The sequence below is a fragment of the Balaenoptera borealis genome (assembly GCF_965194805.1).
Source record: "Balaenoptera borealis genome assembly, chromosome: 11".
NCBI classification, from domain to species: Eukaryota; Metazoa; Chordata; class Mammalia; order Artiodactyla; family Balaenopteridae; genus Balaenoptera; species Balaenoptera borealis.
This window is the reverse complement of record NC_138868.1, coordinates 12,062,305-12,134,393: the sequence shown is the minus strand read 5'-3', so window position 1 is coordinate 12,134,393 and position 72,089 is coordinate 12,062,305. Positions and strand designations below refer to the sequence as shown.

Below are 72,089 nucleotides of genomic sequence, written 5' to 3'. Positions count from 1 at the left end.
TTCTTCGAGGGGAGAGCCCCTCCCCATTAAATAGTCCTTTCCTTAATTTTTTCTCATTAGAAAAAAAATACAAATTGAGATAGATTAATTCAGAAAATTTATACAATAGACTAGAAAAACTAGGGAAAAAAGTTAGTTTTAACCTTTACCCTCAAATACACTCTATGGATTACCACTGTTAATGTGTTTATTTTCAGGTTTTTCTCTGTATGCGTATATACGTAATGAGTATATACATCCAAATAAAAGCTTTTCTTTTAGCTTTTCTTTTCTCTTTCCTTCCCTTCCCTTTCCTTTCCTGTCTTTTCCTCTCCTCTCTTTCCTTCCCCTTCCCTCTCCCTGTCCGTCCCTCTTTTCTTTCTAGCACACGTGGGATCGTCCTGAAATACTGTCCCACAACTTGCTTCTTTCACCCTGCATTACATCATGGTACGCCTCTTTGGATTTGAGAGGCACACATTCCACAGTTGGTGGCTTGTTGTTGCCAACAAATGTGACGTGAGCGTCAAATTATTTTGGGTGAATGGAGCTGTGAGCATCTCAGACCAAATGCCAGCAGCTGTACAACCCTTTCCTTGTGAGCAGGCACAAACAGCTGGTCCGGAGTTCGGACGGGGGCTCTGTCTTGTTGGTCAGGCAGACTGGCCAGCACTGGCTTGAAAGGCTTGCTCCTAAGCAGGTACTTCTCACGACAGGATTGGCAAACTCCTCTACAAAATGGAGAGAAATGGGCCCAAGGGGCCTGGGAGTTCAGGCATCCCCTTCCCACATGGACTGATGGGCTTGCCTTAATTAAAAAAAAAAAAGCATTATTCATAGGAATGCCAGGAACCTTCCTACATGAGCCAAGGAAATCACAGATTCCCTTCCCCTTCTTATGTAGAAAAATTGAGAGAATAATAAAACAAACACCCTCATATCCTTCACTCAAAATTTTTTTTTTTTTTTTGGCCACACTGCGCAGCATGTGGGATCTTAGTTCCCTGAACAAGGATCGAACCTGTGCCCTTGGCAATGAAAGCATGGAGTCTTAACCACTGGACTGCCAGGGAATTCCCTTTCACTCCAATTTATGATAACATTTTTCCACATTTGCTTTGTCTATTTTTCTTTCTCTCTTTCTAAAAAAAAAAAAAAAAAATATATATATATATATATATGCACACGTACATGTATAAATTATAAACATATATGCACGTATATATTTAAAAATTTAAGTTAATTTTTAATTGTGGTTCTAAAACAAGTCACATATTACATATCCAAAATAAATCACAACTCTAATTTCTCCGGTCAAAGCTATTTCTAATATTCCTTTACCAATTAGCTAGCTCTAAGGGGTTGAATAAAATTCATTTTTCTCCAGTAATTTCCTGTCTTTAGTTCAGCTGCTTAGAATGTCAGAGCTGAGGCCCACATGAGTCTCTTTGCTTTCCTTTGAGTTGCAAGATGGTCCACTAGAGTGTATACATCACAAGGGCAGAGATATTTGTTTTGTTATTGCTGGTTCTCTGCAGCTCGGAAGAGTGCCTAGTACATAGCAGGTGCTCAGTAACTAAATGTTTGTGGAGCGGTTTTTTGTTTTTTTTTTTAACATCTTTATTGGAGTATAATTGCTTTACATTGTTGTGATAGTTGCTGCTGTATAACAAAGTGAATCAGCTATACATATACATACAACCCCATATCTCCTCCCTCTTGCGTCTCCCTCCCACCCTCCCTATCCCACCCCTCTAGGTGGTCACAAAGCACCGAGCTGATCTCCCTGTGCTATGCGGCTGCTTCCCACTAGCTCTCTATTTTACGTTTGGTAGTGTATATAAGTCCATGCCACTCTCTCACTTTGCCACAGCTTACCCTTCCCCCTCCCCATATCCTCAAGTCCATTCTCTAGTAGGTCTGTGTCTTTATTCCCGTCTTACCCCTAGGTTCTTCATGACCTTTTTTTTTTTTTCTTAGATTCCATATATATGTGTTAGCATACAGTATTTCTGTCCATCAACAGATGAATGGATAAAGAAGATGTGGCACATATATACAATGGAATATTACTCAGCCATAAAAAGGAACGAAACTAAGTTATTTGTAGTGAGGTGGATGGACCTAGAGACTGTCATAGAGAGTGAAGTAAGTCAGAAAGAGAAAAAGAAATACTGTGTGGAGTGGTTTTTTGTGGCTCCAACTATCACTTAAGAGCTACAGGCAGAAGAAAAGAGGACAAGATGCAAAAGAAAGGATAACCCTTATGCCAAGAAAATAAAACATTCCTGGGAAATCCATAGCCAAGGGATTGAAATCCATAGCTTTATCTACTTGAGATGCATTGGCTGGAGCTCAGGGCTACCCATAGAGAGGCTGGGACATAAAGTTTCGAGTTGGGCATATTGCTGCCATACACACACACACACACACACACACACACACAGACACACACACACCTATTAGTTTTCTGCAAGTAAGGAAGAGGGGAATCAATATTGAGCAGCGATGGAGAAAATTTTTGCTGGGCCTTGGGTGTGTGCATATGGACGTGTCCTTGTGAGACCCTGAGTCTAGAGAGTGTGAGAAATCATTAGACAGATAGATAACAAGGGGTCAGGCCACAGAAAAAGAAACCAGAGCAACTGCTTCTCAGAAAACTGATCGGAATCAGCAGGGAAACAGCCTTGATGGTGAATTTGTGACTGTTTTCTGTCTGTGTGGGACCCAGATGTCTTATTTATGTCCAACTTAATGAACTGATGAGTTAACCCAGTTCCTAAAACGCTAAAAATGGACTTACAGGTTTAATAATTGGCCTGAGCTGAGCTCTACTATTGGTCAGTCCTGAACTGACAAGACTGTGAATTGCTTAAATCAGACAATCTTCTTTCCTGTGAACTTTGTGAGTTTTGCCTTTACACATCTTGCTGCTGCCTTTGGTTGGTAAGACTGTCTTCATGAGGTTCCTATATCCCAAGCATATCCAGGACTGGCTACATGATTTGTGGGGCCCAGGCAAGATGAAAATGCAAGGCCTCTTGTTTTTGGGTTTCAAAATGATGATCGTGGAATTTTAAACGAAGCATGGGGCGCTCTGAGCACGGGGTCCTGTCTTATCAGTTCAGAATGTGGTAGCACATGCTCATGAAGCTGGTTTGCTGGATACTTACATATGATGAAACCCTCAAGGCTTAGGCCAGTCGTCTCTGAGTTATTTTTGACAGTTAATCAGAAGATCCCATCCCACAGGGTCGAATCCCTCTGTGTTGGATCAGATTTTCCCTGCTTTGTCTGGCAGTGAACTCAGACTAACACACACCCACAATAAATCAGAAATTGTTATTTTTTATTTTATCAGCAGTAATTTTGGAGTGGTTGCCACAAAGGAATTATTCTAATTAAATATGGGGGATTGAGAATACAATTTTATGTGTGTTTCCTTCCATGACTTCACTAAAATGTCAGCAAAAGAAAAATAAACGGTATGAATCCATAAGGATAAATAGAGCACGGGAGGTGAGCAGAGCAGTTGAGAGATAAAGAAAGCTAATTCTTAAACCCTTACAAAGGGTCAGGGAGAAGCACAAGACATTAGTTGAGTCTCACTGCGGAAGTCCTTAAAGACCCAGGAGCTGGGGACCTAGGTATTTCTAGAGGCAGGGGTAGGATGGGACTAAAAACCGGAAGACAATGGAAAGTCCGAAAGAAGAGGGGCTGCACCCCAGATTCCTTACCTTGCCCCCAGAAGATTGGGAGCAAGTTTTTTCTCTGTAGATGTTGAACCACAGAGCTTTTGGATTTGGGGATACTATGTAGAATTGAGGGCAGTAGTCGAGTACCAGATTGCAAATGGGGATTAATGAAAATCTACAAGAGGGTTTTCTAGCTTGTTCATACCCATTTGGCTCCCAGAATGCTGGAGGCCAGGCTCAGCAGGGACACAGGGAAGTCCTCTCTGGGGAGACCACCAACTAGGGGAAGAGGGCTACCTTGATCCCCCAACCCCAAAGGCCAGCACCCCTCTAAACTGCCCTTTGCTAATGCCTATAAGCCAAGAAGCCCAAGGATACCGAGCTGTGCCTCACTGTTAAATATGAGTGGACAGCCAAAGATTTGGGGAAAAAGACACTAGAATAAAAGACAAAAGTCAATAAACAGAAAAAGAACCTGGGGGAAACAGAATACAGAGGTTAGATGTCAGTTTCAAAACATTATAATTAATATCATATGAGAGATGCAAGAGGATGCTACTCTCCATCACTTTCTATTTCCATTTCTTGTTTAAATCTTTTTAAAAAATGGCTCCAGTACCTCCTGATATCATATATCTATTAGTCGTTTACTCTCTGTTACTCCTAGTTGAATAGTAAGCTCTATGAGAGCAGGAACTCTGTCTTGTTCATTTTTCTATCATCAGTGCTCATGACTGGCACAAGGTTGGTGCTCAACCAATACCGTTGATTGAATGGATGAAAACTGTATTCATAAACAAGAACAGGGTACTGTAAGAAAAGGATCAGTGAAGAGCAAAAAAGATACTGGAATATTAATAGAATGATAAGAAAATTTAAAAGTTCAATAGGAGATTTGAAAAATAAAATGGAGAACATATTCTCCAATATAGAATAAACCAATGAAAAATAACTAAAAAACCAGAGTAAAATTGGAAGATGAGGCAAAGAGTTTTAACATCTGAATGATAGAAATTCCAAAAAGAAAGAACAGAAAAATTGGAAGGGTAAAGGTTGGCACAAAAATGATAAAGAAAAATTGCCAGAACCAAAAGATGTTTTTAGAATTCAAGTTCACTGAGTCCAGGAAAGTAAATGCAGCAGAGTAGTCTCAAGGCACACAGTCATGAAATTTCATATTGCAGGGATAATAATAAGATCCTATAAAGTTTCCAGAGAGTAAAAGAAGCCACAAATAAAAAATGAGAATCAGAATGGCACTGGACTTCTCAACAGCAACACTGGAAACCAGAAGACAGTGGGGTAACACATTCAAAGACTGAGAGAAAGTGATCTCCAACCTCCAATTCTACACTTAGACAAAGTATTAAACTAAAGTGGTGGTAAAATAAAGAATTGCTGAGATATGCCAGGTCATAAAAATATACCTCTCATGCAACCTGTCTCAGGAAGCTACAGAGAAAGTGGCAAAATTAAGAAATAAACCAAGAGAGAAGAAGATCCCAGATATAGCAAACAGAGAATCAAGAGAGGAGGGGGAAAAACACCCATTCTGAAGATAATCTTAGGATGACAGCTATTCATCAGATCGAAAGGACAACCAGTCCAGAGAGGAGAAGGAGCGTGCAGGGCCCCAGAAGATGTGTCTCTGAGAAATACACTGAACTCATGGTTTACCTGATGTATTTGTATGGAGGTGGATTTTTAGTTCGGTTTGGAAATAGTTTGGGGATAGTTTGAGTTTGTGTCAATTGTAGGTATATAAAAAACTAAACAAATGAAAAACTTAGGCAATATTAACTCAGGAAAAACAAAAAGTCATATAAGAAAGGGTATGTGATCATAACATGTCAAATGACTCAGCTAAGAGTTACATTTTTATAATCAACAATGTAAGCCTTAAATATTAATTTAACAAAAAATCTTGACATAATTTTATTGAGAGAATAATGTAGAAGGGATATAGGGATATGGGTGTGGTGTGTGGGTTAAAAGAACGAAATCCTTGTTTTCCATCTTATGAAGTCAAAAGTTAAGTCTTGAAATGAAAATATTAAAAAAACCCCATAGGCATGTGATCTAGACATATGACAGTAAACAGGATAAGAAACAAATGGAGTTGAAAGCGATTGCTTTGGGGTGTGGAGACTGGGCATAGGGAGGATTTAGAGCAGGGAAGTGTTTTCTGTTATAAGCGTCATGGTACTGATTGACTCTTTAAACTGCACAATGAAGTCCTTTGATAATAAAAAGTAATTGAAAGCAGTATGCTAACGGGGTGATGCGCTACATACCACCTCATCTGTGATCTATTGGTCTCTTGGTGTGGTGTTCACAGTGAGGGCTGGGAGACAGCTGCATCCTTGCAGCTTAGTCATGTGGAGTGTGGTATCTTCTTTGAAGCCATCACGAGCTTATCATGTTCTTTTCCTCTCTGAGGGAATAGAAGGTCTGGGAACCAAGGGTTGGGAATGGACATCGAGTTTTTCACTATAGATTTAAGGATAAACAAACATGCAAATAGCATACAAACATTTGGTTATTTCTTCTAACTGAAAAAAAAACCCAACCCTCTTTTTTTCAAGAGTTCTGCATTATGTTGCTCACTTTATTAGTAGCGTTGGAAAATTTTAAATCCCATTTTGATGGGAACTTATGAGTTACTATAAACCAACTCATTTAAGGGGTGGAAGGAATCACGTTCACTGCCTTTGTTTCTCTTTTGAACATGTTCTCTGCTTAGTGTCCTATTTTTAATTGATTAATTAATTTATTTTTACATCTTTATTGGAGTATAATTGCTTTACAGTGTTTTGTTAATTTCTGCTGTATAACAAAGTGAATCAGCTATATGTATACATATATCACCATATACCCTACCTACCTCTTGCGTCTCCCTCCCACCCTCCCTATCCCACCCCTCTAGGTGGTCACAAAGCACGAGCTGATCTCCCTGTGCTATGCGGCTGCTTCCCACTAGCTATCTATTTGACATTTGGTAGTGTATATATGTCAGTGCCACTCTCTCACTTCGTCCCAGCCTCCCCTTCCCCCACTGTGTCCTCAAGTCCATTCTCTAGGTCTGCGTCTTTATGCCTGCCTTGCCACTAGGTTCATCAGTATTATTTTTCTAGATTCCATATATATGCATTAGGATATGCCCAACTCTCTTTTGACCTCACTTCCCCCTCCAGCTATTTCCCTGTTTTTTATATCAGTTTATACAGTCACATTTCTCTAGATAGTTATCCTTACTCATTGTCTTTAATTTTTCTCCCATTCTCCCTTGAACCCACTCCAGTCAGCGTTCACTAAAAACAGCTCATTTCAAGCTCTTTAATGGCCCCTGTGTTACTAAATCCAATGGTGAATTCAGTTTTTATCTTACTGTTGGCAATGTTTGACACAGTTGACAATATTGGATTCCCAGAGACGCTTTTTCACTCAGAAGGAGGGCTGAGGCTAATTGATGTTTCTGGTTCCATGGCAGAAGAGGAGAAAAACTGGAGGGTCACTTAAGGGCTTTCCACTGCTTCAGCCTGGGAGTGACAGGCATCTCTTTTTCTCACATATTATTGGCCAGAACTAATCTTCCATGTGCCCAAGGAAGGAGGAATACAGATAGGATTTGGTGAACAAAAAGCATGACCCTGACTCAGTCACTTTTCAGGATGCATGTGTGTGAGGGTCAGAGGGAGTATATGTATCATCATGGAATTGTATTTATATGTGGTTATGACACACGCTTTATTATTGAAAAGTTTTTAAATGTATTTCCCAAAGTGAGCTCTCTTCTTGTCTCCTGCTTCTGATTTAGGGCATGTGTGTTCTCCACTTTTGCCCTGAGACAACTCTACTGTAGAATTCAGCAACTCTTCCAATTCTTTTAATCTTTACAACAGCCTGGACCCTTAATTATCCTCATTTTAGAGACTGGGAAGTGAAGACTGGAGAGGTTATGTGCCTTGTCTAAGGTCACACAGCAAGTAAGTGGCTGAACCAGGATGCCAGCGTGAGGGTCCTGATTCCTGGCTTTGTTTCGGACCTCATCCTGTGTTCCTGGGGGGTAGACCCTATCAGAGATGAAGGGCCATCTTCCCATGATGTGTGGGTTCCTTCTAGCCCTATAGCTCTTTGCTGCCCTCTCCTGACTGCCACAGTCATGTTGAAGTGAGAAGTTGCTGCTGCAGAGAGCGCCCATGATCTGGCAGTCTCTAAGGTTACAACCTGTATCCCCTGTTCTTCATATTTCACACCGCCATCCCCCCTGATTCCCAGACGCTGAGTATATAGTAGGCACTAGGAAATATTCTTCTTGATTGTCTTAGAGCAGCAACTCTGATGGAGGTGTTAGTGGACCTTAATGAGTTTCCACTATATGCTGCTCACTGTACATACATAACCCCATGGACTCCTCGTAACAACTCTATAAGGAAGTGCTATTAAGTCTCTTGCACATAAGAAAACTGAAGAGCGGAAAAGATGTAGTAATATGCTCAGGATTATCCACTCACTAACATTTATTCTACATACTGTTAATGAGCATTAAAGTCCTGCAGGTCTCTGGGGTTATAAAAGCACAATTGGTGTCCTGTCTTCCGGTCCTGGGAATGAAGGTCTGGATGGCCTCTTCTAGGGATGGCAAATGTATGTTACTTGTGAATCACTGCCTGGGCTTGAGCTCTTTAGCAGGCATTGCTAATCAATTACAACACCCTTTCTAAGACGCAGCCCGGGAATCCTCTCTGCTTCCCCTCTGATCTATCACAAATTTCTGTTAGAAGCTTTTGAACCCCAAGGCTTTGCTCTAACACATAATGCCATGTGGGATTATGGGTGGGACAGTTTGGTAGCACCTTGGTGGGGAGAGCTGGGGTGAGCAGGCATGTTCAGATGAGGGCGATAAGAATATCACATCTCTCTGGCCACAGTGGTGACCTGACCCCTTTGGAGTCAGTGAGATGCTATTTCATGACTTCCACTTAGATTGTGGGAGCGGTGAGCTCTCTTTTCCACTGGACTTGTGTGTGAGGTTATAAATCTGGAGCTGCTGGCAATCCCTCTGCCACCAAGTGGAGAGGGCTTGTTGAGAGTGAAGCCAGTGCAGAAGTGGATAGAACAGGGAGACGGAGAAAGTTGACCCTGGGGACTCTTCAGTTATACAAGCCCATAAATTGTTATTCTTTTTTTTAAATTGAAGTGTAGTTGCTGTACAATATTATATGTTACAAGTGTACAATATAGTAATTCACAATTTTTAAATGTTATACTCCATTTATAGTTATTATAAAATATTGACTGTATTCCCTGTGTTATACAATGTATCCTTGTAGCTTTTTTTTATTTATTTTTTTTATTTATGGCTGTGTTGGGTCTTCGTTGCTGTGCGAGGGCTTTCTCTAGTTGTGGCAAGCGGGGGCCACTCTTCATCGCGGTGCGCGGGCCTCTCACTATCGCGGCCTCTCTTGTTGCGGAGCACAGGCTCCAGACGCGCAAGCTCAGTAATTGTGGCTCACGGGCCCAGTTGCTCCGTGGCATGTGGGATCTTCCCAGACCAGGGCTCGAACCCGTGTCCCCTGCATTGGCGGGCAGATTCTCAACCACTGCACCACCAGGGAAGCCCTCCTTGTAGCTTATTTTATACACAATAGTTTGTACTTCTTAATCCCCCACTTCCATATTGCCCCTCCCCCCTTCCCTATCCCCACTGGTAATCACTAGTTTGTTTTCCATATCTGTGAGTCTGCTTCTTTTTTTTTGGTATATTCACTAGTTTGTTGTATTTTTTAGCTTCCATATATAAGTGATATCATACAGAATTTGTCTTTCTCTGTCTGATTTATAAATTGGAATTCTTGATTAAGAGAGCTTGTGTTGGTTTTTCTGTTATTTGCAACCAACATATTCCTGATAGACAAGGTCTCGTTTTATAGATAAAGAACCTGAGGACCAGAGAAGGGGAAGTGATGTCCCCAGTGACACGTGTGGTAAGTGGCATTCATCCTCTCAGCCACTCACCTCTAAAGAACCTTGGAACTGGGACACCAGCTGTATCCTGAGTACATGGGGATTATACAAATAACCCTGTAATCTATGCAATTTATTTTTGAATCCCTTCATAATTGTTATTAAAGGCTGTTCTGGGTCATATTCTCCTTTCCTAGGACTTCTAGGAATACCTGAAATTCAGATCAAGCATTCTTCCCATACAACTGAGTTAATATGTTTATTTGACAGAGACTATTATATCACACACACACACATACGCACACACGAACACCCCAAATATTTAATCAGTGATACTTCACTCACGTGTGAATTCCTGTGGGGTGGGCTACCTTGTGACTGAGACTTCACCATTTTCCTGCTGGGAAGGGATGTCTCTGAATGCTCCTACTCTGATCCTCCCCATGGCCAATGTTGGACACACATTTATCTGGTTTGATTCTCTATTTGCACTCAAGTTACATTGAATCTTGGAGGCTGAGAGAATTATACCCTTGACTGATTTGCTCCCCCTCTGTCTCCGTAATGTAAATTCGTTCTCACACATACTTGCATCGGGACCTGCTACAGCAAATCATTTCTGAGCACCTTTAAGCTATTCATTCATTCCACAATTATTAAATGCTCACTATGTCCTAGGTGGAAAGCTATGAACAACACAGATAAATCCCAGCCTTCACAGAATGTACTAATACATTCCAGAGGTCCTAAGAGCTACGTTGTCTTCCTGTATTTCCTCTGGATTTATAAAACCTGTATATTTATGTTAATAACTTCTTATTTATTGTGTACAGGGTGAGGGTTACTAGAAGGGAGGAAAACTTCATTTCATTGGTGATAATCATCTTTTTCTGTTTTTAATCCTTTCCCCTGTTGGCTGGAGAGTTATTTCCTGTTCCTTTTGTTTCTCTCTTCCTGTTGATCTTCTAAAGACTTCTATACCCACTGGATTCTCTGGTGCCTTTGCAGTGCATTCTAACACCAGGTGTATCCTAATAGACTTAAGACATGCTAGACGGTGTACTAAGTGCCCTACACAGACCATTCATTTCATCCTCCCTACAACCCTGTGGGGCTCTATAGTTGTGTGTCATAGGAATAGATTTTTAAAAAACGAGTGACTTCAAATCTTTACTTCAATTTCATTTAACTTTATTACTGTTTGAATTCTGAAGATTCAGAATAGATTCAGTTCATATTTAGTCTTGACAGCCTCTTGCATGTCTGGTGCTTCAGTAATATGCCACAGATGGAGACAAAATTAAGCCTGGCTAAGGTGGCATTCAGTACCACAACTGACCTGGTCTGGCCATGTTGGGCATCAGAAGTTTGACCACACTGAAGATTTATACAATCCAAATATCTAACTTTTTTTAAAAAAATTAATTAATTTATGTATTATTCACTTTTGGTTGCATTGGGTCTTCGTTGCTGTGCGCGGGCTTTCTCTAGTTGCGGCGAGCGGGGGCTACTCTTCGCTGCGGTGCGCGGGCTTCTCACTGCAGTGGCCTCTCCCATTGTGGAGCATTGGCTCTAGGTGCGTGGGCCTCAGTAGCCGTGGCACGTGGGCCCAGCAGCCATGGCTCGCAGACTGTAGAGTGCAGGCTCAGCAACTGTGGCGCACAGGCTTAGTTGCTCCACAGCGTGTGGGATCTTCCCCGACCAGGGCCTGAACCCTTGTCCCCTGCACTGGCAGGCGGGTTCCCAACCACTGCGCCACCAGGGAAGCCCCAAATATCTAACTTTAAGAATATCTACTGACAGCTAGATCAAGATGGAGTTCAGGCTTTAAGAATCCCCTCTGCTCCACAAACATAGCAAGTGCTGGATAAAACAAACAAACAAAAAAAGAAAACTGAAAAAGGCATAGTCAGACCTTAAATATCAGACAAGCATTTTTGAAGATCCAAGCTGTCACAGAAGCACAAACTGTGATCAAGACTGAAGGGGTGGGTGGACTTGCGGGTGTTGAATGCAGAGGCAGTTAGGGGTGGTAAATGAGTCAAGAGCATTCCCTGTGAGATGGGGAAGCAGAGGCAGGCTCACTGACTAACGCCCAGGGCTAGGGTGGCATTCATTTCTCATCCTCCACCCTCATGGGAGGAAGCTAGAAATAAACCTGCAGCCAAATGCTGAAGGAGCAGTGGCTCATTTCCAGCTCCAGGCTGGAAGAGGAGAAGGATGAGACATAGCCTTGTGACCAAGAGCTGAATCAAGCTTCCCCCTGACCTAGCCTGGATCAGCCGCAGCCCAGTGGCTCTGCGGGACAGTCCCTTCTAACTGTCCGTACTAGATTTGGATTGAAGACCCCAAAGCTGCTAAACAGGACAATTGAATATTCAGGTAAAGCAGAAGAGAAGAGAGAGAGGGAGAGAAAGAGACAGTGAGAGAGAGCAAGAGAGAGCATGCGAGAGAGAATTGAAACAAACATACCACCTCATATTCCAAATGAGACTATAAACCAAATAAAAAAAAATTGATGAATAAAAGCGAATACTAAGAAAAGTAGCCAACAAACCGACAGTCAGAACATGGGCTCACTTCTGATGAAATTGATTTTACAGAATGATCAGACAAGGCTTTAAAGTAAATATATTGATTATTTCAAGAAATAAATGAAATAAAAACTTCCATTAAAATAATAAAAAAATAGGCTGAAAAAAAGAATGGGGAGATATAAAAAAGAACCAGTTAGAATATTTGAACATAAAAAAATAGTCATGTGGGGCTTTGAGTTATGATGGCTGTTTGGTTATATATATCTAATTTCACTACCTTTCTAAAGCACACTAAAATTACAGTAAAGCGATTAAAGAAAGAAAAAAGAAACAAACCAACAGGAATGGGGAGAATAGGTGAAGAGACAATGGCAAAAGTATTTTGGAATCTGGAGAGGAGATGAATTAGTGGTAACTGGTTAGTAAGCCAGCCAGACCTGTAAGTCATTATGGTCTCAGAAAGCTGACAAAACCCCCAATTCGTCCTGAGAACCCTCTAAGTCTCAAGAACTAGCAATTCCAGAAACCTCTGGGCCTGACCAAAAGTAGAGGCTAAACCAAAAGGACTGAGTGAAAGTTGTTTGAGAATCAATTATACCTCGATCTTCTCTCCCACCCACAGTGCTAGACAACTGCACCTCTCTCATCCAAAGAATACTGTGAAATGATGAAACAGAGCCTGTGTGTCCATGTATACCAGGCTCTGTTGAGAGTGGGGCTACCATACTGAAAGCAGGGGTATTAAGTGACCATATAGGTAAAGACTATGGAATGCTGAGACTACCAGGCCCTTTCTTCTTGGTTCTCAAAATGCTGATGGCCAGAACTGGACCCTCTGGAAGGAGTTTGGAATATTCTTCTATGAGGAATAGAATCAGTCTAAGAGGAAAGTCCTAAAGACATAGACATGGGGTGGGGGTGTTCCCCCAAGAAGTGGCTTACTCAGATCACCATAGAGCAGGGGTCCCCAACTCCTGGGCCACAGACCGGTAGCAGTCCTGAGGCCTGTTAGGAACCGGGCCACACAGCAGGAGGTGAGCGGCGGGTGAGCAAGAGAAGCTTCATCTGCCACTGCCCATCACTCCCCATCGCTCACGTTACCGCCTGAACCATCCCCCCACCCCCGTCCATGGACAAATTATCTTCCATGAAACTGGTTCCTGGTGCCAAAAAGGTTGGGAACTGCTGCCGTAGAGAAAAGCTCCTAAGTCATACTCATCTGCTCAGAACTTCCAAACTGTTTTTTAATCTTGTTTACTCTTAATCCTGAGGATATAATCTAAGATTACTTGAAACTTGAGGGAAGCCTCTAACATGGAACATAGAAAACACAATGAACAGACAGAAAAAAGCAACTTGGAGGAAGTGCAGACTATGTAGAGGAATGGGGAAGCAAACAAACAAAAAAATGCAAAATTAATATTGCTAGAGAGAGAAAAAGATATTGTATTTATGAAACAGAATGTGTAAAAAATTCAGAAAAAAATTTTAAAGAATGTTTGGAAATTAGAAACATGATGGCAGAAATGAAAAACACTCAATGAAAGTGCTGGAAGATAAATTAAAGAATTGCCTAGAAATTAGAACAAAAATACATGGAGAGGAAAATAAGAGAGAAAAGATAAAAATTGAAGGACAGGACCAGGAAATTTAATGTATGAATGATATTAGTTCTAGAGGAAGAGAACAAAAGAAATGGATGGGGAAAAATGAATAAAATAATTCAGGAAAATTTCCCAGATTAAAGGACATGAATTTGGATATTGAAAGGGCTCACCAAATGCCCAGTAGAATGGCATATCATGGGTTTTCAGAAACTCAAAAAAGCAAAGACACCCCAAATATCAAAAAATATACTTTCATGTACCATTTAAAATTTTTATTTATTTATTTATTTATAAAACATTTTTATTGGAGTATAATTGCTTTACAATGGTGTGTTAGTTTCTGCTTTATAGCAAAGTGAATCAGTTATACATATACATATATCCCCATATCTCTTCCCTCTTGCATCTCCCTCCCTCCCACCCTCCCTATCCCACCCTCCCTATCCCACCCTTCTAGCTGGTCACAAAGTACCGAGCTGATCTCCCTGTGCTATGCGACTGCTTCCCACTAGCTATCTATTTTACATTTGGTAGTGTATATATGTCCATATATACACTACCACTCTCTCACTTTGTCCCAGCTTACCCTTCCACCTCCCCGTGTCCTCAAGTCCATTCTCTAGTAGGTCTGCGTCTTTATTCCTGTCGTGCCCCTAGGTTCTTCGTGACCATTTTTTTTTTTTTTTTTTTTTAGATTCCATATATATATGTCAACATACGGTATTTGTTTTTCTCTTTCTGACTTACTTCACTCTGTATGACAGACTCTAGGTCCATCCACCTCACTACAAATAACTCAATTTCATTTCTTTTTATGGCTGAGTAATATTCCATTGTATATATGTGCCACATCTTCTTTATCCATTCATCTGTCGATGGACACTTAGTGTATCATTTTTTTAGAAAGCTATGGAAGGACATGCTTCACAAAATGAAGGGGGTAAACCAAGAAAGGGAACTAAATGAGACACGGGAAACCAACCGAGAGGAGAAGTGAAGGCAACTCTTAAAGTCATAGTGATGGGGAACCCAAGGGTAGATCTGAGAGAGATTACTAGGTACCAGGCACAGTGAGAAAAGCAGACTGGATTGGAGCTGGCCTGAAAATTTGTGACCAAGCACAATGCCTATCTCAAAGCCAAAGGAACCTTCACTTTTACTGATAATATCCACAATGATGAGTCTATATGGCTGAGACTGAATGATAAGACAAAAAAGAAGTATGCCCTAATAGGAATGATTACACTAAAGTCTAGTGTGTCTTTTGATCAACAGTATGGCAAGAGCCTTCTGATCTCCATGGACTTCAATGCAGAAGACAATATTAATTGGCCTGAATAAGAGAAATCTTCCTATACATACATATATGCCTACACATGCATGCAATGACTGTAGAAGGATGTATAATAACCTGGTATTTACTATTTTGTTCTTTTTGAATTTTGTATTATGTACATGTGTTATCTATTCAAACTTTAATGAAATAAAAATAAAACATTCCCTAAAAATTTAATTCAAATGCACAGAATTATAAATGCACATATCTAGAAGCAATCATTTTACCTGTGGACGTATAGCCTAAGGATAAAACCTCACATGTTCAAAATGATGTACACAAATAATATAATAAATAAACAATTAATTAATAAATAAACAATTTAAATAAATTTAATAATTAATTAATTAAGTAAGTATTTATTTATTCCAGCTTTGTTGAGATTTAGTTGATGTGTAACATTGTTTAAGGTGTACAACGTGTTGATTTTACAGAATTATTTTAATAGCAAAAGAGTGGAAACAACCTTTACAGGGGGCTTGTGAATTAATCATGTTCATCCATAAAATGAAACACTATGAAGCCCTTTAGTAGGTAATGAAACTCATTATGTACTGATATGAAACAATCCTCACAATATTGTCTCAAGTGAACGAAGGCAAAATAGAGAAAAGGATGCATAATATGCCAATATGTGTGTATAAAAGAGAGAAAAATGACTCTCCCTCCGTGTGTGCATGTGTGTGTGTGCATTTCCACATATATGAATAGAGTATATTAGAAACAATAAAAGTAATGGAAAACATTGGTTGCTTCCAAGAAGAGGAACTGAGTGGTGGGAAGGAGGAAGAAGTAGGAGGGTAACTTCTCATTGTTTACCCTTGTGTAACCTTTGGTTTTGAACCATATAAATGTATTACTTATTTAAAAGCAAATTTAAAAAATGTAATGAATGAGATGCACTCTGCACCAGATAGAGGAAAAGAAAGAATTAGAGAATTGGAAGATAGAATATAGGAACCTGCTCAGAATGCAATACAGAGAGCAGAGAGATAAAAACATCAAGAAGGGTTTTATATAGAGAGAGGAAAGACAGACTGACAGCAAACTTCTTATCATTAATAATAGATGTTGGAAGATAATGGAATAATAACTTTAAAGTGCAAAGGAAAAAACTGTCAATCAAGAATTTTACAATCAGCTAAATTTTATTCAAGAAGGAGGGTTAAAAAAAACATTTTTAGACATACAAATACTAAATACATTACTACACACAGATCCTTACTAAAAGACTATTAAACTTTGCTTCAGAAATAGAAAAGTGGGAACAGAAGGAAAATGTGGATTGCAAGAAGCTAGTATCCTCTAAATAGTTCTTCTTCCCACCCACCCCTAAATCAAATAAGTTGTTCTAGAGAGCACAGAGATTGATGAAATGTGTTGAAAATTTTAATTAATGATTAGAGTCTAAGATTATTTTTTTGTTTCATAAAACAGTAATAACAAGGTGAGGGAGATAGTCAAAGAAGGAGATACTTAAAGTACATTAAGGATTTATTGAAGTTGGGAGGAATGAAATAATTGTAGACTTTATCAGAACATTTATAGTTAAGAATGCAGGTTACAAAATTCAGAGTAGTCATTAAAATAAGACATATTGATATCTTCCAAATCAGAAGAGAATAAACATTATCAAACAAAAGAAGGTAGGAAAGAAGAAAAAGAAGCAAAGAATGGTAATAGAAAACACAAAATAAGATAATATAGTTGTCTAAACTACTAAATTACAAAAAATGGAAATGGGTTAAATTCATCTATTAAAAGACAGAAGCAAATAGATAAAAACAAAATGCAACTCTATGTTTCCTACAAGAGACAGAGTGATACACACACACACACACACACACACACACACAGGCTGCAAATAAAAAAGTGGAAAAAGATGTGTAACACAAATACTAACAAACAAGTTAGTGTAGCAAAATTAACGTAAGACAAAATAGATCTAAAGGCAAAAAACTTTCATAGGGATAAAGAGAGAAACCACAAAATAATAAATGTAACCACACACTAGGAAGATAAAACAATTATGAACTTTTATATCCCTAATAAAATTTCATATAATGTAACAAAATAAATAAAGCAAACATTGAAAAATTCTAAGGAGAAAATCAGAAAACAACAGTAGGGGATTGACACAACTCATAAAGCAAGCAGACAAAGATTAGAAATGATATAGCAGCTTTGAATAACAAAATTAGCAAGTGTGATCTAAAATGTATGCATATGTATCTAAAAACTTTGCACACAACAGGTGCACATGTATTTTTTTCAAGTACAGATAGAATCTTTGTAAAATTTGACCATGAGGCCAAAAAGGAAATCTCAATAACTTTTAAATAATTGATATCATAATGACCACAATATCTTATCACATAATTAAATTAGAAATAATTTGAATGATAAAAAGTAGTTTAACACACCCCTACTTTCTTTTTTTCCACTTATTGGAAAACTTAAGAATGCGACTCTGAGTAAAGATGAAATAAATGCCATAATAAAAAAGTATTTATAGCTGAGCAATCATAATTTACTAAAATAAAAAAATTGTTTGATGTAGCTAAAATGGTGTCTAGAGGGAAATCTGTAGCTTAATTGCATTTATTATAAACGATAAAAATGAAAATAAATGTGTTGTATTCAACCAAAAAATAAAAAGAGCAATGAAGTAACTTATGAAGGTAGAAGAAGGGAAATAATAAATACAAAAGAAGAAATTAATGAAATAGAAAATTAGAGAGGACACAAAACCAAAAGCTTGTTCTTTGAAAAAAGAAAAAAGGAATATAATGTAATAGGTAAATCACTAGCAAGACTCATCAGAAAAAAAAGGGAAGATATATAAATAAGTAATATTAAGAAAAAAAGCTTGGTTGTCGCCCACGAGGTTGTTAAATATTTTGAATATCCCTCTGGATATATGACAGAAGTGATATTATCAATTAATGAAGAAGCATGTTATCAATATGAGAAAAAAATTAGATCTCTGCTTTGCAGCATGACAAAGATTAAATCCAGTTGTGTTAAAGATCTCAGTGTAGAAAGCAAAACCTAGACATTTTTAGAATACATTTTAGTCAAGGTACAATAGCACAAACTGTACAGGGGAAATAAGTATATTTTACTACGTAAAACTTAAAGATGCTGCACAAAGTTAAAACACTGGGAAAATACTATATAACAAATTATGGATGTTTAGAAAATACACAGAATTTCTACAAATTATTAAACTACTCAACAGAAAAATGAAGGAATGCAATGCACAGGAGAGGAAATCCGTGTGGTCAATAAGAATTTGATGTGATGTCTAATCCTCTGTTGGTCAAAACTGTAAGAGGCTGTATCACCCAGTGTTGGCTTTGTATTGGAAATATTGTTAAGTAAGTCTCAAACACTGCTGGTGGGAATAGAGCTCGGGCAATCCCTTTAGAGAGCAATTTGGCATTATTCAGTGAAGTGGGAGGTGCTCATTTAGGTATACACCCTAGAGCAGCACTTCTCAAACTTCAGCTTGTCTCAGAATCACCTGGTGGGCTTGTTAAAGCACCCATCACTGGGCCCCACTTCCAGAGTTTCTAATCCGGTGTGTCTGGGGAAGAGACTGAGGATTTGCATCTAACATGTTCTCAGGTGCTGCTGCTGGTGGTGGGACCACACTTTGAGAACCACTCTCTCAGACAGCCTTTTGAAGGTGTGCACAACAAGATGTGCACAAGAATGTTTATCGTTAGGAAGAGCAAAAAATCAGAAAAAAATGCCCACCAGCAAGAGAATGAAGAGTAAATTATGCTTTTTTAGTAAAACAGAATATATATAGAAATTAAGATGAATGAAACTAGAGATGTAAATATAACATAAAAAATGAAAAAACACATTCTATGAAAAAAGCAAATTACAAAGTGATCTATGGAGTTTGATACCATCTATATATATTTTAAAGAAATGCAAAACAAAATAATATAATGTTTATGGATAACAAATGGTATAAATTATGCGTGAGCAGTATAATGCTGAATTTATGATACTGGTTAATTCTAAGGAGGGAGTGAGAGTGATGAGATTGAAAATGGATAAACAGAGGGCCTCAACTGTATCTGCATTCTATTTATTTATTTATTTTATTTTATTTTTTGGCTGCATCAGGTCTTAGTTGTGGCATGCAGGCTCTTCGTTGTGGTACACGGGCTTCTCTCTAGTTGTGGCCTGCGGGGTCCAGAGCATGTGGGCTCTGTAGTTGTGGCATACAGGCTCTCTAGTTGAGGTGTGAGGGCTCAGTAGTTGCGGCGTGTGGGCTTAGTTGCCCTGCTGCATGTGGGATATTAGTTCCCCGACCAGGGGTTGAACCCGCATCCCCTGCATTCAAAGGTGGATTCTTATTGATTGATTGATTGATTTTGGCTGCATTGTGTCTTTGTTGCTGCACGTGGGCTTTCTGTAGTTGTGGTGAGTGGGGGTTACTCTTCGTTGTGGTGCGCGGACTTCTCATTGCAGTGGCTTCTCTTGTTGCGGAGCATGGGCTCTAGGTGCGTGGGCTTCAGTAGTTGTGGTACGTGGGCTCACTAGTTGTGGCTCATGGGCTCTAGAGCACAGGCTCAGTAGTTGTGGCGCATGGGCTTAGCTACTCCATGGCATGTGGAGTCTTCCCTGACCAGGGCTCGAACCTGTGTCCCCTGCATTGGCAGGTGGATTCTTAACCACTGGACCACCAGGGAAGTTCCTGTATCTGCTTTTTAAATCTATCTATCTATCTATCTATCATCTATCTATCTATCTATCTATCTATCTATCTATCATCTATCAATTGTATTTTTACAAAAAAAAGATCTTAATTTAACATTGCTGTCTTAGTTCAGGCTGCTATAAGAGAATACCATTGACTAGGTGACATACAAACAACAGAAATTTATTTCTCACAGTTATGGAGGTTGGAAGTCTGAGATCAGGGAGACAGCATAGTTGGGTTCTGGTAAAGAACATCTTACAGGCTGCAGACTGCCAAATTTTTGTTTTATCCTCAAATGGCAGAAAGAGGCCAAGAGAGCTCTCTGGAGCCCCTTTTATAAGGGCACTAATCCCATTCATTAGGGCTCCATCCTCCTGACCAAATCACCTCCCAAAGTCCCACCTTCTAGTACCATCACATTGGGCATTAGGATTTAACATGAATTTTGGAGAGACACAAACAGTCAGTCTGTAACAACTGCCAAAGGTTAATATTTGATAAAGCTGGGTAGCAGGTATAAAGTCATCATTGTATTATGCTCCTTCTTGTGTGTACATGTGAATACATTTGAATTATTTCATGATAAAAATGCATTAAAAAGAATACCTGGAAAAATACCAGGCCAGACTTTGCTTCTGGATGTTGTTAAAGACGAAAAACATGATTTTGAGAAGACTGAGTCTCTATTGTGAAATAAGAACTGTATACAATGCCACATACTTCATCATAATGATATACAAAAATTATGACTACAAGTAGTGATTTCAAATTTCTTCTTAGAGGAATGGCGAAGGCCCTCAGCTTTTCACTCTAGGCTGTGTTCCTCTTCCTTTGTCAGAGAGTTGGTTTTGCTGATCCTCCTCTATGTGTCCTGGTTTTTGAGCTGGGATATTTGATTCTTTAGGCAAGAGGAGAATAAAAGGAATATGATCATTCAAAGCCTCTTTTATTACCCTCACAGAGGAGAATGCTGTCTTTAATTGCTCAAGTTTGGACTTTTGTGGTATAAAACTGGGACAACAGATAGAGTGATAGAACTTAAGAAAACCAGCACGGCTGGGTTGGTTTACATTGTCAGGGCAGGGTATTACCGGCATAAGTGAAATAAGGTGTTCTGAAAGGTGAGAGGAGAGGAGGAGAAAGACAGGAACTGGTGGGGCCTGGGTTTGAGAGCAGAATTTGACATTTGCCTGTTTCCTTGGTTCTCTAGGCTGTTTCCTCCTGAATGCCCTCGGCCTGCTGGCATGGTGGTCTTCCTAACTTCTTTTGGTCAGCCTCGTATGTCAGTGCAGAAGAGGATGTTTTGCTTTGTACTCGTGGAGTCTCTGTCAGATTGGGTCAACTTGGGTCAGAGCTGAAAAGGGGTTTTTCCATTGAGCAGAGATACAGGTATGATACTGTTAAACATCCTCCCTTTGGCAGCCCAAAGTTTTATGTGTAACCATCTCATGTCCACTGTTAGATAAGTGGACCCTTTTACTTTATTGCCTCATTCATCTCTAACCACATCCCTGTCAGGTAGCATTATTTTCCTAACTTTAGAGATGAGGAAACTGGCTCAGAGAGATTGACTTCCCCAATGTAGCACGTCCATCTAGAGGCTTGTGTGGGATTCAAATCCAAGTCTATGATATTTTACACTGAGCTACACTGTGCTAGGTTTGTGAGATCTAGTAAAAATATAGAACTTGGCCCTGTTATCAAGGAGTTTTATTAATTAGTTGGGAAGATAGCTTTGCTGTTTAGTTGGCACCTGAAACATTAAGGCTGGACCTAAGTCATGTGAAATCAAGGGGAATGATCCCACGTGTATGTTAAAGAAATAGTCATCTCCAGCGCCCTGTTAACTTTGGTTCGGCTGCCTCCTATGATCCAACAGAGTGGATACTCACCACCCCTGATGTTCCTTTTGCTTTGTAGTGAAATGATGTCATATTTCCTTTATGCAGAAAGACTTCTCAGCCGTAGATAATCATCAAATCCTCTGGAGGAAGTTCTTTTTTTTTTTTGGAGGAAGTTCTTTGGAAGGAAGGCAAATGAGCATAGTTACATTCAGGATAAAAGTGACCCTTAGGGCTTCCCTGGTGGCGCAGTGGTTAGGAGTCTGCCTGCCAATGCAGGGGACACGGGTTCGAGCCCTGGTCTGGGAGGATCCCACATGCCACGGAGCAACTAAGCCCGTGAGCCACAACTACTGAGCCTGCGTGTCTGGAGCCTGTGTTCTGCAACAAGAGAGGCCGCGACAGTGAGAGGCCCGCGCACCGCGATGAAGAGTGGCCCCCACTTGCCGCAACTAGAGAAAACCCTTGCACAGAAACGAAGACCCAACACAGCCAAAAGTAGATAAATAAATAAATAAATTTATATTAAAAAAAAATGCACAGGGCAGCATTTAAAAAAAAAAAGTGACCCTTAGCCACAGCCTCTACGAGACTCTGAACTCCTTGCAGATTTTTAAAAAAATATATTTATTTATTTTTTTGGCTGTGCCGGGTCTTAGCTGTGGCATGCAGGATCTAATTCCCTGACCAGGGATCGAACCCAGGCCTGCGTTGGGAGCACGGAGTCTTAACCACTGGACCACCAGGGAAGTCTCACTCTTTGTGGACTGAGGTTGGGTATTTCACATCTGAATGGCACATAGCCTGAACCAAATGGGCTACTCAGTTATATCCATTGTTATCATTGTAGCTTTTCCCCACCTGGGGATAAAGGGCAGGTAGGTGGGTGGGGGATATCCGACCCGCCCTAGTAGAGGAAGACCTCATTGCAGCCTTGGTAAATCTAGAACTCTTGAGTTTTCATTTCACCCTATTCCAGAGTAGTTAGAGCCAGAAACTTTGACAAAGAATCTAGCTGGTATGGAACCTTCCTTGGCTGGCCCCTCATCCTCCATCGGTGTTTGTCCAGCTAGTCTACAAATTGGGATTCCCATGTAGCTTTTGCACACCCTGTGGGGCAGAGTTTTGCATGATTTATTATCTTCTTTCCTTTGTTGACTGAGTGCATCAACCCTCTGTGGAGCCCTGATCCCATGGGTCACCCCCAGGGTGTTAGAGGTACCTACGTGGGATATGAGTCGTTTTATGGCCAGTGACAACCCCTGTTTCTTCCCTTTCCAGTTCAGCTGATGGTGGATCTCTGCCCTCTGCCTTTTGTTCAGGGAAGCTGTGATCCTTGAATTTGGGGTCCCTGTTACACAATGAGATCCAATAGCCTGCATTTGCCACCAGTCCCAAGGTTCTGAGCACTTGGGACCTTTGTGTTCTACCCAGAGAAAAAGCAAAGAAGTGGCAGGGACAGGTGAGTGGCTCTTCTGGAGATTTCTGAGCACCTGATTATGGGTTATTTAGCTTCTGGTTTATACCAACTCTGGAAACTAACAAGCACATATCCTAAGAGCATGCAGAAGGTGGTGAATGGAAAAAGCATCATCAACTAAAGAGATACCAAATCTAGAGTCAGGAGCGCTGACTTCAGTATAACCCAATCCTTTCTTCAGTTTTCCCAATTTGTTATCTCATTTTTTTTTCTTTCAAAAACTCTCTTACCAAGTCATTGTGGTTTTTAATATCAATCCATTTCTCAAGTGAGGAAACTGAGGCACACAGAGTTCAACTGATTTGCTTAAGCTCACATAGAGTAGGGCTGTCAAGGGACGTTTGGGGTTTTAGTTCCCCTTCATCTCTGTCTGCCCCCTCAAGACACTTAAAATAAACCTACAATATAAACAAAATAAATTTTCTTGTTATTCAAGTGCCACTTCAATGCCATCCCCTGGCCCCCCCTGAGATTGCCATCCCCTAGGCTTTCCCTTTATTGAAATTCTGCAGTAATCACTAGACCATCAGTAACGGAAGCAAGATAATAAGAAGGTCTTCCTGGAGTGTACCTTTAAAGTTTTCAGAGCCTGCCTATCTACTATTCACTGATTCACATAATATCCGGGAGACAGGAAGAGCAGGCATTATTCCTATTTAGAGATTAGGAGCTCAGATAGATAGTTTGATCCACCTCGGATCTTTTCTGCTATAGTGGGCTCTCTCTGACTTGCCTTGGGACTGGGGTCTCTGCTGCACATATGACTGGAGACCCTTCCCATTTCTTTTCTATGCCTCCACTTCCCATTTTTCCATTCATGTAGAGACCGTCCATGAGTGGCTTTGAGGAACAGGTCATGGTACTGAGTATTGAAGCTGCTGGAATAATGAGAGAAGCTCTCAGTTAATTGATCAGGTTTAGTTCTAGGAAAGCCAACCCCCGGGGAGGTGGTACGGTGGAAAGATGGTGGGCTCTGGGGTCAGACTGGGCTGTATTCTCATCTGGACTCTGCCACTTCCTAGTGGTTGAAGCAGGGTTTGTGGGAGCCCCACATGCTAGGTGCCTCTCTCCCCCTCTGCAGCCACCTGGCAACTGGGGAAACTTAGGGCTTGGTGGAGCAGAGTTTGAGAAGAGCTGATATAATACAGTTTTTCAGGAAATTTAAAATTAAATTCAGTAGCTAAGAAAAAGAATTATATGCAAAAATCAATTCAACTTGTTTCTCACCCGAGGCCAGTGAGCGTGGGCTGCTCCAGGCACATATCATTCTTGCAGGCACCTTCGGTCTTGGAGCTGATTGGCAGGAGGGTTGCTTGGACTTCAACATCCAAATTGGACGGCTCTTCTGTAGGTATTGGTGGCCTTCCTTTCCTTCCCATTTCCTTCAAACGGATAACTGGATGTGGAAAAAAAATAGCATTCTGGGTCAGCATAATGCTCAGAGCATATATCCAACTATTTTTATTATATCAACATATTCATTGCATGCAGACTTCATCCAGTGACTCTTTTTGGCACTGGCAACACAGTGATGAACAGACAAAGGCACTATCTTCAAGGAGCTTATGTGTGTGTGTGTGTGTGTGTGTGTGTGTGTGTGTGTGTGTGTGTGTGTATGATATTATGGACAAACAAATAAATGTCAAACAGATGACAATGAAGCTGTGACCAAAAAATCAAGGCAAGAAGGGGGTCAGAGAGTGACGGGAGTTGTATTTTCAGAGAGGTGGTCAGAAAGGGTCTCTATGTGAAGGAGAATTGAAGGAAGTACAGGAGGAAGTCACCCAGAAAGGCAGAGGGAACAATAAGAGCGAAGGCCCCGAATTTTCACTTAATGCTACGTCCTTCCATTTTTAGAGCAGCCCTGCAAATATACATATTATGCCCTCCATTTGAAGACGAAAAAAAATGAGGCTCAGCAAGAGGAAGAACCTTTTCTAAAATACAGCTAGTACCTGATAGAGCCAGGGTTAAGCCCAGCTCCTCTGATTTTAGAGATGGTGCTGTGAACTCGGGGGGCTGTCTGTGTGCCTGAAAGTGGGGTAACTATTGCTGTCATGATGCAGGGAGCCAGAGCAGAGAGGAGCCAGAGAGCAGGATCCTGGGCTTCAGCTCCTACACCTCCTGTAGCCCCTTCTGCCTGCCTTGTGGTCCCCAGCCACCATTGTCTGCTCACCTTGGTTTGGTGGTTGGTTTCTGAAATCATTGTCTGGGTCTTAGTATGTTCATTTTCCAATGCCTTTCACCTTTGGGGACAAGTCTTCCAGAGGCTGGGTAGAGAGAACTGAAACAGGGAGAAATCTAGCCTCTCCCACCAGGCTTATCACATAGCTGCACCAGCAAATAGCCGCAGGAACCCAATTTTAATTTCCCTGCATGGACCTCAAACTGTTTTTCCACATTTGTTAGGGAAAATCTTAGCCAAGCGAGCACCATCTTTTGAGGACACTAAACTAGGCCAGGTTCCTGGGTGGCTTCCCCTCCTCATTCAGTGATTGTCCCATAGGACCCTATCCTCTCCCCACAACCCCACCGTGGCCGTTTGTTTCCTACTTGACACTTGGTTGATAATGTTCTCTTAATCTCGGAGAGGAAGCCAATGTGGTTAACAGGCCTGGGAGTGTCGCTGTGCCCCTGCAGGTCGCCGGAGCCCACCGGGGAACTTCTCCAGCGGGGCCCCGAGCTGCAGAGAAATGAACCTCACAGGCAGGGCTGGCAGCCAGGGTTGCAGGTTTGCCATTTGGTGACATGAAATAACAGAGGCAGGTGGCACAGTGTGTGTGTGTGGGAAGCACAGACATCTAGGTCAGATGCGCTGGGGTTTGAATCCCATCTCTCCCATTTACTATCTGGCTCTTGACAGAAGAGGTGTGATGGCTCCTGATCTTGGAGGCATGACGGGTTTTCCTTAGGGATCTAGGCTCTTTTGATGGTGTGGTTCTGCCGTCCACTGAAGTCCCCAAGTATTCTGAATTTAGTCTGTGACTAGAGAGGGAGAGAGCCTGAAGAGAGTGGGAAAGCTCACCTGCTTCTTAAAAATCCCAGCCCACAAGTGAGATGCGTCCCAGGCAGGAGGCAAGAGGCTGGAAATGAGCCCCTGGCCCGGCTGCCTCGTAACAGCGCTCCACACTGAGGGGGGGGGGTGGGTCTTTGCGGTGTGTGTGTGTTCAAAATATCCTACTTCTTTACCCCTCGTCCAGCAGTTGAGTAATAAAAGCCGTTCTTTCAAGGTAACATCTGGATTTGATACAAACCCCCTCAGGTTCTGGCATCCTATCTCTAAGTTATGGATCAGAGAACTGAAATTATCATAAGGTAACACCTGTGCCAGGTCCCGTGGTGGATGCTGGGGGCACCTGCTCTCTACCAGGTGGCCCCTCTGGGCACATCTGCTATGGCACCTGCCACAGAGCAGGTGCCCTGTGCATATTTTGGTCCTACCTGCATACAAGTTTGGAGGAATGAGGGAAGGGAAAGTCTTCCTACTGAAGATGAGACTGTCGAACTTGAGTCACAGCTGGAAGGCCAGGTAAGATTTAGCAATAATACTAACAATTCACGGATGAGGCAACCAAGCTAGTGAATTGCAGAGCCAGGGCTTGATTTCAGATCTGTCTGACTCTAAATCTTGTGCTTTTAATGACTATGAAAAAGAATGAACATTTCAGAAAACTTTACCCTGAAACCTGGAAGGCAGGCTTCTACAGCATCTGTGTGCAGTGCGGAAGGGTATCTGGAAAGGGTGAGCACTGTTCCTAGGGTGCTACATGATAAGCCAAATTGCAAAGGGGAGAAACGTGCAGGAACTGTGCTCTGAAATTTCCTGGAGCCAACAGAAGCATGAAGCCTCTGGGGCTGCAGTGCAATTATTTGTTCAGGAAACCAGTGTTTGTGCACCCCCACTATGGGGATGTTGGAGCCTGGATTTAGGTGTGGTGAAGATACATGCAGGAATCTGAAGACTCTGACCTGGTTTATTTCTGATTTTGTATCTCTACATGCTTTCACTGCCAGCAAATCATGAAATGTTGACACCCGAGGGAACCTGTTTATTTTTAGGGGAAAGAGCAAGGGTTTTAGACCTTGGCAAACCTGGATTCAAATTCCAGTGCAGGCATTGGTGACCATAGGCAAAACACGATTTGTTTTCCTCCAAAGGGTCAGAGACATTGAATAATTTGTCCAAGGTTACAGAACAAGTATGTAATGGTTTCAGTTATCTACTGCTGTTTAACAAACCACTCCAAAGCTTAGTGGCTTACAGAAATGGCAATCAGTTATTGAGTTCACAAATCTGCAATTTGGGGAAGGCCCAGCAGGGAAGGCTGGTGTCAGCAGGGTCAGCTTGACCAGGGCTGGAGGGTCGATTCCTCAAATGACTCATTCACCTGGCTGGCATGTTGGTGCTGGCAGTCAGTGGGAGCTCAGCCAGGGCGGAGGACCAGGGACCTTAATTCCTCTCCACCTGGGCCTTTCTGCAGGCTGCTTGGGCTTCCTCATACCATGGTGGCTGGGTTCCAAGAAGCAGGGAGAGGAATCAGTTTCTTAAGGCCTGGAAACTGGCACAGCACCACTTCTGTCTTCTTCTGTCGTCAAGCAGCCACAAAGCTCAGATTCAAGGGGAGTGGCCATTGGCCCCATTTTTTAATGGGAAGAGAGTCAAAGAATTAAAAAATGACCACAGTAATGGGGACATTATATTCTCTCACTTACTCTTTTTTTTTTTTTAACACCTTTATTGGATTATAATTGCTTTACATTGGTGTGTTCACTTACTCTTAAAATTAGATAAGAGTTCATCTTTTTGGAGCCCGTTTTTATTATCTGTTTTACAAGATGGAATTATTTAGTGTTTCGCCCATGGTCACATATTTCAAGTTGATACTGGCTTTTGGATTAGAACTCAGTCCTGTGGAATTTATCTCTTGACAGCTATCACTCTTTCTTTTAAAAAAAATATTTATTTATTTGTACTGGGTCTTAGTTGTGGCAGGTGGGCTCCTTAGTTGTGGCATGTGAACTCTTAGTTGCAACATGCATGTGGGATTTAGTTCCCTGACCAGGGATCGAACCTGGGCCCCCTGCACTGGGAGTGCAGAGTCTTATCCACTGCGCCACCAGGGAAGTCCTCTTGACAGCTCTCTTTATCACTCTCCAGGCCTCGTGACCACAGCCATCAACACCTCATGCTGTACTCCCAACCTGGCCTTCCTGCCTCTCGTCCCCTCCTCTCCAGACCTGCTTCAGCACAGCGTACTTGTCCCTTCTCAACATTGCTCCCCTGCTGAGTACTCTTCAAGGCTCTCTGTTGCCCTCAGGCTGACACTCAGCTTTGACCTTCATTAACTTGGTTACTAGCTCTTCATGATGTTGGCCTACACTGTTCCTCAAGCTCAACAAAAGTCACTTCCCCTCTATGATCTATTCCAGGAGAAGTCAACATCTAAAAATGTCCCCTAGTATGTATGTATGCATGCATGTATTTTTATTGAGGTGTAGTTGATGTACAGTATTATATAAGTTTCGAGTGTACAACATAGTGATTCACAATATAAAGGTTATACTCATTTATAGTTATTATAAAATCTTGACCATATTCCCTGTGTTGTACAATATATCCTTGTAACTTATTTATTTTATATGTAGTAGTTTATACCTCTTAATCCCCTACCCCTAATGTGCCCCTCCCTACTTCTCTCTCCTCATTGGTAACCACTAGTTTGATCTCTATATCAGTGAGTCTATTTCTGTTTTGTTATATTCATTCATTTGTTTTATTTTTAGATTCCACATATAAGTGATATCATACAGCATTTGTCTTTCTCTGTCTGACTTATTTCACTAAGCATAGTACCCTAAGTGTCCATCAACAGGTGAATGATAAGGAAGATGTACACACACACACACACACACAACGGCATACTCCTCAGCCATAAAAAAGAATGAAAATTTGCCATTTGCCACAACATGAATGGACTTGGAAGGTATTATTCCCTAGTATTTATTAACCCAATCATGATAAATACTTTAGAGGGATTATCTAATTTAAATTTTCACAACAACTCTGTTAGGTTCTTTTGTATTTGGAGCCAGGAATGTTTGATCAGGAAGCCAAGCTCTTAACCTTCATGGTACTTGAGGTTTCCAAAATGCATGATGTTCTCTCTGATGTCTGAGATTTTATACTTGTTATGTACTCTCTATTTCTCTATCTTTCATGTCACTAACTTATACTTATTTTTCAGGTTCCAATTTAGACAGCTCTTTCCCCAGGAAGATTTCCCTGATTCCTCAAGACTGGTTGAGTTTCCCCTCTACTGCCTCCCATTAATATCCTGTCTTATTTCTATCTAGCACTTTTCATTTTGTACTGAAATTGTCTGTTTTCTTGTGCCCCTCATGGACTATACATTTTTTTGAGAGTTAAGGATAGTGTCTTGACTTTATTTTCCTCTCCTGAAGTGAAAGATACTTCAGTCCAGCATCTCATAGGTTCTCCTTGAGTTGTCATTATCTATGAGGCTGAGACTACTCACATATGCAGCGACGTGACCAAAACTGGACCCACATAACAGAGTTTGTTATGGTGGGCTTTGCCGAGGTGCATGAAACGCGCTTCCTCTTCTTTACTCTCTTCCTCACCATGTACCTGCTCACCTTGGTGGAGAACTTGGCCATCATCCTGGTGGTGGGTTTGGACCACCGGCTACATAGACCCATGTATGTCTTCCTGACACACTTGTCCTGCCTTGAAATCTGGTACACTTCAGTCACAGTGCCCAAGATGCTGGCTGGTTTTATTGCGGGAGATGGGGGCAAGAATATCTCCTATGCTGGATGCCTGTCCCAGCTCTTCATCTTTACCTTCCTTGGAGCAACGGAGTGTTTCCTACTGGCCGCCATGGCGTATGACCGCTACGTGGCCATTTGTATGCCTCTCCGGTATGGGGCCTTGGTGTCCTGGGGCAGCTGCATCCGTCTGTCAGCTGCTTGTTGGCTGGTTGGCTTCCTCACCCCCATTTTGCCCATCTACCTCATGTCCCGACTGACATTTTGTGGCCCCAATGTCATTGATCACTTCTTCTGTGATGCTTCACCCCTGCTAGCCTTGTCCTGCTCGGATGTCACCCTGAAGGAGACCGCAGACTTCCTGGTCTCTCTGGCTGTGCTCCTGACCTCCTCCACAGTCATTGCTGTGTCCTATGGCAACATTGTCTGGACGCTGCTGCGTATCCGCTCGGCTGCCGAGCGCCGGAAGGCCTTCTCCACCTGTGCAGCCCACCTGACTGTGGTGAGCCTCTTCTATGGCACTCTTTTCTTTACGTATGTCCGGACCAAAGTGGCTCCTTCCATCAACTTCAACAAGGTGGTTTCTGTCTTCTACTCCATCGTCACTCCAATGCTCAACCCTCTCATCTACAGTCTTCGAAACAAAGAGGTGAAGGGAGCTCTGGGCAGAACCTTTTCCTTCAGGTCTTGGAAAGGTCAGTGAGGAGGCAGGTGGGGATCCAGTGTCCTTGCCTTGGCTTTTTAGAAGGAGGGTGGTGAGGACTCTGGAATGGAACAGAGGCCTAGGAGTCAGGAGTTATGGACTATGTATTAGTTAAAGTAAAACGCTAGTCTGCTGTAGCAAGAGAGCCCTAACTATAATGTAGCTTAAAGAATGAAGGATACTTTCTCTTTCCTGAAGAGTCCAAGGTGAGTGATCCAGGTTGGCGGATGTGCTCAACAGGCATTCAAGGATCCAAGTTCCTTGCATCTTTTTTTTTGGAAGCTCCCTGTCTCCAGTCACAACCACATGCTTCTCTTCTTCTTTGCCATCACTTCTCTGCTTTCTTTCCTTCTTTTTTAGCTATCCAATTATTTTCATTTTTATTTTTTAAAAATATTTTATTGGGGTATAGTTGATTTACAAAGCTGTGTTACTTTCAGGTGTACATCAAAGTGAATCTGTTATACATATACATATATCCACTATTTTTTATTTTTTATTTTAAAATTTTATTTATTTATTTTTGGCTGCTTTGGGTCTCTTTTGCCGTGCGCGGGCTTTCTCTAGTTGCGGTGAGTGGGGGCTACTCTTCGTTGTGTTGCACGTGCTTCTCATTGCAGTGGCTTCTCTTGTTGCAGAGCACGGGTTCTAGGCACGGGCTTCTGTAGTTGTGGCACATGGGCTTAGTTGCTCCGCGGCATGTGGGATCTTCCTGGACCAGGGCTCAAACCCGTGTCACCTGCGGTGGCAGGCACATTCTTTATCACTGCGCCACCAGGGAAGTCCTCCACTCTTTTTTAGATTCTTTTCCCATATAGGCCATTACAGAGTATTGAGTAGAGTTCCCTGTGCTATACAGTAGGTCCTATTTGTTATCTATTTTATATATAGTAGTGTGTATATGTCAATCCCAATCTTCCAATTTACCCTCCCCCCTTACCCCTGGTAACCATAAGTTTATTTTCTAAACTGTAACTGTAACAGTTTACAGTTTCTGTAACTGTAAACTCAGTTTCTGTTTCCTTGCATCTTTAGGGTCAACATCCCCTTGGATGTTGGCAAACTAAGGCCTCTGGGCCAAATCCAGCTCAGCACTTATTTATAACAACCTGTGAGCTAAGAATAGTCTTTAAATTTTAAATAGTTGAAAACAACTCAAAAGTAGAATAATATTTCATGGCACATAAACATTTTATAAAATTAAAAATTTCAGTGTCTGTAAATCAAGTTTTACTAGAACACCGCCACACCATACGTATCGTCTATGGCTGCTTTTGTGCTACAGTGACAGATGTGAGTCGTTGTGACAGAGACCATTTGCCAACCCCCAATCTGGGGCCTTCTTATTACTTCCATGATGAACATAGGGTCCCAGTGAACAAGAAGAGTGAGCATAGAGCATGGAGGAGACACAGCCTGTATTTTAAAGTTTCTTCACTAGATATAGCAATCATCATTTCTACTCACCTTTACTGGAGAGAAGTTAGCCACAGGTCACATCTAATTGCAAGGAGGGTAAAAAGAATTGTGTGAACCATACTGACTCCATTTTGTCAGCTCCACCTTGGGCCTGCAGTCCTACCCCGCCCCCATTTCTGTGTGACTGAGCTTTAGCCCACTCACAAGGAATGCACCCAAGCCAGGTAAGTTCCCTATTAACATTTTCTCTCTTTTTTTAAAAATCTATTTATTTATTTATTTATTTATTTATTTAATGGCTGTGTTGGGTCTTCGTTTCTGTGCGAGGGCTTTCTCTAGTTGCGGCAAGTGGGGGCCACTCTTCATCGCGGTGCGCGGGCCTCTCATTATCGCGGCCTCTCTTGTCGTGGAGCACAAGCTCCAGACGCGCAGGTTCAGTAATTGTGGCTCACGGGCCCAGTCGTTCCGCAGCATGTGGGATCTTCCCAGACCAGGGCTCGAACCCGTGTCCCCTGCATTGACAGGCAGATTCTCAACCACTGCGCCACCAGGGAAGCCAACATTTACTCTTGCCTTCATCTGATATGAAAACTAAAAGAATGCCTTTTGCTGACGCAGATGGTTAATGGCCATGGAAATGTAGGGGAAACTCCTGTTCCTGGTGGTGCAGATGTGCTTCTCCCTAGTGATCGGATTCTATTTTTAGCTTTGGCCGCTTTAAATTCCCCTGTACCCCTTTCGGTGATGTGCGCTGCAGCTGCGAATGCCTCTGGGTCATCATCCGCCCGATCCTGACCGTATGTAAGTTACCAACAATAAATTTTATAATTGCACTTTATGGAGTTGCCTGCTTCATTTTTTGGTCTCAAAGTTCCTTCTCAGTTCGGAGGTTATTATTCAATATCTCTGCCTCCCAGCAAAAGTCCATAGCTAGGCAGACAAATACCTGCCAAAATTTGATTATTGTGGAAAAAGGGGAGAACAAATTTTGGTAGACAACCAGCAGTTTCCACCACAAAGTCCCTAGAATCACAGCTGATTTTCCATATGCCCCATGTGCTTATCTTCTTTGTATCTACATTCTTTTATTTGAAATATAGACCAAGTTTCCTGCTATACCAAATGGTGCTTTGAAAATTGATTTAGGAAGATCTCATGGCGATGTCAGCTCACTTGAAGTAAGACTTAAAAAGACAGTTATAATTCAAATAGTTCCCTGTATGTAGATAGTTGCATTCCTAAAGACATTAATGATCATCCTTCGAATGTGGATTTTAGAAACTACAGTATGTGGAAGAGGAAAATGCTGAGCTTGGGATAAGGTAGAGGAAGGACAGAATTTCTGTAATGATGTTTCTTCACTGGCCAGTAATGAGCAGATTACATAATGGTGCCCACAGCACCAGTCTCTACCTTCCCCCGCCCCAACCCAGTATCTTAACTGTTGCTTTTTTTTATTTTATTTTTTTTTTAAATAAAGTGCCCAGGCAACTCCATCTTCTCCCATCTTCCGAGGAGATGGAGTCCGCAGTCAGGTTCCCAGCGGTGCCAGGCTGTCTTGGGGAACTGTCCAGCCAGCAGCCCCCTACACCAGTGCATGGAAAGCCTCCAGCTTCTCCTGGTACAGGTGGTGAAACTGCTTGGCCAGACAGTGGAAGCGGGTTTTGCAGTTTTCCATCTCCCTCTTGGCTCCTGTTGGTTCTGAAATGGATGTTTCTGGGCGGCTCCTGCAGGGTCAAGTCTTCACTTGACTCCCTTCCACTGTGTCACAGGAGCACGTCTGATTGGTGCAGCCTGGGTCACGTGCCTGCCGCTGTTGCAGTTTTAATAGTTAACAGAGAGAGCACAAATTACGTGTTTTGAAAGCCATTTCATTTATTGAATATTATATCAGTGATGTGCTTTATATTCTTTTGGATGAGGGCAAGATGCAAAAACAGTGTAAAGATGATAATCTTTCTGGATCAAATATAAGAATTCATCTGAATAAGACAGGAGCAGTAGTTACTTTCAGGCACCTGACCTGAGTAGATTTGACACAAAGTGAATTTGACTTTTAGGTTTCTGGATGATGGGAAAAAAGCAAAATATACTGGGTGTATTAGAGTCTTCCAGAGAAACAAAACCAATAGGATATCTATAGCTATATATATATATCTATATTGAAGAGATTTATAAGAATTGATTGATGTGATTGATTATGGGGGCCAAGAAGTTCCATGATTTGGCAACTGCAAGCCGGAGAACCAAGAAAACTTGTGGTGTAATTCAGTATGAGCCTGAAGGTCTGAGAACCAGGAGTGCTAATGTCCAAGGGCAGGAGGAGATGAATGTCCCAGCTCAAGCAAAGAGCAGATTTGACCTTATTTTGCCTTATTGTTCAATTCAGGCCCTCAGTGGATTGGGTAATGCCCACCTGTGTTGGTGAGGGCCATCTTCTTTACTCAGTCTACTTATTCAAATGTATTCTTTCAGAAACATCCTCACAGGCACACCTAGAATTAATGTTTTGCCAGCTGTCTGGGCATTCCTTATCCCAGCCAACTGACACATAAAATTAACCACCACACTGGGTTACGTAGTTCTCATTTATGGTAGCAGAAAGAATTCAAATTCAAACACAGGGAATATTTTCTGGATTTTGAGAACTATTCTAAGAATAACTCTGTGGAAAACATCAGCAAAGCTTATGATTTTAAGCTTCTTGAAGAAGAAATCTGTATTTTGAGGTAAATTACATAAAATGGTAAAAACTCTGAGGCATACTCTTAGAAAGGATTCTATGCATGTAAAAGTGAATCTTGCTTTAATAAAATCTGATGTAAGAAAGTAAACTGAAAAAAAAGGCCTTTGTGAGTGTGATTCTTTACATTATAAAACATTCACTCCCTTAAAAAACAGACCTACAGGAACTTCTCTGGTGGTCCAGTGGTTAAAACTCCACACTCCAATGCAGAGGGCGCCAGCTCCATCCCTGGTTGGGGAACTAAGATCCTGTATGCTGCATGGTGTGACCAAAAGCAAAAAAACCACAAAAAACCCAGACCTACCTTCCAGAATCTGGATTGCTGGTGAGGTGTATGATATGTGTAGGTATTGACAATTAAAGTTTTAAAAGACACTACTAAAAAAAACGAAAAGACACTGCTAATGATAGATCAATCTGCAATGAAGATAAATTATGAAATCATGTCAGGGAAAATGCATATTTTTGTAAATATGGGATTTCTGAGAATATAATTCCTTTTCTGGGGGTATATTTATTCATAGTGTAAAATAGAGTTATGTGAAGTACTAACTTAACGTAGACACTACTTCACTGATACCCAGAGAAAGTCACAGGGAGTAATCCCAGAGAGAAACAAGATTTATTAAGATAAATTCTGTAATAAGTGTCGTTTAATCTTGTTTTACCCACTCTGGGTATGAGAATCTTGGCTTAATTGTTAGCTGGGGACTACCTGGTAACTATCTTGGAGAAAGTCCTTTGACTTGGGACATAGTGAGAATGACCAAACCTACACTCTGAAATCAGAACTCTACAGTTTTCTGCGTACCATTATGTAACGCTATCAAAGGCTTTGATATGTGTCTACTTCACTAAGGCCCATCTGGATCTCCTTCAATATTTTTTTTATCCCTTGCACTTGTGCTGGGATTCCCACTTCTTTTTTTCAGGATTCTTAGTCTTTGGTTAGTCTCTTGTTTTTCACTTTTCACATTCCAAGCCCTTAGCAGCTGATTTCTATGGCACATTTGTCAAAATGCTGGTTTTGACTGTGGGATGATACAGCTCTCTCTAATTTGATTCTTATCTTTATCCTTGTTTCCTTTGTGGCTTCATTTGCATTGGTCGAAATAAAATTCTCAGCAGGCCATGGCAAGATAGGAGCATTTTAAACCCCTTTTGGCAGGAACTTAAGATGAATCTCATTGCTCAGAAAAATGGATGCCTTGATACCTTGAGACATTTTGTGTAACACCATCCAGCAACATCCCTCCCAGGGGGCAGTCCAGGAGCACTGTCATTTAATTAATATATGACCAGTTATTGTGGGATTAATCATTATCCCCACACTCTCATGGAAGTGGAGGGGCTTCATTTAGAGCAGTCCTTGCTCTAGCGCATGGGTGACAGTCACCTGTCCTCATTTACCCAAAGACAAGCAGCTAACCAGAGCAGGTTCAGGTTATTTACTTCTTTTTGTCTTTTTCTAGCTTCATTGAGATATAATTTACATGTAGCACTGTAAAAATTTAAGGTGTACTGCACAAAATTGACTTATATACATCATGAAATGCTTATTGCGATAAATTTAGTGAATGCCCATCATCTCGTACAGATACAAAATTGAAGAAATAGAAAAACATTTTTTTCCCTTGTGATGAGAACTCTTAGGGTTTACTCTCTTAACAGCTTTCATATATAACATACAGCAGTGTTAATTATATTTATTATGTTGTACATTATATCCCTAGCACTTACTTATCTTATAACTGGAAGTTTGTACCTTTTGACTGACTTCATCAAATTCCTCCTCCCCCTACCCCACGCCTCTGGTAACCACAAATATGATCTCCTCTTCTATAAGTTTGTTCATTTGTTTGCCTTTGAAGTATAATTGACCTGCAACACTATGTTGGTTCCTGGTACACAACATAATGATTCGATATTTCTATTCATTTCAAAATTATCACCATGACAAGTCTAGTTACCATCTTTCACCATACAAAGACATTACATACTTATTGACTATATTCCCCACACTGTACATTTCATACATGTGACTCATTTATTTTGTACCTGAAAGTTTGTACCTCTTAATCTCCCTCATCTATTTCTCTCCTCCTTCCACCCCTCTTTCTTCTAGAAACTACCTGTTTGTTCTCTGTATCTATGGCTCTGTTTCTGTTTTGTTATGTTTGTTCATTGGTTTTGTTTTTTAGATTCCACATATAAGTGAAATCATACAGATTTGTCTGTCTCTGTCTGACTTATTTCATTTAGCACAATACCCTCTAGGTCCATCCATGTTGTTGCAAATGGCAAAATTTTATTCTTTTTTTATGGCTGAGTAATATTCTTGTGTGTGTGTGTGTCTTTATTCTTTATCCATTCATCTACTGATGGGCACTTAGGTTGCTTCCATATTGTGGCTATTGTAGATGATGCTGCAATGAACATAGGGGTAGATATATCTTTTCGACTTAGTGTTCTTATTTTCTTCAGAAAAATGCCCAGGAGTGGAATTCCTGGATCATATGACAGTTCTATTTTTAATTTTTTGAGGAATCTCCATATTGTTTTGCATAGTGGTTGCACTAATTTAAATTCCCACCGACAGTGCACAAGGGTTCCCTTTTCTCCACATCCTCTCAACACTTGTTGCTTGTCGTCTTTATTTATTTATTTATTTATTTATTTATGGCTGTGTTGGGTCTTCGTTTCTGTGCGAGGGCTTTCTCTAGTTGTGGCAAGTGGGGGCCACTCTTCATCGCGGTGCGTGGGCCTCTCACTGCCGCGGCCTCTCTTGTTGTGGAGCACAGGCTCCAGATGCGCAGGCTCAGCAACTGTGGCTCACGGGGCCCAGTTACTCCGCGGCACGTGGGATCTTCCCAGACCAGGGCTCGAACCCGTGTCCCCTGCATTGGCAGGCAGATTCTCAACCACTGCACGACCAGGGAAGCCCTTGTTGTCTTTTTGATAATAGCCACTCTGACAGGTGTGAGATGATTTCTCACTGTGGTTTTGATTTGCATTTCCCTGATACTAGTGATGTTGAGCATCTTTTTCTGTGCCTATAGGCCATCAGTATGTGTTCTTTAGAAAAGTGTTCTCTGAGGTATGTTCCCACTATACCCATTTTGTTGAGAGTTTTTTATCATAAATTCAACATAGATGTTGAATTTTGTCAGAAGCTTTTTCTGCACCTATTGAGACAATCATGTTTTTATTCTTCAATTTATTAATGTGGTGGATCACAGTGATGGATTTGTAGATATTGAACCATCCTTTCATCCATGGGATAGATCCTACTTGATCATGGTGTATGATCCTTTAATGTATTGCTGAGTTCAGTTTGCTAATATTTTATTGAGAATTTTTGCATCCATGTTCATTAGTGATATTGGCCTGTAATTTCCTTTTTTTGTGATACTTTTGTCTTGTTTTGGTATGAGGGTGACACTGGCCTTGTAGAATGAACTTGGAAGCATTCCTTCCTCTACAATTTTTTGGAATAGTTCGAGAAGGACGGGTGTTAACTCTTCTTTAAATGGGTAGAATTCATCTGTGAAGCCATCTAGTCCTGGACTTTCATTCGTGGGAGTTGTTTTATTATTGATTCAATTTCATTACTGGTAATTGGCCTGTTCATATTTTCTATTTCTTCCTGGTTCTATCTTAGGAGATTGTACATTTCTAGGGATTGTTCCATGTCTTCTACATTGTCCATTTTATTGGTGTATAGTTGTTTTTAGTAATCTCTTATGATCCTTTCTATTTCTGTGGCATCGGTTGTAACTTCTTTCTCATTTCTGATTTATTTATTTGAACCCTCTCTCTTTTTTTTCTTGGGGACTCTGGCTCATGGTTTGTCAGTTTTGTTTATTTTTTCAAAGAACCAGCTCTTAGTTTCATTGATCATTTCTATTGTTTCTTTTAGTCTCTATTTCACTTATTTCTGCTCTGATCTTTATGATTTCTTTCCTTCTACAGACTTGGGTTTTGTTTGTTCTTTTTCTAATTCTTTTAGGTATAATGTTAGGTTGTTTATTTGGACTGGGTCCATAGGCTGGCTATGGGGCCCCAGGGGTCCCAGGGCTAGTGCTGGCCCACTGGTGGGTGGGGCTGGGTCCTGGGCCCTCTGGTGGGTGGGGCTGGGTCCCAGTGCAGCTGGGGTTTTAGAGGGTCCTATGGCCTGTGACTTACCGGTAGATGGGGCTGTGTCCCTGCCCAGCTATCTGCTTGGCCTGGGGTGTCCCAGGACTGGTGCTTCTTGGCTGGTGGGCGGGGCAGCAGCCTGGCACTAATAAGCTGGAGGAAGGATCCCAAAATGGCACTTGCTAGCACCAGTGTTTTCATGGTTGGATGAGCTTCCAAAATGGCTGCTGCCAGTGTCTATGTCCCCAGAGTGAGACCCAATTGCCTCCTGCCTGTCTCAGAGACTCTCCAAGACAGCTGGTGGGTCTGACCAGGCTCCTTTCAAATTACTGCTTCTGTCCTGGGTCGCAGAGGATGTGAGATTTTGTGTGCATCCTTTAAGAGTGGTGTCTCTATTCCCTACAGCCCTCTGGCTCTCCTGAAAGTAAGTACTGTTGGCCTTCAAAGCCAAATGTTCCGGGGGCTTATCTTCCAGGTGCAGGACCCCTGTGGCTGGGGAGCCTGATGTGGAGCTTGGATACCTCGCTCCTTGGGGAGAATTTCTACAGTTGTAATTATTCTCCCATTTGTGGGTCACCCACGTAGGAGTATGGGTCTTGATTATACCACGTCTCTGCCCTTCCTAATTGTGTTGTCATGGTTCCTTCTTTGTAACTTTAGTTGTAGAAGATCTTTTCTGCTAGTCTTCATGTCTTTCTCATCAGTAGTTGCTCTGTAAATAGTGGTAATGTTGGTGTGCCCGTGGGAGGAGGTGAGCTCAGGGTCTTCCTACCCTGCATTCTTGGCCACTCTCTATTTACTTCTTATAAACAGTTTCACAATAGATACATTTAGTACACTCTGATCAGGTTAGGTTGGAAACGTTAGCTCACAAACTCTTTGCTTGTAAAGACCATACTTTAGCCATTTTGAAGTTCCCTCCCCATGACCTAGCTTCTAGCAACAGTCTCACAAAAGTTTCGGCTATTCAGCAATCCATCAAGAGATTCAGGTTTGCCATTATGTATAATTTAATTGAATTATTTAATAAATACTCTTACTATTTGCTGAGTAATATTCTACGTGCCTTATAAATATTAATTCATTTACGCCTCATTGATAACCCCACAAAGTAGGGGCTATGGTTATCTTCCTTTACACACGAGGGAACTGCGGTACAGAGAAGTTAAGTAACTTGCCCAAAGTCACATAGCTAAGTAAATGGAAGTGCTATGGCTTGAAACTTACTCATCTGACTCCTAACATCTGCACAGTGATGCCTTGGATTAACTGGTCTCCTCTTTTGGCATCAGTTCCTTATCTGTAAAAGGACAGGAGGTACTTGATGACTTTATATACTTACTTTTTGAGTGTTTAATAAGTGCTGAGAACCTTCACACATTTTTTTTTTTTTTTTCATTTCATTATCACAACAACCTAGAGAGAAAGGCTTAGTCTCATCTTACAGTGGAGGAAACTGAAGCTTAGAGAGCTTAAGCGACGTGCTCAAGTCCCTACAACTACAACATGGAGGAGCCCGGAGGATTTGAGCCAGGTCTGTTTGACTTCTTTTGACCATTCTATTGGGTTGGCCAAAAAGTTTGTTTGGGTTTTTCTGTAACATCTTACCTTGCTGCCTCCCCTCAAAGATCTCTTCCAATGCTAACTTTGCAGAAGTTGATTTATTCATTCATCAAACAACTACTCTGCCTCCTCTTTGCACCAGGCACTGGCTGGCTGCTGAAGGGTCACAGGATGAATTAGACCAGATGTTTCCATCAAGGACGATATTAGTTGCAAACATGTCTCATCTCTCTCTCATGGAATGAAATACAAAGTAGAAGCAACTAAGTGAAAAGGAGGGGTCCAGATGAGTGTGATAGGGCTCAGAGGAAGGAGCATTTTCCTGTTGATGAGCTTAGGGAAGGCATCCTTGAGAAGGTGGAACTCCTGACTGTTCACTACTGATTTTCTCACTTGAGATGTTGCTTGCCAAACATTTGTTCTTTTGTGTTTTTTTCAGGATGGCGAAGGATGATGTAGCATTTGGGAAAGAAGAGGCAGAATATGAGGCTTGCTCCTGATGCCAAGATGGCAAAGACCTGCATGGCTACTATGTCTTTGCTTCAGGCACTCATGTACGCAGGGATGAAGGACACTTAGGTTGGCTGAAGGACATTTAGGTGGGCTGGGAAGGCCACCAGCAAGCTAACCAGACTTAGCAAACCCAAGTAAACCAGCACGACATAAAACAGTTCCAAGGAGCCTTCATCACACTTTACAGTCACTGTGGACCCAGGCTCTGTAGAGTTCATGGGTTGTGGGGGCCATCTGGTCACCCAGAGTGTACATAAGGTTGCCTGGACCAGGGAACAGGCCATGGCGATGGTTCTAGGGAGAACTGGCCCCACCCACTTCCTAATCTGGGTGTGAGACCGGGTGGCATGGAAGGCTGCCACCACCACAGTGGTCTTGGCCAGCACAGTGGACACACAGATTGTGAAGGTGACCCCAAAAGCTGCCTGGTGTATGGCACAGATGAGGGGCTCTGGATGACCAATGAACATGAAGGGGCAGAGGAAACAGAGGGCCAAGGAGGACGGCAGAAAGTAGCTGAGCTTGTGATTATTGGCTTGACCGACGGGGGTGTGGTGGTGCCAGATGAAGATGCCTAAGATGTGGCCAGAGCAAGGAGGAAGAGCAGGGCTATGCAGACAGCCAACACTGCGATGAGGGGCTCGTGGTAGGGCAAGAAGTCGAGGGTTTTGGGGATGCACTGACAACTCTCCCTGTTGGGCCACTGGTCCTCAGGGCACTTCTCACATGTAGCACTGTCTAAAGGAAGAGAGAGAAACTGGGTCAGAGAACAGAGTGGGGAAGCTTCTGGAAACTTTACCATGGTCAAGCGGTTATACGACTTCTGATGGCTTTTCCAGTAGAATCAGAGTATTTCAGTCTTGTTACGATGGACCTTCCAGATTGCCTGATGTCCTCAGATTTAGGGCCAAAAACACACATGGCAGAAATCCTGATAGCCGCTGCTTATCATGCATCAGACTGTAGTGAAATAACATTGACACGGCAACCTACGGAAGCTCTAACTCCTGGTTAGGCTTTGACCTTTTGAATTGAACAACCATTGTGGCAATGTTGTAATTCATAGTCACAGCTAATTTATTTATGCATTTATTCATTCATCAGCCTATTTTATATAAGGAATGTTTATGGGGATGCTTAATATGTACACAGACTCTCTCTCCTCTTTTATGGAACCACCCTTTTCTAAGTCACTCCTTTGATAGAACTTATCAGAGCTTTGCTTTCTGTAGTGATTTTAAGGATAGGCTTTGTGGCTAGAGTTCTGGAGCAGTAATATATTCTCATTTAACCTCTTTCCTTGATTTGGATTCTGAACCTGGTCTTCCTGAAGCAATCTCTTTCTTTTTCAGTAAATCTACCACCTATTACTCTCCCCCAAACACATACTGAAACACATACTGCTTTTCTACTTGAGTAATTCAGTGGTTCCCCATGTCCTACAGAATACAGTTCACGTTCCTGAGTCTGGCAAGTAAGGTCTTCTGTGATGTGGCCACCTGCTTCCTACATCTCCCATCCCAGTCTAGACTCAAGTCACTCTAGGCTCCTTGTTGCTTTCATGCCTTGAGGCTTCATTAACTTACTCCTTGGCCTGGACTATCCTTATCATGATTCATTGCCTTTGAAACCCTACTTGTTGTTCAAGGTCTATATCACATGCCACCCCCTCCAGTGAAAAGTCTGCCTACATATCTTTCATCAGAATTAATCATTTCTCTCTGCTTTCATGACTCAATGCTTGAGCTTTTATTAAAGCAACTGACTTTAAGCCTAGTTTCTCTATTCTACAATGACCATTCTCCTTTAGCAAATCATGAGCTCTGCGGGGCCAGGGGCTGTGCCTTATTTGTTGTTACCACCCTTGCACCCATCACAGTAGCTGCATACAGTAGGTGCCAGTTGCTATCTGTTGAATGAATGACATCTTAGTAAAACAGATTAAATCATTAGGAGGCTTTTCCCCAATATTTATGGAATGCCTACCATGTGCCAGACATTAAAATAGGCACAAAATTTGGGCAAACTCATGGTTGATGAAAGAAAGGATGAATATATAGCCATACATGGCTATAAGGTAGCATGTGGGAAGGGCATATTGACACCATCTTTTTGATCTCCTTTTCCCTGGATTTTTTTCCCCATTAAATGAATCTTCCCTTGATGTAAATATCAGCTCTCAACTGAAACCTTCCTTGGCTGCTGACTGGCCACCTGCTGACCAAGGGCCAGCTTCCCTCCTTACCAGGTGTCATGGACATCTCTCCTCCAGGGCAGGGAAGGCAACTGTAGCAGCAGTTTGACTTCTCAGACAGGGTTGACTTCCTAGTTCCTGCAGGACATTTTTCATTGCAGATGGAGGTAGGGAGCTGCACAAGGGAGGAGAGAGAGCACTGGGGAGACTGCAGGGGAGACTGAAGAGCATCCGTGCAATCAGGTCTTAGAAGAATTTGCAGCATCGTTCTCACTTACTGGTCCCTCCCTCTCTTCTTTCTTTCTCCCTCTCCTCCCCCACCTTAAAAAATTAAAAACCCTATTTATCTCCTTTTTCCTTTCTTTACCCCTTCTCTCTTTCCTTCCCTCCCTTTCTTGTTCAAATTGTTATCGATGTATTCCATGCATCAAGTACTGTGTAGGGTATTAGGGAGAGAACAACAGGTAAAGATGAGTTCTTAAGATGTCACAGTCTGGGGGGAACCAAGAAATCTCAAGGAGAAGAAAGATATGAGCATCATTGCTCCACAGACAAAGGGCTGGCCCCTGGATATTGGGCTGGAATTCTGGTTCTGCAGGGTGACCTGGGGCTTAACCTCTCTAACCCTTAGTTTTCTCTTTGATAAAATGGGGGTAGCAGTTATATCTATTTTGAAGATTGTGTGAGGATTAAGTGAGGTGATGCAGTGAAGCCCTTACTACAGTGCCCAGAACACTGTGAATGTATACCAAATGCTAGTGAATAGGATAATATTCTGAATGTTCTGGGAAGTTTGTCCTCCATTCTGGGCTCATCAAATCCCTTAGCTTTTATTTCAAGGGACTTATTTTCCCCCCGAGCCCAAACAGAATTGAGAGATGAATCAACAGTGAATCAGAAACAAAGACTACAAATACTAGCCAGGCAACTAATTTACAGTTTTTCAGCCCTCAGCATTACCGACATTAGGTGCTAGATACTTGTTGTGAAGGGCTGTCCTGTGCATCATAGGAGGTTTAGCAGAATTCCTGGCCTCTATCCACTGAATGCCAGTAGCATTCCCCCCAAGTTGTGACAACCAGAAATGTCTCCAGACATTGCTAATGTCCCCTGGGAAGCAAAGTCACTCTGACTTGAGAACAGCTGAGATTCAAGTCATGCTTGCAGAATGAATTTTCTTGGAAAGATCTGATAAAAGGATTCTTTAGTCTGGGGAAGGAGAAGTGAGGGGAAGATACCTGAAATAGTCCTGAATGATGACCCCAAAGCGATGGGAAGCAATGCTCATTTCTCCCCTGGAACTCTACTCTGCTCCCTTGTTTTATTTTTTTGAAGTATAGTTGATTTACAATGCTGTGCCAATCTCTGCTGTACAGCAAAGTGACTCAGTTATACACACACATACATATATATATATACATATATATATATACATATATATATGTATATATATACACAGTCTTTTTAAATATTCTTTTCCATTATGGTTTATCCCAGGAGATTGGATATCGTTCCCTGTGCTATACAGTAGGACCTTGTTGTTTATCCATTCTAAATGTAATAGTTTGCATCTTCCAGCCCCAATACTCTGCTCCCTTGCTCATTGGCTCCCTTGTTTCTCTCTCCCAGGATGGGGGTATTTGGCCATTGAGGTGTGACAGTCATGGGAACAGAAAAAAGACATGCAAGACTAAGGTGAGACCAGAGGGAACTAGGTTGAAATCATTGAGGATGAGGACAAAACATCTATACTTGTTACAGTAATTTTCTTACTCTTTCTGATTACAGAACCATGTGGAAAATGCTATGGATGTTTAGAGAAGGGAATGATAAACCCTGCCTGGATGAGCTGGAGGAAACTGCAAGAAGCATGGCATGATACTTGAGATGCAACTGCACTTACATTAGAAGTCCTCCACCTGGCGACCTTAGATACTTAGGAGTCTGGGAAAGGACAAATGGGACTCTATGGGCTGTTTTCCACTGTGTAAAAAAGCTTGGCATCAATTGTCTATTTCCTGACATAAGGCTACAAGGCTAAAACAGAGCAACTCCACATAGACACACTAGCTATCTCAGGATAAACTTGAATTGGCAATTATATATAATTTTTTGCTAAGTTATTTTAATATTAATTCTATTTCATTCTTATAAGGTAGTGATTGTTTTTATTTTCCACATTAAGTCAAGAAACAAAAGAATTTGCCTGTGATCATACAGCTAATAAGTGGCAATTTGAGATTCAATCCTGTTTTTTCTAAGTCCAACTTTTAATTTTTCCTCTGATAAGAAGCCATGTAATTCAGCAATAAGTACCGTATAAGACTCTTAAAAATATCATATTCTTTGATTCCAAATTCTACTTCTAAGTACTTATTATACTTATAGGAAATCAGAGGTGATCTTAAATGTGTATGCACAAGTTATAACACAACAGAGGTATTTAAATTGCAAAAACTAGAAAACATTGTAATGTCTAATAGCAAAAATATTTAAATATCTTCTTAATCTGTATTGTTTAATATTATGCAATCATGCTTCTGAAGATATATAACACGGCATTTAATGGGATAATATATATATATATAAAATTAATTTTGCTATTTGTTCATTAATCACCTTTGCCTTTAGCAAACTCCTTTGCTTTTGGAGCCAGAGAATGGTTGTGGAAGGTTTTGTTTGCTGAACAGCCTCAGAGTTGTGTAGGTTAATGGTCTACCTTACCAAGTACTCTGTCAGTTCAACATAACAAACCCTGCTGGGTGCTTGGGGGTGAGAGGTGCTTGTGGGCTTGGTCCTTGGGGAGCTCTCTGCTCTCACCTTTAAGCGCCCTTCAGATAATAGCACTGCCATTTATCAGCAGCTCTTTTCCAGGAGGTAACCTCAAGTCAGAATGTCCAACAGTCAGGGTCTGTTCTCTCTGGTCTGGGAGGATGTAGAGGTTTTGGATGTCAAACGTTGCCAGCATCTCCCCCGCTTTAGTGAAGCAAACCTCTTCCTGGGCTTTGGTGGTGAAGCGAACGTTTTGGGTGTAATGGAGCATCTGAGACAGAGACAGAAGGTAGAAGGAGGGAAGCTGGTTAGCAGCAGAAGAGGCAAGGGGGCTTCCTTCACATCACGGACTGTCCTCCCACATCTGTGCTTGCCAGCCCTTGGAGGAAGGCACCTTATCTCTGTACATTTTATGAAAGAAGAACTCTGCTTTCTCATCTCCCAAGTTTGTGCTAACCTGTGATAAGCAGGGGAGTGAAAGTTGAGTCAATGGAAACCTGGCAGTATTGGGTCTTGCCTAAGATAACTTCACTCACAGGATGGTCTTATGAACATGGGTCTCTATCCATCCAATTTTGCACCATCTGTCCATACAAATTACTAAGCTTCCTTCTTCGTGCCAGACATGATTGGTAGCTAGGACACAAGAGCTCAGTCCTGCCTTCAAAGCATCACCATGTTCATCTCAGCAGTGTGGCTAATAGGGAATGCTTTTCATTGAAAGGTGTCATAGACCAAGGAGCATGCATGTTTCAATGCATCCCAAACACTCCGTAGCTGGGAGAATCTCAGCTTATGTGACTGCCAAAGCCCCATTAGCATTCCCTTCTGGGAATAGCTTAAGTAGTGAAAAACGCAGGTCAGGCAAAGTTCCTTTAGGAGCCCACCAGCGTCTTTAGAGTGGGTGCTTTGGGATCTTGTAACACCTTTGGAGAAGATGGAATTAACTTTGATTCTGTGATTAGGTTGTGATCTTTTCCAGAAACCTGGAACTCTTTAAGAAAACCTTTGAGGTTCTTTATGATAGAGCTTCCTCTTGCCTTTCCGACCTTTTCTTTTCACTGTTTTTTTTCTCTTTCCTTAGTCTGTCCCACGCTTTGAACCAGCTAGATCACTTTCCCACTCCTGCTCATGCCATACCCTCCAGTATCTGGTATGTGTGATTGTTTATTACTCTTTACAACTAGAGTGTAAACACTTCGAGGGCAAGCATGTATTTTGCACATTTCTGTACCCCCATTGCTCCAAGGTGCATGAAGGTTGCTTTGTAAATACTTGTGGCATAAACACATATTTGTTGAATGAAGCTATGGAAGCCCTGTAAGTCTACAGGAGGGATTTTGAACAAATCACTTTGCTGGGGGCAGAGTTGGGTCTAGAATCGTGAAAGATTCCTGGAATTCTTCAGCCTTGAGAGGCAGTGCCCAGACTAGGGGCCAGGTTGCCTGGTGTGATTTCCAACTCTACCTGAACCAGCTGTGTGGACTTTGGATATGTTATTCTACCTCTCAGTATTCTCATCTGTAAAAAGGGGACCTACCTCATAGGGTCATGAAATGTATTAATACATATAAAGTGCTTGGAACATTACTTGGATAGAATAGCACCCAAAAAGTGTTAATTAACTATTATTACTCTTATAGCCTTATAAGAACTCACATGATATAAATACTGATAAAATTACCTAAAACCTATCTTAGAGAAGCTGTGCCTAGTTTGAAGACATTCTTTTAAAATTAAGAGGATTTTTCTTCTATTCTGAATTTGTTTCTATAACTTTGCTTGGATATTTGCAGTGGTGTGCTGTTAAATGTTTAACAACTGGCTCTCTGGGGAAAAAAGCCAGGATTTTAGTGTTTGCTGATTTCCATGGTCTAACAAACAATTTGCATAATTCCTGAAAATTTTACAAAGACTCTTATTGCCAGTAGGAGCCAGCTCTCTCTTCTTCATCTAAACCCCTGATGTCTTTAATAATAAGGGATCTGAGCCATAGTAACTTTGGCTCTAAATTCAGTACACCTTTCATTAGACCACAACACCCGTCTGCTGGTCTCTGGGATGAACAGGGACCGGGTGAGGGTCTTGTCTGCTCACCTGCCAAGGCCTGGCGTTCTGTGAATTAGCACAAGTGCCTCCCAGGAAGGGTCCATCTCTTGGGGAGCAGTCCATCAGTTTCTGACAGGCAGGCAGCAGGGCTTTGGCGGCCAGGTAGGCTTGGTAAGTGGCCGTCAGATCGGGAAGTTTGAAGGCAGACAGATGGACAGCTGTCACGTTCTCAAGCCCCGTGCAGTTCTGAGCCCCTTCTCTGGCACTTGGGGGTGGGAGCCCCTCATCCAGACCACCTGCATCCCTGCAGCTGCTCCCACAACTTCCTCACCAGACTGTTGCTTGCGTAGGCAGCTGGGCGCAGGGCCAACAGTAAATCCTCAAAGCCGGGCATCCCTCCTGGGTGCATGGTCAGGCTCAAGCTGCCGTTCAGCAAGCCCAGAGCCGTGGGGCCCGGCACCGAGGGCTTGTAGGGGAAGGAGGTGGAGAGGATCCACGTCCTCCTGGTCACATTCTTCCAAATGGCCTCGGCCAGGAGCCTGAGGTGGAAGTGGTAACAGTCACAGACGATGACGTGGCAGCGGGGCTGGAGGCAACAGCGCGGAGCGCATCAGCAGCCCTGGCGGCTGATCCTCCTGGAGAAGGCCACGCAGCCGCCCGTGCGCCTCATCTCCGTCTGCAGTTGCTGGTCCAGCCACTCGAAGTTGCCATTGTCAGAACCCACCAGGCCCACCCAGGTCCAGTTAAAGGGACTCAAGAGCTTGGCCAGGCCCCAGGGCTGGTGGGCGCTGCTGGGCACCGTGCGGAGGAAGGATGGGCACCAGCAGCGGTCAGGGAACCGGGGATGCTGAGATCCGTGGACGATCTGCGGGAGGAAAGGGGGCTGCGTATTCCTGGCTAGAACGCCCCCCAATCCCCCTGCTCGGTATCCACAAATGTTCTCCTCGGCCACCAGGTGACTTGGCCTCATTCCTCCTCTCTCTGCCTCTTATTATTAAAAACATTTATTTTAACATACAAAAAACATATGTATACGTGCATAATTAACGTATACAACTTGATGTGGGTGGAGATGCGTATACACCTGTGAAACCATCACCACAATCTATGCCGTAAACCCATCCATCATGTCCAAGTTTCTTCCCCCCTTCTTTTTATTATTATTCTTATGTTTTTGTGTGATAAGGACACTTAACACAATATTTACCCTCAGCTAATTTTTAAGTGTACAATATGGTATTGTCAGCTACAGGCATTATGCTGTACAGGAGCTCTCTAGGACTTATTTATTTTGTATAACTGAAAGTTTGTGCCCCTTGACTGACATCTCCCTGTTTTCTCCTCCTCCTAGCCCCTGGCAACCACCATTTCTACTCTCTGCTTCTAGGAGTTTGACTATTTTAAGTTATCATGTAAGTAGTATCATGTAGTATTTATGCTTCTGTGTCTTTCTTTCTTTTATTTTAAATTTTATTTCGCTGGCCTTTGATATATGCTATACATTATGTCCAGGTCATTCCAAAGCCTATAGGCTCAGGCCCGAGAAGCCAATTCACCTCACTGCAATGGACTAAAGAACATATCTTAGGGTGCTGGTGAAAGAAAGATATGCTAAGTGTTTTGTCATTCTATATTGTATATTTCTTGACACTGTTTGAGAAATAAAGGTTCAAGTGAATTAAAAACTTGAATTATCATTAGAAGAGTTGAAACAGGATATAGAACTTCCAAAACACTGTAAGGAAAATAGATTTAAAAAAATCAGGAAATTTCAAGAAAGGAGAAAACAAGAAAAAAGTATAATAAATAGAAAACTATAATAATAGCAATCATAAATGAAAGCATAGACATCCCTTCTAACTAAATAACAAATGAAAGTGCCTTTTACTTATTATTTCTATCATTATGGTTTATTAGTTATTAATAAAAAGTTATGATGAAGCATATGAAGGGGAAAATTTTATAAGATGGTGGAATAACATCAAACACGTTAGAGTAAATGTGAAAGGTTAGATTACTCTAGTTAAGAGTGCTGTGTCACAGTACTATATATAAAATAGATAACTAGTAAGAGTAAATGTGAATCAGAGTAAATGTGAAAGGTTAAATTACTCTAGTTAAGAAGAGTGCTGTGTCACACTACTATATATAGGATAGATAACTAATAAGGACCTGCTGTATAGCACAGGCAACTCTACTTAATACTCTGTAATGGAAAAAAAATCTAAAACAGAGTGGATATATGTATATGTATAACTGATTCACTTTGCTGTATACCTGAAACTAACACGACATTGTAAATCAACTCCAATACTCCAATACTCCAATAAAAATTAAAGGAAAAAAAAAAAAGGAGAATGTGCTGGGTTCGCTACTTCCTGGCTAGATGAACTCTCCAGCCATCTATTCCTTTGGGTGCCGGTATTCTGACGTCTATGGACCTCGTCTAAGGGCTGCCCTGCCCTCTCTGTTCTGGTTGGAGGCTTGACGTGAGACTGGGGGTGGGAGGAGAGTGAGGCTTGAGCATTCATGCCCCCAGATGCCTCTCTGCTCAACCGTGGGTTGTCAGTGGCTGCCCTCATCTAAGAAAGGCCACAGCTCTAGTGGGGAGGACCTCTCCTACTACTTCCTCCCCTCTGTGCAGGGGGAGGAGGAGCTTCTTACCGTGGCTGTCCCCTGGATGTTTCACCCTTAACCCTGCCTACTCCTTTGAAAAGAACTCCTTCATCACATTCCCACAGGAGTGTGCCATCTGTGTTTTGCCTTTCCAAGGTCAAAGCGGGGAGGACTGAGCAGTTCTGACACAGGTAGCTGGAGTAAAGATTTTGACTATTATAGACACTTCCAAATTGCATGAAAAGCCGAAGTCATCTATTTGCTATTTAGAAGAGATGCATCTAAAGCAATGATAGGAATGGGTCACATTAAAGCCTTAAATGAGTCCAGTTGCCCTGGAGGCTCTCCAGCCCTCGGGACCTAGGGAAGAATGAGAGGCTTTTGGAACAAAGGGGTGAGGGATTAAGTCAGTGCAGAGTGTGATTTCTGGTGGGCAGACAGACCATGTGAGTTCCCGTAAGTCCTGCTAAGCTTTCTTCAACCCAATGATTAGCAAAAGACTTCTCAGGACGATGACAGGATAGTGCTCTGGTTAAGTGAATATTAAAGCTAAGAAATGGTTATAGAATTAAAAGACTTTGTTTTTTTCATAGAGAACCATAAAGACAAAACAAAATATGGCTTGTCTATTGAGTTCCACCCTATAAAGCCTTCCCTGACTCCTGCTCCTAAGGCTGGACTCCGGTTCTTGCTTCTCGGCCCCTGCCAGTCCTAGGACCCTCCCCATCATCACATCATCACATCATCCCTGAGCTCTTTCTACTGCAGATTGTTTGAGCTCATGTCTTTTCCCCTCCAATTAGATTTTAAGCATTTAATTGGTCTTAGCTGTTGAGTGCATGAATGAATGCATGCTCTTCTCTCTCTTCCTTCTCATCTTCCTCCCTCTCCCCTCCTCCTGCAGGTTCCCCAAGTTACTCGGTGCAGGGGTTTGCTGTCCCAGACTTTCCCCAGCCTGTCAGGGAAGCTGTCCCACCAGGTATATGCAGACAAGTTCCTTTACTTCAAAGTCCTTGGTGACTCTCTCATCCTAGACTGGGCAAAATGATACTGAGGACTTGGGTATCTTTTTCTCAAAAGATAACTGCTCCTTCCAGGTTTACATTGTTATCATTATTGTCAATAGCAATAACAACTAACGGTTATGAGCATTTGTTATATACCAGGCACTGGTTATTCCATTGTTAACACCCACGATGACTCTGAGAAGTAGTTGCATCACCGTTCATCTTTGTTACCTTCATTTTGTAGGTGAGGAATCTGAAGCTCAAAAGGGATGCCTTCATTTGTCAGGATCACATAATTAATAAGAAGTGTTGTTAAGGTTCGAAACCAGGTTTACTCACTTTCAAGCCGGTGTCCTTCATCATTTCTAGTGCTTCTGCTTCCCAGCCCATCTCTGTCCGGTTCCCCCTGCTGATTGTACATTCTGGGATTTATGTGACACAAGGAGAGTTTCCACTGGGTCCTTTGATTTTATGAACTATGGGGTTTTGCAAAACCAGAGTCGGCACAAGCAAGGAAGATGTAGTCAATTTGGAGCTCCTTGAATTTTAGCAAAATAAAGATACCACCCAACAGGAGTGGGGTTCCTAGTGTTAGAGAGGCTATGCAGACACTCTGAGTTCAGTGGACCTGGGAGTATGTGGCCTCCAAGGCTGATCCTGATGAAAACTAACTGAAATTGACAGAGGTGAACCTCATCACAGGTGACCCATTGGGCTGTGATGCTGGGAAGACCTAGGCGGTGGGCCACGTGTATCCTCAGGGCTGGAATGTAACTAACCAGACAGGTGACAATACAGTCAATTGAAGAAAGACTCAACCTGCCTGAGTGAAACACGGGGAGAGGATGTCTCAGCTGAGCTGAACTTTCTGGTTGCCTGGGCAGGTCTGATTTCATAGAGACAATAGTCTGGTTTCTTCCTTATGCTCCAATTCTAGGCTCATGGATTATCCTTCCGAGAAGAATTTGGCTTCAGATAGAGGCTTTTCTGCAGGGAGAGAATACACTGAGCAGACAATTCGAGGCTGTTGGTCGTGTTGAAAATCACATTTCTCATTCTAAGTTAATAAGTGGTGTCTGACTTTGACAATGATTTTGGGCAGCTTGAGCCAGCCCCACCAATACCAGGCATTTCTGGGTGGGTACTTCTTTCCTGGAACTATGATATCATCCCATTGTCTGTGCCCCACTCAACTATGAGCTCTTTGAGGTTGGCAGCTGGAGCTTACTCATATTAGTATCTGGGGGGATTATGATCTGGCCTGTAGCTGTTGTTCAGAAAACATCTATTGAACGGGTGTGAACCGTGCTATTTTTAGCGCTACAAAGCTGAGAATGTAGTCATCGGCACCTCAGTGCTGAATGTATCAGGAGGCTTTTTTTTTCCCTGTCACTGGGACACCTGACCCAAGAGTGATGGTTGCTATCCCAGTCTCGTGAGGACCATGGGGCTGGAGATAGAGGCCCAGGTGGGGGAGGGGGGTGGCACTGTGGGCAGGATGGTCTCGGGTCCTAATGTCACCCACCGTGCTGGAGTGGGACCTCAAAGCAGCCTGTAACCATGATGACTGGACTGATATTATACACTTTAACTTTTTTCAATTAAAGCAATGAAGACCTAGTAAGTGAAGTAATTTTTAAACTACTTTTTAAGACTTTTCTCATAAAAAACTAGGAAAAGCAATTCTCTGTCAGCCAAGTGTCCTGATGTCTGACTCAGAAGCTAAGGTCACTCTCACCCAACATTCCAGCTTGGAACCTTGAGGCTGGATTGTTCTGCCTTGAGTTCTCCCACGGTTGACCCTTCGAAAGCCATGTGGGCGCCATGGTGTTATCGCTGTCTGGGTTCATGCTTGCCTTCTTGCCCAGAGGGTGAGTGTTTCTGAGGATAAGGCCATGGCCTCATATGTGCCTCACGGTACATGTGGTTATAGCACAATGCTCTACACCCTGAGTAGTGTGCACAATAAAAATTAGGAAAGAATAGCCAGCTCCACAATAGGCAGCATTTTTATTTAGCTGAGGTTCCCTCCTCCTTGCTTCTTCTACCCTGGAGTTGAATTGCCTGATTTTGAATCCCAAATTACTACTTATTAGCTGTGTGATTTGGGGCAAGTGACATTTCCTCTTTGAGCCTCAATTTCACCCTCTGTAAAATGGGAATAATAATAATATCTACCTCCTAGAGTTGTTGTGAGAATTAAATGAGATAATAAAATGAATATTATAATAATAGGAAATACGGACATAACACCATAACTCAGGCATTTTTCTTGTTTTTTTAACAGCTTTATTGGAGTATAATTGCTTTACAATGGTGTGTTAGTTTCTGCTTTATAACAAAGTGAATCAGTTATACATATACATATGTTCCCGTATCCCTTCCCTCTTGCATCTCCCTCCCTCCCACCCTCCCTATCCCACCCCTCTAGGTGGTCACAAAGCACTGAGCTGATCTCCCTGTGCTATGCGGCTGCTTCCCACTAGCTATCTATTTTACATTTGGTAGTGTATATATGTCCATGACACTCTCTCACCCTGTCACATCTCACCCCTCCCCCTCCCCACCCTCCCCATATCCTCAAGTCCATTCTCTAGTAGGTCTGTGTCTTTATTCCCGTCTTGCCACTAGGTTATTCATGACCTTTTTTTTTTTTTTTTTTACCTTAGATTCCATATATATGCGTTAGCATACTGTATTTGTTTTTCTCTTTCTGACTTACTTCGCTCTGTATGACAGACTCTAACTCCATCCACCTCATTACAAATACCTCCATTTCATTTCTTTTTATGGCCGAGTAATATTCCATTGTATATTTGTGCCACATCTTCTTTATCCATTCATCCGATGATGGACACTTAGGTTGCTTCCATGTCCTGGCTATTGTAAATAGAGCTGCAATGAACATTGTGGTACCTGACTCTTTTTGAATTATGGTTTTCTCAGGGTATATGCCCAGTAGTGGGATTGCTGGGTCGTATGGTAGTTCTATTTTTACTTTTTTAAGGAGCCTCCATACTGTTCTCCATAGTGGTTGTATCAATTTACATTCCCGCCAACAGTGCAAGAAGGTTCCCTTTTCTCCACACCCTCTCCAGCATTTATTGTTTGCAGATTTTCTGATGATGGCCATTCTGACCAATGTGAGGTGACACCTCACTGTAGTTTTGATCTGCGTTTCTCTAATGATTAGTGATGGTGAGCATTCTTGACATAGTCAGGACACTCAGAGGCCAGGTCACCGAGGTTTCCATCTCGTCACCTTCCTCACTGCACATCCCCTCCTGTAACATCCATTTCTACATTATCTTTTCAGAAGCTTCTTTCAAGGGTCTTTCTCTCTGACCTCGCCAGCTGAGACAACCTCCTCAGAGGGATGGGACTCATCCTTGGTACATGCTCTGAATACCTAGTTATTCAACCATGTGGGTGACAGGGGAGTAATAATATCTCTATGCCAATTACTGTTCCCTGCACTTGACATATTTGTTACTAACTGCTGCAACCATCAGTAAGTACGTAGGTCTATCCTTGTTTCACAGAAGACAGAATTAAAGCCTTGGGAAAATAACCGTGCAAAAGGTCACACAGATAAAATTTGAATTTTTTCAATCTTTTGGAAAGCACACTTAATAGTCTTTGGAATATATATGATCTCCCAACATAGTTACAAGATTTACATTACCTCATAGGGAAAGAACTGGTCCTTTTGTTCCTGAGAGGGACTTCTATGAAGCACTGTTGATATTTTTGTTTTCTGAGCAGATCCAAGGAGATTGCTGCTGTGGCGATTTGAAAGCCATAGTAAATGCAATTACCTAATCTTCCTTGGGCTGATTTTATGGATGTGCTGAAACCCACTTTTGAATACACTCCCAGCAGGTAGGAAGACCAGGCTGTGCACCCAGTTTTATCCAGAGTTCCTGGGCAACATTCAAAGCTTGCAACCTCCAGATTCTCCAGGTGTCTAACTGTTTCGCCTTCTTGCCCAATTCAGATTGCCTTGTTTCTGAATCGTTGAGTTTTCTGATCCAGTTGAATCCTTTGGTGGTTTTAACATCTTACAGGTGTCACCTAAGATGATACTTCTGGTATGAAGGTGGTAATGTTAAATGAAAGAGGGACTCTTTTTTTCTCTATGATTCACTGTGATAATTTACCTGCCTGCAGTGGGGGGTTGCGTGAGCCCAGACTTGCCTGCAAATCACAAAATGAGTGGGACAGGGCTTCGTGTTTCTGGGAGAAGTCATCTGCCTTCAATTAGAGCTGACTCAGGGCTCTCAGTAGGTAAGAAAACAATGGGTCTGGGGATTAAAAAGCTCAGGAGGGTAAGTGGTAGATCCTAAATGACATAATTTCCCATGTTCCTCTCTGTGCTCTTCAGGGACTGAACATTGTCACTTCCATGCCACTTCCTCCAGGGCTGGAAAGAAACGGAGAGACAATGCAGACCTACTTTGATACGTTACAGATGAAGGTACAGACGCGGGGGTGGTGGTGCACGTCTTATCCGAGGTCACATAGCGTCTCAGCTGCCAGCTGGAGGGCTGATCAGAAATGATGGTGGAGGATGGCTATGGTCAGGGCGAGGAGACTAGGACCGTGAAACCACAGTCTCACCCATTAGTCTGGTCTGCTCAAGGATTCTGCTTCCTTCCAGATCCAATTCAAGTCTTACCACTTCTGGGAAAGCTGACTAAACCCAATATAGATGTTCCCAGCCCTCAGTGAACTGTACCTGGGTTTGCTTTCCATTCTATATTGTGGCAGAGCCTTGAGCATCAGGTCTTCTTTAGTTTAAACATCTGCCTCACAAAATATTCTGTGGGAGAAGGGTTCAGTCCTTTAGCCTATTTATTTTTTTTAAAAAAATTTTTATTTTATATTGGAGTATAGTTGATTTACAATGTTGTATTAGTTTCAGGTGTACAGTAAAGTGATTCAGTTATACATATATCCACTCTTTTTCAGATTCTTTTCCCATATAGGTTATTACAGAATACTGAGTCGAGTTCCATGTGCTGTACAGTAGGTCCTTATTAATTATTTTATATATAGTAGTGTGTATATGTTAATCCCAAACTCCTAATTTATCCATCCCCCCACCTTTCCCCTGTGGTAAGCATAGGTTTGTTTTCTATGTCTGTGAGTCTATTTCTGTTCTGTAAATAAGTTCATTTGTACCATTTTTTAAGATTCCAGATATAAGTGATATCATATGGTATTTGTCTTCCTCTGTCTGACTTACTTCACTTAGTATGATGATCTCTAGGTCCATCCATGTTGCTGAAAATGGCAGTATTTCATTCCTTTTTATCAGCCTATTTAATTTTGAAATAAAGGAAGATCACTTTAATGGTGTTAAATCAGTAACAACAACAGAGCTGGGAAAAGTCATAACTGAGAAGGGGCCTCCTAGGGCCCCTTGATTCCCATTTTGCTGTTGCCAAGGAAAGTGGGGAGGCACATCATCTGTCTATGTATCACTAAATCATATGTCTTAGTATGGCTTATTTTTGATCTCTCTCTCTTTGTATATATATTTGTTTTCTAGTTGTTTCTAGTTGGTTGTTTTCTTAAATAAGATAAACATTAATTCTTTTTCCACATAAAAGAAGCCTGGAGATAGGCAGCCCATGGCTGGTATGGTGGATTACAAATGTCATCAGGGGCTTAGGCTCTTTCTGCTCTGCTGTTTTCTATGCCTGGCTTGTAGCTTCAAGGTCACCTTGGTAGCTGAATGGCAGCCAGGGCTCCAGCCATCACATCCACACTCCAGATCAGAAGAATAAAAACCTAGGGGAAAGTGTTTTGAGTTTTGTGCTATTATAACAATGCTTTATGAACATTCTTGCACCTGCACCCTGGTAGGCATGGGCAAGAGTTTCACCATTGTGCATACTTAGGTCACTGAAATAGCTGAATCACTGGTTATGTGTATCTTTGATTTTTAAAGGATAATGCCAAACTGTTCAACAAGATTGTTAGACTAATTTATACTACCCATCTTCCGTATCCTTGTCAATATAGTGGTGTCATACTCTTTAATTTTTGCTAATCTAATGAGCGTACTGTGGTTTCAATTGGCATTTTCTTGATTACTAACGAGAATAAGCATCTCTTCATAGGTTTATTGGCTGTTTGGATAGTCTCTTTTGTGAATTACCTGTTTGAGCCTTTGTGCCATCTTTTCTTAGTGATTTTTAAGTACACGCACGGGCACATGCACACGCACACACACACACACACACACAATATAATAGTCCTTGTTGATTGTGTTTCTTAAAAAGATTTTTTCCCATTCTGTGTTTTGACCTTTCATTTTCTTAATCATGTGTTTTAATGAACAGAATCTCTTTAATGAATACTGACACATTTAGGGATAAATTTATGATTAATGCTTTTTTTTTTACATATATGAAATTCTTCCACATAATGAGGTTATGAGAACATTCTCCTGTATTACTTTATAAAACTTTTATTAACTTCCCTTTCATATTTAGTTCTTTAGTCTACTACGAATTCATTTTTGTGTGTGGTGAGAGGTAGAGGTCTGTATCAGTTAGGGGACTTACAAGTAACAGATGGCACATTCAACTTGCATAATGTCTAGTAAAGCCACTATTTAAAAAAGGTGTGGACAAGATTTAAGAAAACCAAGATGGGATGATGTGGTGCCTCACAGCTAGTAACAGAGGGAAACCATTACCAGTCTTACAAGTAGTCATTCATATTGTGGCTTTTTGACCTTCAACCAGTGACTTCCAACATCACTGTGTTCAATTGCCTCAAGCCAGCAGAATGGGAAGGAGCATGGCTTGTTGGAAATGGTCTACACCATTTATTCAAATATTCTATTGGCTAAACTCTCAGCTACATGTCTATACTTAGCTGCAAAGGAGGCTAGTTAAAAGTCTAGTTTTTTAACCAGTCCTAGCTGAATAACATGAATCATTTGGGGTCAGAGGGCAAACTGTGGTAGGCAGCCCCTTAGATGGCCCCTGATGACTCCTGCCCTCTGGTATTCACGTCTTTGAGTAATTTCTCTCTCTTGGGAATGGCCTGGATTTAGTGACTCACCTTTAGTAAATAAAATGTGGTGGGATGTTACTTTTGAGATTAAGTTTCAAAAAGACTGTGGTGGGCAATTTGTTCTGAGGAAAGTCATCTGTCATGTTGTGAGCTGCCTCATGGGGAGGTCCATGTAGCAAGGAACTGACATATTTGGCTACCAGTGGGGAAGGATCCAAGTCTTCCCAAATCCATGCCTTAACTTTCAGCCCTTGACAACATGTTAGTTACAGCTTTGTGAGAGACCCTGAGCCAAAGACATCCAACTAACCTGTGCCTGGATTCCTGACCCTACAGAAACTGCAATAGGAAATGTTTGCTGCTTTAAGTTGCAAAGTTGACAACAATAGACAACAATAGACAGTGACATGCAGTAGGGGAACTATTGTTCTATAGCCTCATGGGGAGATGCTATAGATGGCAAACAGAGCTTCAATATTCTGCTTACGTCTTGGGGTTCTTTTTTCCCCTTGGATGTTTAGCCTTTGATTTCTTAGTATCTTTTCACCTTTTTATTTTATCTTTTTACATGTTTTTAAGGAGCCAGCTTGGTCAGAAAATCCTAGTCCATCATATTGCCAGAAATAGAAGTCCTATTCCTTTAAATCGTTCTGCTTTTCAATAGATCTTTCTTGAGCACCTACTGTGATTCAGGAGGTGCACTAAAAATAACAGTTCTTGCCTCCATGGAACTTACATTTTACTGGGGGTGGGGATAAAGAACAAACATGCAGTTAGATATCAGGCATTGTTGTGTCTTGAAGAATAAAATAGCAGGGTAGGGGGATAGACAGTGACATGCAGTAGGGGAGCTGTTGTTCTAGATATGGTGGTCAAGAAAGGTTTCTCCCAAATGAGGCAACATTTCCGCAGAGACCTGGATAAAGTAAATGAATGGGTCTTGTAGGTTGATAATGGGTGGGTTGGGGGGGAGGAGAATGCTTGTGTAGATAGTTTCTCCTTTGTAGGTCTGCAGAGGATTCTGGGAAGCAGGCATGGATCTCTCATTCCTTTTATTTCAGAGGGGTTGAATGTAGGGAACTTGGACACTGCTTGGCGGATTGTGGATCTGAGAATCATTGTTGCTCTCAGTCTCTCAGACATCAATAGAGCTGTCTTATCTGGGACAAGCCCCATGGCTGATGCTGACCTAAATGCCCAAGTCCTATCTTAGCCATCACAGAGAATAGGGTCCGTGTAGGTTCTGAATAAATTTTTATTGAATGACCATTACATGCAATCTCTTCCAGCTTCTATCCATCCAGCTGCTTAGCCAAGAACTGGCAAGTGTATAGCGATTGAGGCTAAGTAAAGTTCTCTTCTTGTTAAATAGGTCTTTTATTTTATTTATTTTGTCTTCTCTTACCTATGACCTTTGAATGTCCCCTCACATGACTCCCAAGTTCCTAAGCAGGAAAACCATCTTTTATGATTCCTGGAGAAAGAGCCTAATGAATAAGGCTATTTTGTTGTTGTTGTTGGGAGAAATTTATTTATTTATTTATAATTTAATTTTTATTTTATATTGGAGTATAGTTGATTTACAATGTTGCTTTAGTTTTAGGTGTACTGCAAAATGATTCAGGGGCCATTTTGCCTTAAGTCATTCTGTACCAGAGAAGGGACAATTGTTTATAAAATGGTGTTCAAAGGTGATATAAGAGAGTAGATAAGACTAGAGTTTCTGGAACCTGAGTCCCTGAGCTCAAATCAAGAGCTTCTGTGACCTTGGACAACTTAACTTCTCTATGTCTCATTTTCCCCATCCCTACGTGGGGATAATAATTGCACCTACACCATAGGGTTGCTAAGGCATCATAGAGTTGTTAAATACATCTAAAAGTTTTTAGAATAGAGTTTGACATATAATAGGTGCTCTGTAACTCTTAGCTGTATTAATAATAATAATAATATTTTATTAAGAGATAGGACAATGAATTATTAGGTTCTTTAGGTTGCAAAAGAGACCATTCAGATAATCTAGTAGAATATGGGTCTGTGGTTAAGACTTTTATGCTCCAAAAAGGAGACAGGGATTTCTTGGGGGGACCTATTGGGAGTGCTAAAACTCAGTCTGGAACATAATTCAAGATTTGGAAAGATCTAATGTAGCACTAGGGACGGGTTTATATGGCTGCCTCCTCAGCACCTGACATTTGCTCATTTCCTCTCTGGTCTGTCCATAAACATGACTCAGCCATTCTCTCCATAGCTTATCATCATTTGTGAGTCTCATTTCTCAGCTAACTTAGTATTTTCCCATATTTTTCAGTTTAAATCCTCAAGGGGGAGATACTTTTCTTAAAAAAAATAATTAATTAATTTTTGGCTGCATTGGGTCTTCGTTGCTGCGTGTGGACTTTCTTTTTAGTTGTGGCGAGTGGGGGTTACTCTTCATTGTGGTGCACGGACTTCTCATTGTGGTGGCTTCTCTTGTTGCGGAACATGGGTTCTAGGTGCACGGGCTTCAGTAGTTGTGGCACGCGAGCTCAGTAGTTGTGGCTCGTGGGCTCTAGAGCACAGGCTCAGTAGTTGTGATGCAGGGGCTTAGTTGCTCTGTGGCATGTGGGATCTTCTCGGACCAGGGCTTGAACACATGTCCCCTGCATAGGCAGGTGGATTCTCAACCACTGTGCCACCAGGAAAGCCCAAGGGGGAGATATTTTTATTGCTCCTGCTTAATAATCATTGTACGACTCTAGAGCATCTCATGGCTCTCTACTCTGTTCACGCATTGATGAAATCTGGGTCAGGGACTTATCCTAGTCTGATCGCTTGAAGGGGAAGGTCAAGTGCTGGAACAGTGGTTACCTAAGCTATGAGTGGGGAAGTTTCTCCTGCAATGGGAGAATGATAGAAGTATAGACACACTCTTCATTTACTTTATTTACTGGGTCTCATAATGAGGCCCAGTCCTTTCTTTATTCAAAGAGTGTAGATATAATCAGTGTCAATGAGGGCAGATCTGCTGTAACATACTGGAGAACTCCTTTCCATTAGAATTCTATAAGTATGGAATCCTTTGGCCCTGATGACCAAGCTTGAACTAGTCCCCAAAGGGGAATTTATTGTAGGATTCCAATGTGTCTTAAAGAAGCAAGAAAATTACTGTGGCTGCTTCTTAGTACAATGGGAAGTAGGAAATAGAAACTGTCAGAGCTTAGTCTTTTTTGTTGCAGATGCTCTTTGAATAACTACTTCATTTTTGCCTCTCTCTTGACTTCTCTACTTTGGACAATCAGGTCTCCTATGCTAAATCTCTTTTACATGTTGAACTTCACAATGCCCGTGGAAAAATTTTTATTAAACCTAATGTGGGTCAGGTGCTCACTTCTGAACAAATCAGCTGTAGGTAGGGTGAAAGGCCATCTTAATAAAATGGTTGTTCCCATATAGAAGGGCATGGAGGATCAATTTCTCATAAATTCAAGATTGGTTGGAGGGGTTCATTGGGCACACAACAATACCTTCAGTGAAAAAGACATCCTTTGGCTATCCTTGACTATGTGGGATGTAAACAAATGCACTCTCCCCTTCCATCCCCCAAGTTAAACACCCATACTGATTTTATTTCTTGGGTGAAAAGAATTTATATTCACCTTCCTGAATTCATTGTCTTGCCCTATCATTTGTTCATGATCTCCTTACTATTTGTTCACGGCCATGGAATTGTGGCAAGGCCCAGGGTTGATATCGGAAAGTGAGAGAAAGGGAAGGGAAGACAAAAATATATATTGAGCAACTAATTGGTGCTAGATTTCTTAGTCATCACCTTATTTAATTTTTACCATATACTCTTAAATTAGGAGTTGTTACATTTGTTTTAGACTTGAGGAAATTTAGGATCTGAGAAATTAAACCATTTACCCTAGGTTTCACAGTGAATTAGTGGTAGAATTGGGATTCAGATACAAGCCTGACTCTGAGACATTCCTTGCCTATGGGGCTGTAAACTCTGAACAAAGGGACTTTGAGCAAAGGCCCAAAGGGACTATGAGAAAGTGTTTTCTGAATTGCAAAGTGGGATCTTCTATCTAACCGTGTCTTCGCTATTTGCCGCTTCCATGAGGCTCAAATGAGACCATGCATGTGCCATAAAGATGTGTTCAAAAGCAATTACTGAGAACTCATCTGGTCCAAACTCTGGACTTGGAGACGAGTTGTTAGCTTATGCTATGGTGGCAATCATATTGCAATATATGTGTATCAAACCAACACATTGTACAACTTAAACTTACACACTGTTATATGTCAATTACATCTCAACATCAATAAAAAACTGAAAGTCTTTTTCTCCATTTTAATCTTCACCACTTTAATCTTGGTTGGGGGTTTCCTCTAGCTCTAATCAGTGGTCACTAGCGGGAGGGAGACACTGACATATCATATAAAACATAGCCTCCTTGAGCTGTTCCCTCCACCCCACTCCAGCAGCCTGGCCTGGGGATGAGTTATGTTCTTTGGAAGGCCCTTTTGGTATGGTCAATATCCATGGCTACCATCTCTAGGACAAACACTAACTAGCTGAATAATCTTCAGAAGTTCACTTTCCCTCCTTGGGCTTTACTTTCTGTCCTGAAAAATGGTAGGGCTAGATTATATGATCATTAAAGTTCTTTTGCTCTCACAATCCATGATTTGTATGTCTAGGTGTATGGGCTAAATGAGGCTCTTGAAAGAATTTTCCTAACATCTGTACTATGTAATGTGTATACTCTAGCTACTAATTACTGAGTATATTAAATATGCAGGCACTATTTCAAGTGATTGATAGATACTTAAACATATTATGGAATCTTGGATCCAAAGATGCAAGGGAATCTTGAATATTTCCCAGTTCCCTGGGAAATAATATTCCCCAGTTCCTTGAATCAGGAACTGAGGAATATTAACCATATTCCTCAGTTCCTGATAAAACATCATTATTGAACAGGGCAAGGTCCTTCTTCATATTATTTTCCCTCCTATCCCTCCATCCTCAATCCTTCCCCAACCCCTCATAGGGATCTACTTTAGTATATGTGAAATATATATCATCCCATGTTTATTCCTTTTATATTTATTTAGAAATAGGTGTATCTTTATTTTTTTAGTATTTATTTTATTTATTTATTTGGTTGTGCCAGGTCTTAGTTGTGGCAGGTGGGTTCCTTAGTTGCGGTTCGCTGGTTCCTTAGTTGTGGCATGTGAACTCTTTAGTTGTGGCATGCATGTGAGATCTAGTTCCCTGACCAGGGATCGAACCTGGGCCCCCTGCATTGGGAACTCAGAGTCTTAACCACTGGACCGCCAGGGAAGTCCCAGAAATATGTGTATCTTTAAAAAAAATAGTGATTTTAGTGTGTTTTAAATTTTATATGCATGATCTTTTTTGTGTCTTTTCCCACTTATAGCGTATCTTTGTGATTTATCCATGTTATGTAGGTAAATCTAGTTTGTTATTTCTGATCTTATTATGGTTTTCTTGTGTGCTTACAGCCCACTTACTTACCCTTTCCACTAAAAACTTTGGAGCTTTGCATATATTATCTTGTTTAATCCTGGAAATAGTCCTTCAAGGGCTGTTATCTTATTTTTCACTGATGAGGAATTTGAACTTCTGGGAGATTAATTTGTCTAAGGTCACCCAGTTTAATAAGTGGAAGATGTGTGTTCCGAACAATATTGGTTTGATGGCAAATTCTGTGCTCTTTTGCTATGAATTTGTTTTACCGCCTTCTTACATTTAACTACATATTTATGATTTATGGAATCAAAGAAATCTACCTGCAGTTCTTTAGCTAATCAGAGTCTTCCTACTTTCAAGTCATGAGTAAACTTGGTTAATTTCAATATCTTTCTCAACATCTAATTCTGAAATTGTCATAGTCCATTTTCTATCCATCTCATGGTGAATCCCAGGGTTCCCTCTGATTTAGGGACAAGATTGTTCGATGCACATGACCAGAGATTAGGTGGCAGATCATCTGGGTACAAATGCAGTCACACAGGGTTTGTGTCACAGTCAATACCCAACTCACACTTTAGCCCTAATCCTTCCAGCAGCCCTTTAAGTTGGGTATAGCCATGACTATTTGATGGAAGAGTAAAAGGAGGCTCAGAGATGTTAAGGAGGTTGCCCAACTTGCCACACACCTAGGAAGAAAGAAAATCAACATTTCAATCTGGGACTTTCTAACTCCAAATTTGGTGCTCTTTCTGTCCCATTATGCTCTCTTCGTAGGGGAGCAGAATTACCTTTTCTTCGGACCCAAGTCTCAACTTTTAAATGGTAGCACCTCTAAGACTATTAGGCAAATACTCAACTTCCAGGGGAGAAAAGGGTTAAGTTCGGTTTTGGAGTTTCTTGGTGGTCCATGTCTTTTCTTCTTTTTCCTTGTTTTTGGGTTAAGACAGACTTAGTTGGGCCATATCCCTCCTTTGGTACGTTCTTGGGAAAATTGCTTACCCAATTAGAATCTCAACTTTCTCAATAATAAAATGGGAACATAATAATAATTTTTGAAAACTTAGAATGGGTTTTTACCTAATGTGATAGAGTTTGCTTATTTTCCAGAAAAGCAATTTCCAGAATATTTCCCAGAAGCAAACTTTTCAAGACCCGGCTGTTGACACCCAGTTTTGAAGATCTTATATAAGAAGGGGCTTGGGGGTACCAGCAGCTTAGATTGGGTCCAGAGTAGAGGGCAGCTATAGATTCCCTGAACCCAACAGCTCATAAGTGGGAAAACAAAGGTTTGTGGCCAGTTGACATTTTAAAAAGTCTTAGGGACACTTATGAGTTGACCTTATTACTTGTAATATGTTTTGATTATAATATGTAATGTAGAAGAATATGCAGTCTCTGGAGGGGATAGGGAAAGAGAGATAGTCTTACCCTGGAGGAACACTTCAGAGAAGAGATGTGCTTACTTTAACTTGGAATCTTCTCCCAAACTCTTCCTTCTCTTTCTTCCAAGGGTTGAGTCCCTTGGGGACAATGAAGGAGATGAACAAAGTTAACCCTCCTCACCTTATGGGATTGGTATCTCAAAACATTATTGTCAACATTTAGTGAGCTCTTGCCCTGAGTCAGGTAGTGTGCTAAGCACTGTAAAGGCTTTCTTTCATTTAAAGCTGACAATAACATTATGGGAGAGGAATATTTTTCTTTATTTTATGGTTGAGGAAACTGAGGCTTAGAAATATTAAGTATTTTGCTTGAGGTTTCAGAGCTAGAAAGAAAAGATGTTTAGATGTTAACCCTGGCCTCCCTGATCCCAGAGTCGGGGTGCTGAACCACTGCGCTGTGTGTCCTTCCTAATACTGGTGGCCATTCATTGAGCATCTACTATGTGTCAGCCAGGATGTTAAACATCCTACACACATCATCTCGTATAATCCTCACAATGACCCTGTGATAGAGGTATTATTTTGTCCTAGAAGGGACTAAGGCTCTGAATAGTTCGCTAACTTGTTCAAGGTCACATGACTAGTCAATGAAAAGCGCAGATTCTAACTGAGGTCTCAAAGCCAAAGCTCCAGTACGTATGATTAATCCCACCTACAGCATAATTATAGGAAGTACAGTAATTTACAGTGAATTCTCTGGTCTAAGCTATGTAGTACAGTACCCCACCCCTGCCTCATAAAACTATTCATATTTTCTAAAATTTACCTAGTGACATGCACATAAACCTGAAAAGACTGCAGCTGTAGGTTTCCAAAAAAAAGACCCAGTCTTACTTGTGTATTTCATATAAGAGCTGAAATCTCAGACTGGACATGGTACCAATAGGTGAGAAGTTTTGATGACAATGGCCAGAATCTCTGCCCAGTTTCATCTTCCCCAGTTTGTGTGGACCTTACTTCAGAGCTGGTACCCTATCAGTGTTGCCAAGGTAACAATTACATCCTACTTACCTGGTGGAATAATCTAACTGGGTTCATCTTAGGTTTGGAATCAAACTAATTGAAGGTCATTTAAGCATTTTGTAGAAAGCAGCTCAGATTACTCAAATAGATGTATGTAGCTGACAGATTTTAGGTTCCTTCTTGTTAAGCGAACCAGTGGGGTTTTAAAAATACTTCTGGGGATGGTTTTGTGAGAGGGACACAGTACGCACAAAGGTTGTCCCTGAATCACGAATCAGCAACCTGGGACAGCCCCCAGGGCTCCCTGGAAAAGACAGCCTTGCCAGCGAGAACAGACTATGGAAGGGGCTCATTATCTGTCTCCACGCATCAGAGAGGATAAAAACAAATCTTGTGGGATTTCATGGCAACTCTTGAGTCTTGTTAGCCTCAAAGCTCATTTGCGGTTTCTATAAGGAATGAATTTGGTTCCTCTTTGCCACTGGCCCTCAATGTCCTGCTGTCCCAGTTAGGGGTGGTGTCAGGGCTGGTACTCAGCTCCGAGGACTCCTGGTGAAGTTTTCTACACCGCATCCATCCTTAAGCCTGATGTCAACTCTCAGCTCAGGGGCTGAAACCTAGCTGCATTGTCTGCTCAGAATTTCATTAGGAGGGATGTTTACTGATTCAGGAGGGAATGAGGCTAGTGTGGTCTAAACATGCTTCACTTGAACCTCTAGCATGAGTATACCACTTTCCTTAAAGATCCATTTCCAGAGCTTCTGTGGGCAGCTTTCTCTGGCTATTCCAGCTCTCATCTCTTCCTGGTCTCTGAAACCCACACTCCCTTTGTTAGACCCACACAATTTGGCACTTAATTCTGCTTGTCTTACATTGTTTATGACTGTTCCTTGGTGGTTAGTCTCATCTCTCCAGCTAGATTATAGGTTTCTGGAGACCCCATCTTACTTCTTTCTAATAACTTGTGTTCTGCATCAGTAGAATCACTCCTCTGCCCTGTAGGCTTTCATCCACTCATTAATGTAGGATCAGAACTCTTCCAGCGGGAGAGTTTTGGAGAGGCCATGTATCCCATCACTCCAAAGTAACATGGCTGGAATAAAATCCTTTGATAATTAGCAAGCATTCAGCCCAGCCAGGGTGACTTTTGCAATTGCAGTTGCCAGATGATGCAAGAAAATATTACGAAGAAGGAAAGCAGCCACAGATCAGGACCTCTGGCAGCACAGGGAATTCTATTTTCCAGTGCATTTTAGATAATATTTATGATCTTTTCCTGTAATTAAATACTTATTGAAATAACTGCGGTAAGAGTATGTGCACCGTATTGGGAATGTTTTCTGGAGTGGTATAGAGGGTAGAGTGACACTTGGGACAAAGTAGAGAGAAAAGAGGGAAATATGCCAGTCATGATAATATTCCATTAAACATCCCCTGGGGAACTTGTGAAATGAGTGATTGTAGAGTAATTATTACTTTTTTCCCTTTGTGACATATTGGGAGGATCTGGAGAGCTTTGATGTATTACACAATTATTATTGCTGTTGTTGTTATTAATATTAAGCCTAGAACTTTTGTTTGGAATGAGATGTGTCTTAGGTTGGGTTCCTTAAAGACCTGAGACAAGGATTTTTGGGCCAGTGTTTCACTGAGGGAGTGATTATAGAAGAAACCTGTAAGGGAGTGAAGGAAGCAGAAAATAGCTGAGCAAAGATGTAGTTTCAGTTGGAGTGTAGCTTTGACCTGATCCTTAGGGGACCTCTAGAGAATGAATTATACTGTGGGCTCAGTTCTGCCTCTAGGCAAGGGATTTGGCCTTTTGCAGGCCATATCAATTATCTACTGACTGTGGGCTTCCCCCAAGAGGTGGGGATGGGACCCCCTAGGCATTTCTGGGAGAAGTGGATCTCATGGCCGAGGGCAATACCCCAGAGAAGGCAGTAGCTATCAGTCATTAGCAGCCAATACTCATAGCAAAACAGTATGGCACCGGCATAAAAATAGTCACATAGGCCAGTGGAAGAGCATAGAGGATAAGGATTTTGTAGCGCCCACATATAAGTGATATCATACAGTATTTGTCTTTCTCTGACTTATTTAACTTAGCATAATGCCCTTAAGGTCCATCCATGTTGTTGCAAATGGCAGGATTTTCTTCCGTCCTTCTCATGGCTGAATAATATTCCACTAAATACATATCACATATTCTTGCCTCCTTATAATCCATATTCTTCACAGAATCTGGAGAAATTGTTTAAAAATGACATCAGATTCTATAACTTCCCGTTCAAAAACCCTTCATTGGCTTCCCATTGCACTTAGGAAAAAAATTTTATTTTTTATTCTAGCTTATGAGACCATGTGTGATCTGCCCCATACATACTTCCATTCTTCATCTCCTATTGCCTTTCTTTTTCTTTTTTTTTTTTTTTTAGTGGGGAGAAGTCAGCCTTGCCTGGACAGATCAGGATAAGGAAAGATAGAGAATGCTGAGGATGGATGGACCTGGAGGGGCAAAAAGATAGTAGCCAGCACAGGGATTAGAATTGTCTGGGATTAGTCTGTCTTCAGACCTTTTATTCTTTTTCCTGACATGTCCAAAGAGCATAGGAGTGGGATGGGTGGGTGTTTTCTGCATACTTGAATTAATCTTAAATAAAATTATAAAGGTTATCCAAGGATATTCTTTGGTATCTGAGCAGCCCACAAAACTTTTCATTTTTTTTTTTTAATATTTATTTATTTATTTATTTATTTATTTATGGCTGTGTTGGGTCTTCGTTTCTGTGCGAGGGCCTTCCCCAGTTGCGGCAAGTGGGGGCCACTCTTCATCGCGGTGCGCGGGCCTCTCACTATCGCGGCCTCTCTTGTTGCGGAGCACAGGCTCCAGACGCGCAGGCTCAGCAATTGTGGCTCACAGGCCCAGTTGCTCCGCGGCATGTGGGATCCTCCCAGACCAGGGCTCGAACCCGTGTCCCCTGCATCGGCAGGCAGACTCTCAACCACTGCGCCACCAGGGAAGCCCAGACTTTTCACTTTTGATGTCCAGTGGTGTGAGTGCCATGTACAAGAAGGAGCATGTAGGATCTAGCTGCTCCAGAAATGGAGGTCTTGGAAAAAATCCCCGCAGGGGATGACCCTGGGTGCCCAGGGATTTTCTCCCAGCTCACTTCCCGCCTGGAGGGCTTACTCAAATTGCGCTTGATGGGAGCAGCGGGCTTTGGCAGGGGTCAGAGGTTAATGACCACCGCTTGCATGGTATCATCTTGCAAGGCCAGAGGGTCTGTCCGCTTGGCGGCCAGGACACCTCCAGCTTCCCCCAGCCTTAGTTGACGATAGGAGCCCTTCTGCTGCCTTTCTAACTGTTCCTTGAGAGCCCAGCTTATTCCTGCCTCAGGGCCTTTGCACTTGTGGTTCCTGCTGTCTGCAATGTTTTTCACATCAGAAGATGCTCTTGTGTCTTTTTTTCATGCAGATCTCAGTGTAAACGCCACATCAGAGAGACCTTTTCTGACTTCCAGGAGTCTCCTTTCTCTGTCACCACACCAGACAGCTACTATCACATCACCCTACTCTATTTCTTTATAACACCATTTTCTCTGTCTCTGCCTATTAGAATGTAAACTCCATGAGGGCAGATATTTCATCTGTTTGGTTCATTATCATATCTTTAGTGCCCAGCTCCCGGCATATAATAGGAACACAATAAATATTTCTCAAACAAATGAAAGGAGATATCCTTAATGTTTCTATAGTTCACTCAGAAAAGTCAAACACCTCATTAGAAAAACAAGGCAAAGAATATGAATGCTAAAATTACAAAAAAGAAATAAAGTGGCTAAATAACACAGGAAAAATGTTTAACATCAGAAGCATGTATGAAGACCCTTAAAAATGAAAATGCCCTTCCCCCCACAGTTCTGCTTCTAAAAATTTATCCCAAGGAAATAATCATTACTATCTATAGAAATGTATGGTCATGCTACTTTTATTTCATAATAAAAAATTGAAAATATCAAATTGACCAAAATGATTTAGGTGTAATAGGATATTTTGGTTGTGAGGAGCTGGGGTTCAAATGTAAGCATCCCCCAATGCACACACTTGCTCTTCGTTCTTGGATGGTGCGTGGGTGGAGTTGACAAGGACCACTGATCTAAACAGGAGGCTGAGGAATTTCCCCTGAGATAAGGGATTCAAACTCAGATATCCACAGAGGCTCAGGGATATAAAATATCCTCAGTTGGCCTGGGTTGGGGTGAACCTGTGAGGAACCCACCATAAGGGAATGAAGACCACGTCTTCCCGGCGGGCAGGGCCACATCATTTGTGGTGGGTGTTACTGTCAGATGGACAAAGTAGCAGATGAAGAGATCATTTCCATCCACTGTGCTGGTGGATGGTGGCGGAGGCGGGGAGTGATTTAAGAGTTTAGCACTTTGGGGCAGAAGCCCATTTACTGTGGGGCTGCCTCATTAACCCTGGAGCAGGCTGGGAGTGCAAAACGGTGACTCAACACTAGGGCAGCTCTGTGGAATGGGCAGTGGTTCTAGGAAACATTGAGATGAGGTGGAGTACGAATGCAAATGTGACCTCATCATGTGACCACTGAGGTGGAGAATGCGCAGGATAAAATGCTAAGTAGACAACAGTGTTTGCAATATACATTTTCTCCATCACATGTGAGGATAAGGAATCCCATACATCTTTTTTTAAAAGTATGCACAGAAAATTTTATTTATATTGAAAGTTCAAACTAATGAATTCACAATTATTAGAGTTCAGCAAGTATTCCAGGTAAAAGGACCTACATAAATAATTATCAATAGCCTTTCTCGACAAATATCATTTGATATCACTTATACATGGACTCTAAAAAAGTGATACAAATGAATTTATTTACAAAACAGAAATAGACTCACAGACATAGAAAACAAATTTATGGTTACCAAAGGGGAAAGGAGGGGAGAGGGATAAATTGGGAATTCAGGATTAACAGATACACACTACTATGTATAAAATAGATAAACAACAAGGACCTACTGTATAGCACAGGGAACTATATACAATATCTTGTAAAAACCTATAATGAAGAAGAATCTGAAAAAAAAAGTACATATATATGTATAACTGCATTATTTTGTTGTTTACCTCAATCATTGTAAATCAACTATACTTCAATAAAAAAATAATTTAAAAAGTTAAAAAAAAATAGATAGCCTTTCTCTACATGAGCAGTAATCAATAAAACAATGAAAGGGAAAACTAAAGGTCTAATGAAGGGACTGAATGAATGGAAGGGAGGTCTCATATCTCATAGATTTGTATAGGCTTAGAGTTGTAAGGCTGTGTCCTGTGTGTAGCAATGAGAAATACCACAAATCCTTACTAATGTTTTCAAAATTATGCAAATCTGTTTCAATTACCTTTCTATCAAGACTAGAAGGATATTAAATCTCAGAAATATATATATATAAAATTTAAAAATATA

At 41.6% G+C, this 72,089-nt stretch overlaps 2 protein-coding genes and 1 pseudogene across 3 annotated transcripts in view; 2 read left to right on the top strand and 1 right to left on the bottom strand.

Moving 5' to 3' along the window:
* Positions 1 to 22,252: 22,252 nt before the first annotated feature.
* Positions 22,253 to 32,909, top strand: OR6Q1 (olfactory receptor family 6 subfamily Q member 1). The gene has a single exon (XM_082341247.1). It carries the CDS (start codon positions 29,704 to 29,706, stop codon positions 30,655 to 30,657), a length of 954 nt encoding a protein of 317 aa, XP_082197373.1. The 5' UTR covers positions 22,253 to 29,703; the 3' UTR covers positions 30,658 to 32,909.
* A 4,565-nt stretch (positions 32,910 to 37,474) lies between these two features.
* On the bottom strand, positions 37,475 to 44,677 carry LOC309605416 (vomeronasal type-2 receptor 26-like; annotated as a pseudogene). The gene has a single exon. The product of its transcript is annotated as a vomeronasal type-2 receptor 26-like (transcript).
* Positions 44,678 to 72,080: 27,403 nt separating this feature from the next.
* The window catches only part of LOC309605405 (olfactory receptor 9I1-like), a 14,603-nt gene continuing 14,594 nt past the window's right edge, over positions 72,081 to 72,089 (top strand). Inside the window, exon 1 of the mRNA XM_082341255.1 lies at positions 72,081 to 72,089. This exon is cut by the window's right edge and continues 14,594 nt beyond it. The gene's annotated coding sequence lies outside the window, so the exon portion shown is untranslated.

What these genes read in the sequence shown, in the direction of transcription:
- OR6Q1 (XM_082341247.1), top strand. Translation starts at nt 29,704, where the DNA reads ATGCAGCGACGTGACCAAAACTGGACCCACATAACAGAGTTTGTTATG.